Source organism: Bos mutus, chromosome 8 (genome assembly GCF_027580195.1).
Source record: "Bos mutus isolate GX-2022 chromosome 8, NWIPB_WYAK_1.1, whole genome shotgun sequence".
Lineage (NCBI taxonomy): Eukaryota > Metazoa > Chordata > Mammalia > Artiodactyla > Bovidae > Bos > Bos mutus.
Window position 1 is genome coordinate 89,589,474 of NC_091624.1, and position 72,089 is coordinate 89,661,562.

The 72,089-nt window shown below is 40.0% G+C and overlaps 2 protein-coding genes and 1 non-coding gene across 7 annotated transcripts; 1 reads left to right on the forward strand and 2 right to left on the reverse strand.

Annotated features, from left to right (window-relative positions):
- Nucleotides 1–8,939: 8,939 nt before the first annotated feature.
- Nucleotides 8,940–9,013, forward strand: TRNAC-ACA (transfer RNA cysteine (anticodon ACA)). The gene has a single exon. It is a non-coding gene; the product is annotated as a tRNA-Cys (tRNA).
- A 12,816-nt stretch (nt 9,014–21,829) lies between these two features.
- On the reverse strand, nt 21,830–47,205 carry LOC102284461 (cyclin-dependent kinase inhibitor 2A). Of its 5 annotated transcripts, none has more exons than XM_070375965.1 (3): nt 46,954–47,205; nt 24,840–25,146; nt 21,830–22,207 (listed from the first exon to the last, which is right to left on the reverse strand). In XM_070375965.1, the coding sequence occupies exons 2-3, from the start codon at nt 25,141–25,143 to the stop codon at nt 22,182–22,184; spliced, it is 330 nt and encodes a 109-aa protein (XP_070232066.1). In that variant the 5' UTR covers nt 25,144–25,146; nt 46,954–47,205; the 3' UTR covers nt 21,830–22,181. The 5 variants fall into 5 exon arrangements, with proteins under 5 accessions (XP_070232066.1, XP_070232065.1, XP_014334766.2 ...); XM_070375964.1 differs by lacking the exon at nt 46,954–47,205 and adding an exon at nt 46,421–46,575; XM_014479280.2 differs by lacking the exon at nt 46,954–47,205 and adding an exon at nt 46,325–46,461.
- An 8,645-nt stretch (nt 47,206–55,850) lies between these two features.
- On the reverse strand, nt 55,851–61,441 carry CDKN2B (cyclin dependent kinase inhibitor 2B). The gene is made up of 2 exons (XM_070375966.1): nt 60,788–61,441; nt 55,851–58,538 (listed from the first exon to the last, which is right to left on the reverse strand). Exons 1-2 carry the CDS (start codon nt 60,920–60,922, stop codon nt 58,278–58,280), a joined length of 396 nt encoding a protein of 131 aa, XP_070232067.1. The 5' UTR covers nt 60,923–61,441; the 3' UTR covers nt 55,851–58,277.
- Nucleotides 61,442–72,089: the final 10,648 nt, after the last annotated feature.

A 72,089-nucleotide genomic window follows, 5' to 3' on the forward strand; every position in this document is an offset into this window, starting at 1 on the left:
CAATAATGGAGAGAACATTCAGACAGATCAAAAAGGAAACAGAGAACTTGAATAAAACTATAGACTAAATGGACCTAAGAGACATAAAGAACATTCCACACTGTATCAATAGAATACACATTCTTCTTAAGTGCACATGGAACATTCTCCGGGAAGCTCATATTTAGGTCACAAATCATGTCTTAAGAAGTTTAAGAAGACTGAAATTATACCAAGTATCTTTTCTGCCCACAATGGAATGAAACTAGTAGTCAACAGTAGATGATAAATGGGAAAATTAACAAATGTGGAAATTAAGCAATAATACTCCTGACCAACTAGGTTTAAAGGTAATTGGAATATACCTTGTGATAAACAAAAACACAACATATCAAAATACATGAGGTACAACAAAATATTCAGAAAATCAGTCCTGAATATTTATTGGAAGGACTGATGTTGAAGCTGAAGCTCCAACACTTTGGCCACCTGATGGAAAGAGTCAACTCATTGGAAAAGACTCTGATGCTGGGAAAGACTGAAGGCAGGAGGAGAAGGGGATGAAAGAAGATGAGATGGTTGCATGGCATCACCAACTCAATAGACATGAGTTTGAGCAAGCTCCGGGAGTTGGTGATGGGCAGGGAAGCCTGGTGTGCTGCAGTCCACGGGGTTGCAAAGAGTCAGATGACTGAGCAACGGAACTGACTGACAACAAAAGCAGTACAAAGAGGGAAGTTTGTTGACATAAATGCTTATATTAAAAAAGAAAAAAAAAACTCAAACAACCTAACTTTATACCCCAGGAAGCTATAAAAAGAAGAACAAATTAAGCCTAAAGTTATCAAAATGATGGCAATAAAAAAGATTAAAACATAAGTAAGTGAAAGAGAGAACAGATTAACAATGTGAAAAAACCAACAAAATTAAGAGGTGATATCATGAAAAGATAAACAAAATTGACAAACTCTTAGACGACTTAGAAGAAAAAAAAAAGAGATGACAAAATAAAAACATGAATGCCAATCTGTCTCAAACTCTTCCCAAAACTCAAAGAGAAGTATACATATCCAAATTCATTTACAAGGTCAGTGCCACCCTGATACCAAAGCCAGGTACCAGAATTACCCTGATAACAAGCAAGAAAAGAAAACTATAGACCAATATCCCAGATGAATACAGATACAAAAATTGTAAACAAAATACCAGCAAACCAAATTCAACAGCTATTTAAAAGGATCATGGACTATGACCAAGTGGGATTTATCCCTGGGATGCAAGGATGGTTCAACATATACAAATCAATGTGTCACACCATAAGGCCAGAATATAGAATAAAAATTATAGAATCATCTCAATAGATACACAAAAGGCACTTGACAAAATTCAAATATCCTTTCAGGATTAAAAAAATCTCAATATAAGGAAATTACCTCAACATAACAGAAGCCATATATGATAAGCACACAGGTAACATCACACTAAATGGTAAAAAAAAAAAATTGAAAGCTTTTCCTCTAATATCAATAACAGATAAAGATGACTGCTATGCTACTTCTATTTAACATAGTACTAGAAGTTAGAGGTAGAGCACTTTAGGCAAGAAAAAGAAATAAAAGGCATCCAAATTGGAAAATAAGATCTAAAATTATCCATGTTTGCAAATGACATGATCATATATATATATATATATATACACACCACATACAGAAAATCCTAAAGACTCCACCATAAAGGTGTTACAACTAACAAATTTGGTAAAGTTGCAGGATACAAAATCAACATACAAAAATCAGTTGCATTTCTATATACTAACAGTGAACTACTGGAAAAGAAAATTAAAGAAACAATCTCATTCACGATAGCATAAAAACATATTTAGGAATTTAGGAATACACATATAAATATAAATATAAATATACATATTTAGTATATTTAGGGATAAATTTAAACAAGGAGGTTAAAGACTTGTACACTAAAACCTATAAGACACTGATAAAGACACAAACAAATGGAAAGATATTCATGTCCAGAAACTGAGGAATTAATGTTGTTAAAATGTCCATACAACCCAAAGTGATCTACAGACTCTATGTAACCGCTACCAAAATTCTAGTGGTATTTTTCACAGAAATAGAAAAAACAATCCTAAAAGCCATATGGAAACACTGAAGGACATGAATAGAAAAAGCAATCCTGCAAAGCTGAAACACCCCACTTCCTGATTTCAAAATATACTACAGAGCTACAGAAGTTAAAACAGTACTGTGCCTGCATAAGACAGAGATCTAACCAATGGAACAGATTAAAGAGCCCAGAAATAAAGATATGCATATATGGTCAACCTGATCTTTACTGAAACTGCCAAGAATACACAATAGGGAAAGGACAATTTCCCCAACAAATGGTGTTAAGAAAACTGGATATTCACATGCAAAAGAATGAAACCTTACCCTTGTTTTATACCATATACACAAATCACTCAAAATGGATTAACATTTAAAGAAGAGATAAGAAAGTGTAAAACTCCTAAAAGAAAATGTAGGGGAAAAGCTTTGTGATACTGGTCTTGACAATGACTTTTTTTGTATATGACAACAATACCTCAGGCAAGAAAAGAAAAACAGTTAACTGGGACTACATCAAACTAAAAAGCCTCTTTATAGCAACAGAAACCAGAAAGTGAAAAGGTAATTTGTGAACTCAGAGAAAACATTTGCAAACTATATAATTCATATATATATATATATATATATATATATATATATATATATCAGATCAGTCACTCAGTGACGTCCGACTCTTTGCGACACCACGAATCGCAGCACGCCAGGCCTCTCTGTCCATTACCATCTCCTGGAGTTCACTCAGACTCACGTCCATCGAGTCAGTGATGCCATCCAGCCATCTCATCCTCTGTCATCCCCTTCTCCTCCTGCCCCCAATCCCTCCCAGCATCAGAGTCTTTTCCAATGAGTCAACTCTTCACATGAGGTGGCCAAAGTACTGGAGTTTCAGCTTCAGCATCATTCCCTCCAAAGAAATCCCAGGGCTGATCTCCTTCAGAATGGACTGGTTGGAGCTCCTTGCAGTCCAAGGGACTCTCAAGAGTCTTCTCCAACACCACAGTTCAAAAGCATCAATTCTTCAGCGCTCAGCCTTCTTCATAGTTCAACTCTCACATCCATACATGACCACAGGAAAAACCATAGCCTTGACTAGATGGACCTTTGTTGGCAAAGTAATGTCTCTTCTTTTCAATATGCTATCCAGGTTGGTCATAACTTTCCTTCCAAGGAGTAAGTGTCTTTTAATTTCATGGCTACAGTCACCATCTGCAGTGATTTTGGAGACCAGAAACATAAAGTCTGACACTGTTTCCACTGTTACCCCATCTATTTCCCATGAAGTGATGGGACCAGATGCCATGATCTTCGTTTTCTGAATGTTGAGCTTTAAGCCAACTTTTTCACTCTCCACTTGCACTTTCATCAAGCGGCTTTTTAGTTCCTCTTCACTTTCTGCCATAAGGGTGGTGGCATCTGCATATCTGAGGTTATTGATATTTCTCCCAGAAATCTTGATTCCAGCTTGTGTTTCTTCCAGTCCAGCATTTCTCATGATGTACTCTGCATATAAGTTAAATGAACAGGGTGACAATATACAGCCTTGACGAACTCCTTTTCCTATTTGGAACCAGTCTGTTCCATGTCCAGTTCTAACTGTTGCTTCCTGACCTGCATACAAATTTCTCAAAAGGCAGATCAGGTGGTCTGGTATTCCCATCTCTTTCAGAATTTTCCACAGTTTATTGGGATCCACACAGTCAAAGGCTTTGGCATAGTCAATAAAGCAGAAATAGATGCTTTTCTGGAACTATCTTGCTTTTTCCATGATCCAGCAGATGTTGGCAATTTGATCTCTGGTTCCTCTGCCTTTTCTAAAACCAGCTTGAACATCAGCAAGTTCATGGTTCACGTATTGGTGAAGCCTGGCTTGGAGAATTTTGAGCAGTACTTTACTAGCATGTGAGATGAGTGCAATTGTGTGGTAGTTTGAGCATTCTTTGGCATTGCCTTTCTTTGGGATTGGAATGAAAACTGACCTTTTCCAGTCCTGTGGCCACTGCTGAGTTTTCCAAATTTGCTGGCATATTGAGTGCAGCACTTTCACAGCATCATCTTTCAGGATTTGGAATAGCTCAACTGGAATTCCATCACCTCCACTAGCTTTGTTCATAGTGATGCTTTCTAAGGCCCACTTGACTTCACATTCCAGGATGTCTGGCTCTAGGTCAGTGATCACACCATCGTGATTATCTGGGTCATGAAGATCTTTTTTGTACAGTTCTTCTGTGTATTCTTGCCAGCTCTTCTTAATATCTTCTGCTTCTGTTAGGTCCATACCATTTCTGTCCTTTATCGAGATCATCTTTGCATGAAATGTTCCTTTGGTATCTCTGATTTTCTTGAAGAGATCCCTAGTGTTTCCCATTCTGTTGTTTTCCTCTGTTTCTTTGCATTGATCGCTGAGGAAGGCTTTCTTATCTCTTCTTGCTATTCTTTGGAACTCTGCATTCAAATGCTTATATCTTTCCTTTTCTCCTTTGCTTTTCACTTCTCTTCTTTTCACAGCTATTTGTAAGGCCTCCCCAGACAGCCATTTTGCTTTTTTGCATTTCTTTTCCATGGGGATGGTCTTGATCCCTGTCTCTTGTACAATGTCATGAACCTCCTTCCATAGTTCATCAGGCACTCTATCTATCAGATCTAAGCCCTTAAATCTATTTTTCACTTCCACTGTATAATCATAAGGGATTTGATTTAGGTCATACCTGAATGGTCTAGTGGTTTTCCCTACTTTCTTCAATTTAAGTCTGAATTTGGCAATAAGGAGCTCATGATCTGAGCCACAGTCAGCTCCTGGTCTTGTTTTTGCTGACTGTATAGAGCTTCTCCATCTTTGGTTGCAAAGAATATAATCAATCTGATTTTGGTGTTGACCATCTGGTGATGTCCATGTACAGAGTCTTCTCTTGTGTTGTTGGAAGAGGGTGTTTGCTATGACTAGTGCGTTCACTTGGCAAAACTCTATTAGTCTTTGCCCTGCTTCATTCCGTATTCCAAGGCCAAATTTGCCTGTTACTCCAGGTGTTTCTTGACTTCTGACTTTTGCATTCCAGTCCCCTATAAGGAAAAGGACATCTTTTTTTGGGTATTAGTTCTAAAAGGTCTTGTAGGTCTTCATAGAACCGTTCAACTTCAGCTTCTTCAGCGTTACTGGTTGGGGCATAGACTTGGATTACTGTGATATTGAATGGTTCGCCTTGGAAACGATAAGAGATCATTCTGTCATTTTTGAGAAGCAGAAGATATTAAGAAGAGGTGGCAAGAATACACAGAAGAACTGTACAAAAAAGATCTTCACGACCAAGATAATAATGACGGTGTGATCACTCATCTAGAGCCAGACATCCTGGAATGTGAAGTCAAGTGGGCCTTAGAAAGCATCACTATGAACAAAGCTAGTGGAGGTGATGGAATTCCAGTTGAGCTATTCCAAATCCTGAAAGTTTCACAGCACACAAATGATGCTGTGAAAGTGCTGCACTCAATATGCCAGCAAATTTGGAAAACTCAGCAGTGGCCACAGGACTGGAAAAGGTCAGTTTTCATTCCAATCCCAAAGAAAGGCAATGCCAAAGAATGCTCAAACTACCACACAACTGCACTCATCTCACACGCTAGTAAAGTAATGCTCAAAATTCTCCAAGCCAGGCTTCACCAATACGTGAACCATGAACTTCCTGATGTTCAAGCTGGTTTTAGAAAAGACAGAGGAACCAGAGATCAAATTGCCAACATCTGCTGGATCATGGAAAAAGCAAGAGAGTTCCAGAAAAGCATCTATTTCTGCTTTATTGACTATGCCAAAGCCTTTGACTGTGTGGATCCCAATAAACTGTGGAAAATTCTGAAAGAGATGGGAATACCAGACCACCTGACCTGCCTCTTGAGAAATCTGTATGCAGGTCAGGAAGCAACAGTTAGAACTGGACATGGAACAACAGACTGGTTCCAAATAGGAAAAGGAGTACATGAAGACTGTATATTGTCACTCTGCTTATTTAACTTCTATGCAGAGTACATCATGAGAAATGCTGGGCTGGAAGAAGCACAAGCTGGAATCAAGATTTCTGGGAGAAATATCAAGAACTTCAGATATGCAGATGCCACCACCCTTATGGCAGAAAGTGAAGAGGAACTAAAAAGCCTCTTGATGAAAGTGCAAGTGGAGAGTGAAAAAGTTGGCTTAAAGCTCAACATTCAGAAAACGAAGATCATGGCATCTGGTCCCATCACTTCATGGGAAATAGATGGGGAAACAGTGGAAACAGTGTCAGACTTTATTTTGTTAGGCTCCAGAATCACTGCAGATGGTGATTGCAGCCATGAAATTAAAAGATGCTTACTCCTTGGAAGGAAAGTTATGACCAACCTAGATAGCATATTGAAAAGAAGAGACATTACTTTGCCAACAAAGGTCCATCTAGTCAAGGCTATGGTTTTTCCAGTGGTCATGTATGGATGTGAGAGTTGGACTGTGAAGAAAGTTGAGTGCCAAAGAATTGATGCTTTTGAACTGTGGTGTTGGAGAAGACTCTTGAGAGTCCCTTGGACTGCAAGGAGCTCCAACCAGTCCATTCTGAAGGAGATCAGCCCTGGGATTTCTTTGGAGGGAATGATGCTAAAGCTGAAACTCCAGTACTTTGGCCACCTCATGAGAAGAGTTGACTCAGTGGAAAAGACTCTGATGCTGGGAGGGATTGGGGGCAGGAAGAGAAGGGGACGACAGAGGATGAGATGGTTGGATGGCATCACTGACTCGATGGACGTGAGTCTGAGTGAACTCCGGGAGATGGTGATGGACAGGGAGGCCTGGCGTGCTGCTATTCATGGGGTCTCAAAGAGTCAGACACGACTGAGCGACTAACTGAACTGAAGGACCTGAATAGGCATTTATCCAAAGAAGATATATTAATGTCTCTCAGGTACATGAAAAAAATGTTCCACAGTCTATAAATGTAAAGGAAATACAAATCAAAGCCACAATGAAATATCGTCTCATACCTGTAAGGATGGTTATTATTTAAAAAAAAAAAAAAAAAAAGATCACAAGAGTTGGTGAGGATGTGGAAAAACTGGAACCTTTGTGCACTGTTGGTAGAAATGCAAAACAGTATAGCCACTATGGTAAACCATATAAAGGTTCTTAAAAAAAAACAGAACTACCATATGACCAAGCAATCCCACTTTTAGGTATTTATCCAAAAGAACTGAAACCAAGATCTCAAAGAAATATTAGCACTTCCATGTTCATTACACCATCATTCACGATAGCCAAGATGTGAAAACAACATAAATGCCTATCAACAGATGAATGAAGAAACAATACTATACACATACAATGGATTATTATTTAGCCTTTAAAAAGAAGGAAACTCTGCAACATGCAACAACATGGATGAACTTTGAAGATTTTATGCTAACTGAAATAAACCAGTCACAGAAAGACAAGAATTACATGACTTCACTTATATAAGGTATATAAAATCATCAAAATCATAGAATCAAAATGTGCAATGGTGGTTGCCAAGGGGCAGAGGGGTGGTATGAATTATTAATCAACAGGCATAAAGTTTTAGTTAAGTAAGATGAATAAGTTCTAAAGATCTGTTATACAATATACTGTTATCTATCCTATAGTTAACAAGACTGTATTGGACACTTAAAAATTATTAAGAGGGTAAATCTCAGGCTAAGTGCTCTAAAAGTTAAATTTTAAAAAAGAACTCTGAAATGGGTCTGACTGGGTTAAATCAATTCTTTTTTGAGGCTCTGAAGGATAGTTCGTTTCTTACCTTTTCTACTCTCTAGAGGCTACCCACATTCCTATGCTTACTGCCCTCTCTATTTCGTCTTCAGAGCCATCCACATCAGACTAAGACTCCCACTGCTAACTCTCTGGCTCTTTGTTATGCCTCTGTCTCCCATTTATATAATTACATTGGGACCATCTGGATAATCTCCCTATACGTGGGAGAGTGACTAATGTCCTCCAAAGATATCCAAGTCTGAATTCCTGGAACCTATGATTACTGCCATATGGAAAGAGGTACTTCTGCATATGTAATTAAATTAAGGATTTTGAAATAGGGAAATTATCCTAGATTATCTGGGTGAACTGTAATTATAAGTGTCCTTATAAGAGGGAGATTGAAGGAGATTTTATGAAAGAGATATGACAGAAGCAGAGATTAGAGAGATTTATGCTTCCAAGATAGAGGAAGGGATCCCTATCCAAGGAATACAAGTGTCCACTAGAAGACAAGAAAAGGGACTTTCCATTCAGAGACTCCAGGAAAAAATTAGCCATACAAACATTTTTATTTTAGCCCAGTGAAACTGATTTTGGCCCTGTGAAATCCAAAACTGTAAGAAAATACACATGTATTGTTTTAAGCTACTAAATCTTAGTAACAATAGGAAACTAATACACCATCTCAAAGTCTGCTGATTACCAACCTTAATTCCACCTGAAACCTTCATTTCATTTGCCTTGTAATTTAACATACTCAATTTCCAGGGATTAGGACACAGACATCTTGGGGGAAGGGCATTATAATGCCTATACCACAATTTCACATAAAGGGAAAATAAAGTACAGGTCAACAAAATAAGTAAATGTCAAGTATTAACAGCAAATGTAGGAGAATGTAATCACAATCTTGGGTGTGTCAAAGGTCTTAAGACAACAATATTGTTAAGACTGCTTTTTAAAAAACTGATATTTATTTCCATTAATATTTTAAAACTCTGTAATCTAAATTACATAAAGCAAAAGCACAAGCAACAAGCTGGCAGAAAACATTTGCAGCATATATAACCAAGGATAGGACTTCCCTGGTGGCTCAGATGGTAAAAGCATCTGCCTACAATGCAGGAGACCCGGGTTCGATCCCTGGGTTGGGGAAGATCCCCCTGGAGAAGAAAATGGCAACCCACTCCAGTACTCTTACCTCGAAAATCCCAAGGATAGATGGAGGAGCCTGGTAGGACACAGTCCACGGACTCGCAAAGAGTTGGTCCAAAGAGTTGGATACGACTGAGCGACTTCACTTTCACCAAGGATTAGTAGCCCATTTTATACTAGTAAAAATAGAAAATGACTTAAGTGTCTATCAGTAAGGGAATGATTAAATGGTGCATTTACCCATACAATAGAAAGTTAGTTGCACTAACTTTTTGTGATTTGTAATCCAACTCTTTGTGATTCCATGGACTGCAGCCTGTCCCACTCCTCTGTCCATGGACTTCTCCAGGCACAAGTACTGGAGTGGGTTGCCATATTCTCTCTGGGGGATCTGCCCGACCTGGGGATCGAATCCAGGTGTCCCACGTTGCAGGCAGATTCTTTACCAGCTGAGCCACAAGGGAAGCATACGATAGGCTACCTACAACAATTTAAAAGAATAAGCAAGAATTTTTCTGATTCTTTGCAAAAATCTCAAAGACATTGATATTTTAGACAGTAACATAACAGTACATACTGTATAATGCTATTTTTAGGGGGGAAACAATATGTACCAAACAAAACCATAAATCATAAAGTATTGTCCCCACTTTTATGAAGATATCAGTAGTTACCTCTGGGCAGAAGAGCAGTAGCAAAGGGAAACATTAATTTTGTTCTATATTATTTGAAGGCAGACACACTCATGTATAAACTGCATAATACTTTTTAAAGCACAATTTTATCTTGTTCATCATTGTATCCAAGCGGCCAGCACAGTACTTGACTGGTAATGTTTGTTTAGTGAATGAAATCCAAGGGGATGAGATTTACTGCTAATGATAAATCCTGTGCTGGTGAGAATATGCCTGAGTTGTGCCTAAATTCTTTGTGCTTCAAGCCCAGCTTGGTCTTCATTTGGAAACTGCTTTGGGGAAACTGGAAGTCTGAGCCAAAAGTGAGTGAGTGAATATGTGTGTGTGTGTGCTTTTGTATGTATAATGATTTATATTCTTTATGCTTCCAGACAACAACTCTGTTGTTGTAGTCATCCTCATACCCATTTTACAAATAAGGAAATGAAGGCTTAGATAAGAGACTAACTGAAATGACTTACCCTAAGGTTTTCTTTGTTCTCTTCCTGTAAATGCAATTTTGACAGTAACAGAATTCTTACAAAACAGAATGTGGTGAGTTCAACAAAAATACTTCCTTCTACCAGTACCTGTTTTACTTTACTAGGTGTTTGTTTTACTTGTATTAGATAGTTCATACCCTTGTTTTTTAAACTGGCAGTAAACTGTATTCAGTACAAAGTAAATCTCCCTCCACACAGCCTGTAGTCATCTACCTCCCTCCCTTGAGACAATAGTCAGCAACTTTTTCTGTGTCTTTTCAGAAATATTCCATGTATATACAAGCACACATACAAATATACCTAAAATCTAATTTGAAGTATTTTACACACATAGTCCTGTACTTTCCTTATTTCACTCAACAATGTACCTTGGAAATCATTTCATATTTGCTAGATCTGCTACATTCTGGTTAATAGCTGTACATTACTAATTTTAGGGAAAACTCATAATTTAATTAATCCCTCATTTGTGGCAACTGCAGTTGTTTAATATCTTCTGTTATTACAAAGCTACAGTGGCTATTGTTATACATAGGCCATTTTGCACACATGTAAATGTATCTGCAGAATAATATCTAGAGGAGCAATTGCTGAATACAAAAGATGCCCCTTAAATTTTTCATGGATACTGATAATTTTCCTCTGTAGATGTTATATAATTTTACTGCCCCCACCAATATTTATTTATACTCCTCTGCCAACACTTGGTAATATTTTTTTTAATTAATTTATTTTTTAATTGAAGGAATCTTGCCTTACAGAATTTTGTTGTTTTCTGTCATACGTAGTGTTTTCTTATAAAAGAAAAGGAAAAAAAAAGAAAAAAGAAAAAATTTACTTCATTTGCATTTGGCACCCAAAGGTAGCTCTTTCAACCTTGCCCAGGGGCAAGCTGCAGTTCATCAACCCTCACTTCCTGCAATGGTACAACTTATCAACTGAAACTGTGAAACCTATTTCCCTCTCTTTTACTTTAAACATGATTGATCTATTTCATATAGGGCTGGGCATGGAAATTATTAATTCTGCTCTTCCATTTGAAAGATAACTCTCCTTTCAAAGTGATCAACCCCTCACTACCCTGGGTCACTTTCTGATTGAACTCTCCAGAAACATCCACCTTTGGTTCTAGCCTGGACCCACTGCCCCTTCCTGGTAAGTATTTACATCAGGTACTTTTTCTGGCAAAAAAGAAACACACTGTAGCCATCTCTCTCCTCCCTCCTTTCATCAGTCTCATCTCAATGGTCCTTGCTGCTGCTTCTGCTGCCAAGTCGCACCAGTTGTGTCAGCCTCTGTGCAACCCCACAGACGGCAGCCGACCAGGCTCCTCCATCCCTGCGATTCTCCAGGCAAGAGTACTGGAGTGGGTTGCCATTGCCTTCTCCACAATGGTCCGTAGGAAAACACTTTATTTCATTATTATTTCAGTTCAGTTCAGTTCAGTCACTCACTTGTGTCCAACTCTTTGCAACCCCATGAACCACAGCACGCCAGGCCTCCCTGTCCATCACCAACTCCCAGAGTTTACTCAAACTCATGTCCACTGAGTCAGTGATGCCATCCAATCATCTCATCGTGTCGTCCCCTTCTCCTCCTGCCCTCAATCTTTGCCAGCATCAGGGTCTTTTCAAATGAGTCAGTTCTTTGCATCAGGTGGCTAAAGTATTGGAGCTTCAGCTTCAACATCAGTCCTTCCAATGAACACCCAGGACTGATCTCCTTTAGGATGGACTGGTTGGATCTCCTTGCAGTCCAAGGGACTCTCAAGTCTTCTCCAACACCACAGTTCAAAAGCATCAATTCTTCAGCGCTCAGCTTTCTTTACAGTCCAACTCAACATCCATACATGACTACTGGAAAAATCATAGCCTTGACTAGACAGACCTTTGTTGGCAAAGTAATGTCTCTGCTTTTGAATATTCTGGACTTCCCTTGTAATATGCTATCTAGGTTGGTCATAACTTTCCTTCCAAGGAGTAAGCGTCTTTTAATTTCATGGCTGCAGTCACCATCTGTAGTGATTCTGGAGCCCCTAAAAATGAAGTCTGACACTGTTTCTCCTCTTTCCCCATATATTTGCCATGAAGTGATGGGACCCAATGCCATGATCTCAGTTTTCTGAATGTTGAGCTTTAAGCCAATTTTTTTACTCTCCTCTTTCACTTTCATCAAGAGGCTCTTTAGTTCTTCTTCACTTTCTGCCATAAGGGTGGTGTCATCTGCATATCTGAGGTTACTGATATTTCTCCCAGCAATCTTGATTCCAGCTTGTGCTTCCCTCAGCCCAGCATTTCTCATGATGTATTCTGCATAGAAGTTAAATAAGCAGGGTGACAATATACAGCCTTGATGTGCTCCTTTTCCTATTTGGAACCAGTCTGTTGTTCCATGTCCAGTTCTAACTGCTGCTTCCTGACCTGCACATAGGTTTCTCAAGAGGCAGGTCAGGCGGTCTGGTATTCCCATCTCTTTCAGAATTTTCCACAGTTTGTTGTAATCCACACAGTCAAAGGCTTTGGCATAGTCAATAAAGCAGAAGTAGATGTTTTTCTGGAACTCTCTTGCTTTTTCCATGATCCAGCAGATGTTGGCAATTTGATCTCTGGTTCCTCTGCCTTTTCTAAAACCAGCTTGAACATCAGCAAGTTCATGGTTCACGTATTGGTGAAGCCTGGCTTGGAGAATTTTCAGCATTACTTTACTAGCATGTGAGATGAGTGCAATTGTGCGGTAGTTTGAGCATTCTTTGGCATTGCCTTTCTTTGGGATTGGAATGAAAACTGACCATTTCCAGTCCTGTGGCCACTGCTGAGTTTTCCCAATTTGCTGGCATATTGAGTGCAGCACTTTCACAGCATCATGTTTTAGGATTTAAAATAGCTCAACTGGAATTCCATCACTTCCACTAGCTTTGTTCATAGTGATGCTTCCTAAGGCCCACTTGACTTCACATTCCAGGATGTCTTACTCTAGGTGAGTGTGAGTGATCACACCGTCGTGATTATCTGGGTCATGAAGATCTTTTTTGTGCAGTTCTTCTGTGTATTCTTGCCACCTCTTCTTAATATCTTCTGCTTCTGTTAGGTCCATATCATTTCTGTCCTTTATTGAGCCCATCTTTGCGTGAAATGTTCCTTGGTATCTCTAATTTTCTCGAAGAGGTGTCTAGTCTTTCCCATCTATTGTTTTCCTCTATTTCTTTGCATTGATCATTGAGGAAGGTTTTCTTATCTCTCCTTGATATTCTTTGGAACTCTGCATTCAAATGGGAATATCTTTCCTTTTCTCCTTTGCTTTTCCCTTCTCTTCTTTTCACAGCTATTTTTAAGGCCTCCTCAGACAGCCATTTTGCTTTTGCATTTCTTTTTCTTGGGGATGGTCTTGATTCCTTTCACCTGTACAATGTCTCGAACCTCCGTCCATAGTTCATCAGGCACTCTATCAGATCTGGTCCCTTAAATCTATTTCTCACTTCCACTGTACAGTCATTATTATTTAGCTTTGTGCAAACTAGTTTCCCCAGTTTCCCACCCACAAAGATAGACTCCTTGATTTCTAAGGCCAAATTTATTTCTTCTTACTATCGTGCCATTAAAAATAGTTTCCCCACTTCCCCACCTACAAAGATAGACTCCTTGATTTCCAAGGCCAAATTTATTTCTTCTTACTACTGGGCCAATAGAAAATCTATTTATTCTTTCCTAGACAAAGTTTGTGGAGAAAGAAATGGCAACCCACTCCAGTATTCTTGCCTGGAAACCCTATGAACAAAGGAGCTTGGTGGGCTACAGTCCACATGGTCATGAAGAGTCGGACACAACTGAGCTTGCACATTCATACAAAGTTTGAAAATATGGCAACTAAGAAAATCTTTTTGTATGTCAAAATAGCTTTAAAATATATAGCAACTAATGGTGACTTAGACATTATCAAGTAGAAGGATCCTGAGATTTGTTTCCTAGATTGCCAACTTCAAATGTCATCTGCAACAACAGTTTTCTCACTTGAGTTATTAACAATAAGAAGAATCATTTTATTATATGATTTAGAATGAGGGTAGCACTATTTCTCTCTCCTCCAATAAAGAAATAGTACTCTCAGTACTTCTTCTGGGTAGAGTTAACATGTTTATTTGTTCTCTTAGTCACTTAAAAAAAACTTTGGGGCAATCTTTACCGAATCAAGGATATTCAGCTTGATTGGAAACAGTTATGATTTCAGTCTGTTAAGAAGTTTGTATAACAGGAAAGATTTTCTCAGAAAGTAGACAGAACAGAATATTGGAAGATTTATGATCAACACCAGTACTTTATGTTTTATTTTTATCTGTTGTTAGAGATGGTGAGTCCTATAGTCCTATGGCTTGGCACAGTGCCTGACATACAAGAGGTACTCAGTAGCTATTTCTTGCATAAATTAATGAAAGAGAAGACTACTTACAGAGGCAGAACTCCTCACATTCTTCCCCCTCAAATCTCACATATCTTTTGTTTTTTTTTAGTAAACTGGTGGGGTCTGGGGCAGGTACATTGTCCACCTGAATGGAAGCAGAGTTTAGGGAATGATTATTCTGTTTGCTCAGAAATACCTTACAGATATAAATAAACAGAGAAGATAAATAATTTCAGGTAGCTGTACATGGGGCAGAAAACATAAATGCAGACTTGTTCCTCAACTGTGATGCCTCAATAGAAACAATTCTCTAAGACCAAGCCCTGTACAGACAGAACTGGGGCAACACTCGATTCAGTCAGCTATTTAAAGGAAAAGATTACTGAGAAATCAGAAAACAGTCTAAATTACTGTAAAATAATTCACTCAAAGAAAATTCAAATAGAAAAAAAAAAAAAACAGTAAAACTACACACACACACACACACATACACACACACACACATATCCTTTTGTTTATTGCTTGACCATTATTGCTTAAGTCCCGCTTGTGAGTTCTGGGGGTAGGTGTTGCTTGCTCCTTGGAAGAAAAGTTATGACCAACCTAGAGAGCATATTAAAAAGCAGAGACATTACTTTGCCAACAAAGGTTCTTCTAGTCAAAGCTATGGTTTTACCAGTAGTCATGTATGGATGTGAGAGTTGGACTATAAGGCAAGCTGAGCGCCGAAGAATTGATGCTTTTGAACTGTGGAGTTGCAGAGGATTCCGGAGAGAACCTTGAACTGCAAGGAGATCCAACCAGTCCATCCTAAAGGAAATCAGTCCTGAATATTCATTGTAAGGACTGATGCTGAAGCTGAAACTCCCTCCAATCCTTTGGCCACCTGATGCAAAGAACTGACTCATTCGAAAAGACCCTGATGCTGGGAAAGATTGAAGGTAGGAGGAGAAGGGGACGACAGAGGATGAGATGGTCGGATGGCTTCACCGATCCAATGGACAGGAGTTTGAGTAAACTCCAAGAGTTAGCGATGGACAGGGAGGCCTGGCGTGCTGCAGTCCATGGGGTCGCAAAGAATCGGACACTACTAAGCGACTGAACTGAGCTGAACTGGGGCCCTCCCACCGGCCGCCAGGGCCATGCAGGCACCTGGGAGACGCGGCCGAACCCAGGGTGCTCTGCTCTCCGCGAGCCTGGGGCTCTCGGTTCGCCGCACCCTGCGCGCTCCCCACTGACGCTAGAAACGCCTCAGTCCGGCAGTACCTTTTTTTTTTGCCTCCACGACCGGATGACCCCGACGTTTCGTCCGTTATACGGGGAAATCCCAGGCCGACCTCAGAGCCGAGCTCCGGTCCCGCGGCCTCCAGCCAGCCAACGGGAGGGGGCCCGTCCAGTTAAAAACCTCTCCCTTTCCTCTTCCTCGTTCCCTTTCCCTCATCTTCCTTCTTGATCTCTTTCGTTTGGTTTTTTTAATTAGAGCAAGCCGCCGATTTTTTCGGGCCGCTCGCAGGAGGCCGCCGCCCAGCCCCGCGTTTCACTTCCCAGTCGCGCTGGCGGCGCGGGCTGCCGGGCGGCGCTGTGAGTGCTCGGGAGACGCTCACGTGCACGCTCCGCTCCGCTCGGCGAGCGCGGGTTCGGTAAAGGGCCCGAGACCCGCTCCTGTTGGCCCGAGCCTCTTTGGGGCCTTCGGCTGAGCGCCGTGAGGCGCTCGGGAATCGTGGAGAAGAATAGGGTGTGCGTGCGTGTCTCTGTGTGTGTAGGAGAGAGGGAGTTGAGGAAAGAAGAAGAACCTCCTTTTACAGTGCAAAAAAGAGGAAGGCGAGCGGGTGGAGAAAATTTTGGAAGGGGCTAGCTGAATGTTCCTGGAGTAGAAAATGGCAACCCACTCCAAGATTCTTGCCTGGAAAATTCCATCGACAGACGAACCTGGCGGGCTACAGTCCATGAGGTCGCAAAGAGTGGGACACGACTGAGTTCTCAGATACAGCTGAGTGTTAGAGCTAGACTGGGCTTCAGAGACGTGGTGGGGGACAGAAAGTGGGCAGGTGGGGCAGGGAAGACTGAGTCCCAGTCACATAGGATGATTAGAGAACGGAACCTGGCACATCAGAGTCATTTTGCCGTTCGCCTGGAAAGCAAAACAAACAAAAAAGACAGAAGGGCTATCTGTGGAAATGGCAGAATAGGAAGCTCCATGGGCCGTCCCGACACAGAAACACCAAAATGGTGTCAGAAATGACTTTATGGGAGCTCTGAGAAATAGTTGATCATTTGTAGCATTCAAGTGAATCCTCAATCAAGAAAAAGATGATTTAAACACAGCATAATGGAGACATTACTAGCGATTTTAAGGGAATAAAAAAGATTATGAGTAAACTATAAACAATGTACACTAACAAATTAGGTAACCTAGATAAAATGGACATATTCTTAGAAACATATAGACTATCAAAACTGATTAGAGGGGGGAAAAAAAAAGAAATCTAAACAGCCTTATAACCAGAGATTGAATCAGTAGTTAAAAAAATAAAAATAAAAAAAAACACCACCTTCTGATGAAGAAAAGTCCAGGACCAGATCATTGGTTCACTAGTGAATTGTATGAACTGCTTAAAGAACAATTAACACCAATCCTTTTCAAACTCTTCTAAGAATAGAAAAATAGTCAACACTTCTTAACTCATTTGATGGGACCAATATTATGTGATACCAAAACCAGAGACATCACAAGAGAGAAAAACTACAGACCAATATCCCCTATGAATATAGATGCAAAAAATTCTGAATAAAATCCTTGCAAACTGAATCCAGCAGAATGTTAAAATAATTACACACCATGACCAGGTGATATTTATCTCACAAGGGGTTCCACAAATAAGAACCAATCAATTATAATATATCATATTAATAGAATGAAAGAAAATATAATCTTCAATTGATGCAGAAAAAGAATTTTACAAAATCCAACACTTTTCCATGATAAAAACATTAAACAAGCTAGGAATAAAGAGAACTTCCTCAATCTGATTAAGAGCATTTATGGAAACAAACAAACCAACCCTACAACTAACATCAATAGTGAAAGACTGAAAGAGTTATGCCTAAGATCAGGAACAACAACGACAATGCCTGCTTTCACTGCTTCTATTCAAAATTGTATAAGAAACATTGTCCTAAAAGTTATAACTTGAGCAATATGTCAAGAAAAAGGAAATAAGAGACATCCAAATTGGAAAGAAACAAGTAAAACTATCCCTCTTTGCAGATGACATGATCATATATGGAAAATAAAGAATACACACACACACACACACAGAAAACTATTAGAGCTAATAAATTCAGTGAAACTGCAGGATAGAAGATCAACATGAAAATCAGTTGTATTTCTAAACACTAGCAATGAACAATCCAGATAAGGAATTGAGAAAATTCAATTTTTAGTAGCATCAAAAAGAACAAAATATTTAGAAATAAATTTAACCAAATAGGTGCAATTATAGAAGACCTAAATGAATGGAAAGACACCCTGTGTTCATAAATTAGAAGACTAAATAGTGTCAAGATGGCAGTAGTACCTAAGGTAATCTACATATCCAGTGAAATTCCTATGGAAATCCCAATGTGCTTTTTTGTTTTTTTGGTAGAAATGAAAAAGCTGATCCTGAAACATACATGGAATTGCAAGGGACTCCAGATACAAACTTGAAACAGATCAAGATACTTTTGAAAAGAAGAACAGAAATAGAATACTTATTTCTCAATTTCAAAACATACTGCAAAGCTAAAGTAATAAAAACAGTGTGGAGCAGATATTAAAAAAATATATATATATATATATATCTCAGTGGAATATAATTGAGAATCCAGAAATAAACCAATACATCTATACTCAATTGATTTTTTAAATGTACTTAAAAATTTTTTTTATTGCACTGGGTCATCATTGCTGTGCACAGGCCTTCTCTAGTTGTGGTTAGCAGAGGCTTCTCTTCAATGCAATGTGCAGGCTCCTCGAAGTGGTGGAGAATGTTGCAGAGAATGTTGTGGAACACAAGCTCTAGGGGCACAGGCTTCAGTAGTTGCAGTCAATTGATTTTTGACAAGAATCCCAAACCATTCAATTGACAAATAACAGCCTCATAACAAATGGTGTCAGACAATTGGATATCCACTTGGAAGGGAAGACAGAACCCTACATTACATCACATGCAAAAAAAAAAACAAAACACACACATCAAAATGCATCAAAGACTTAATTAAGAGATATAAAACTCTAAAAGTCATAGAAGAAAGTATAGAGGTAAATCTTCAATAAAGACTACTGTATAGTAAAGGGAACTCTGCTCAATATTATGCAACAATCTAAATGGGAGAAGAATTTGAAAAAGAATAGATTTGTGTATATGTATAACTAAATCACTTTGGTGTGCACCTGAAATTACTACAACACTGTAATCAACTATACTTCAATATGAAATAAAAGTAAAAAAGAAAACATAGAGGTAAATGTTTATGACCTTGGATTTGGTAATGGGATCTTGGATATGATACCAAAAGCATAAACAGCAAACATAAAGCAAAATTAATTAGACCTCATCAAAACTAAAATGTTTTGTGCACAGGAACACTATTAAGAAAGTCAAATGACCACAGGTAGAATGAAAGAAAATATTTATAAATCACGTATTTGATAAGAATCTAGGATCTATAATATACAAAGATTTCTTACAACTTCACAGCAAAAAGAAAAGTAACCCAATTTTAAAATGGGCAAAGGACTCGAAAAGACATTTCTCCTTTGAAAACATACAAGTAATCAATAAACACATGAAAAGATACTCAACATCTGCACTCATTAAGGAAATATAAATCAAACCCACAATGAGTTATACTTAATGCCCAATAGGATGCCTTCTTAAAACACACACAGACAGACACAGAGAGAAAATAAGGAGGATGTGGAGATGTTGGAATTCTTGTACATTGCTGGTAGGAATATTTAATGGCGCAGTTGTGGATAACAGTTTGGCAGTTCCACAAAAGGTTAAGCAGTATAATTATAACCTAGCAATTCCACTCCTAGGCATATACCCCAAAGAATTGAAAACAAGTATTCAAAACAAATACTTGTATACAAATGTTCACAGCACAATTCACAAAAGCCAAAAGGTGGAAACAACCCAAATGTTCATTACCATATGACCAGATAAACAATGGACTATTATTCAACCATAAAAAGGAGTGAAGTACTGACACATGCTGCAACATGGATGAACCTCAAAAGCATTATGCTAAGTGAAAGAAGATAGACACAAAGGACAACATATTGTATGACCTCACTTATCACCAAGTGTCCAGAATAGGTAAATCCACAAAGACAACAAGACGTTAGTGGTTGCTAGGGTCTGGGAACAGGGAGGGTCTAGGAACAGGGAGGGTCTAGAGAACATGCTTATTGGGTATGGGGGTCTCCTATGAAGATGATGAAAATGTTTTGGAACTGGATAAATGGTGATGTTGCTCAACATTATGAGTGTACTAATACCACGTTTGGAGAAGGCGATGGCACCCCACTCCAGTACTCTTGCCTGGAAAATCTCATGGATGGAGGAGCCTGGAAGGCTGCAGGCCATGGGGTCTCCGAGGGTCGGACAGGACTGAGCGACTTCACTTTCACTTTTCACTTTCATGCATTGGAGAAGGAAATGGCAACCCACTCCAGTGTTCTTGCCTGGAGAATCCCAGGGACGGGAGAGCCCGGTGGGCTGCTATTGGGTCGCACAGGGTTGGACATGACTGAAGTGACTTAGCAGCAATACCACGTTGCTGCTGCTAAGTCGCTTCAGTCGTGTCCGACTTTGTACGACCCCAGAGACGTCAGCCCACCAGGCTCCCCCGTCCCTGGGATTCTCCAGGCAAGAACACTGGAGTGGGTTGCCATTTCCTTCTCCAATGCATGAAAGTGAAAAGGGAAAGTGAAGTCTCTCAGTCGTGTCCGACTCCTAGCGACCCCTTGGACTGCAGCCTACCAGGCTCCTCCATCCATGGGATTTTCCAGGCAAGAGTACTGGAGTGGGGTGCCATTGCCTTCTCCGAATACCACGTTAGTGGACTATAAAATTTATAATTGTTGATCTTATGTGAATTGCACCTCAATAAAAAATGAATAAGCCACGGAGGCCAAGGCAGCCCTAGCTGAAGTTGGAGCCACGTTCCTGCAGCACCCTTTCTCTGGAAGAGAAGGCTGAACCGGTTTTGGCTTGCGTGGCGGTCAGAGCAGCAGACTCACGCCCCGGCCCCACCAATCCCAGAGCACTGGCAGGGCACTGAGTGCCCTCTCGCGCAGGTCCCCAGCGCACTGCAGAAAGAGGCGGGTGGTTGTGAGTCATGTTCTGCTGGCTTCGCCACCTATTGGCTGTAACACTTTGTGCAAAATACCCAAAACCTTACCGGACTCGGATTCTGGGGCCAGGTAAGTAAGGGAAATCTCAATCTGAGGTCTCCCCTGGAGTTTCCATTTATCAATTTTTAACCCCATTTCATCAATCTAAATTTGCCGCTTTGGCGATTTCATCATCTAAAATAGGGATTTCTTATTGATCTATGGTATCATGGCAACCCACTCCAGTATTCGTTGCCAGGAAAAATGCTACGGACAGAGGAGTCCATTGGGTGGCCAAGAATCCGATAGGACTGAAGGGACTGAGCGGTGCACACACACGTACACACTCACTATTAACTGCAGTGGTTTTCCTAAAAGGTACGTGAAACAATGGTGAGTTTAGGAAACAAAGCTGCATCTACGATTCAATGAAATAGGCCTAAAAATTTCTAGTTATGTTGTGTGCTTATTACTTGATGTCTGTCTCACCTCCCTTCCCACCTATACTCCTGGCAAGATGCCATAATAGGTGCTTAATAAATGTTGACTGAACGGAAAGAACATTTTTTTTTATCCTTGGCTCCACCCCTCACAGGCAGTTTGACACAAGTAGAGTCATGTAATCCATTTAAGCTTCGTTTTCCTAGTTCACAAAATGGCTGTAATAAACCCAGAGCCTGGCGGGTACGAGGCTTGAAAGAGGAAGTGTCCTTTTTACCTGTTCTCAGGGCACGAGTACTCACTCCATAAAACTCCAATCCGATGAAAAGACAAGAAAGGTGTTTTTTTTTTTTTTTTTTAAGAAAACTTTTATAGCAAAATGTATATGGGAAATTTAAGGGAAAGGAAAATCGAAGCTGTTTCATTTTTTTTTAAAAAGCTTTATTTGATATGTGTCTGATAAATCGCTTCAGTCGTGTCCGACTCTTTGCCATCCCATGGACTGTAGCCCGCCAAGAATACTTGAGTGGACTGCAATGCCCTCCTCCAGGGGATTGGCACTGGAAACTGGCATTAGGACACCTGGGAAGAACTGGGCGGCTGGTTGGCATCGCTGACTCGATGGACGTGAGTCTCAGTGAACTCCAGGAGTTGGTGATGGACAGGGAGGCCTGGCGTGCTGCGATTCACGGGGTCGCAAAGAGTCGGACACGACTGAGCGACTGATCTGATCTGATCTGATCTGATGTTCTTTCTCGTATTCCAATGATTTCAATCTTTCTTTAGGTCCGAGCTGTCTGTAGATGGCAGAGGAGAGAGAGAGAGAGAGAGAGAGAGAGAGAGAGACATTAGAAAACGGAAGTCAAAGACTGTAACACCTCCCTCCTCCTCTCTGTCCCCACCCCACCCCCGCAATGCTGACGCCTTATCCAGGGTCTGTCTAGGGCGTTTGGACCTTCCCAGCCGCCGCGGCACTCACTAGCCTCCGGAACTTCGCAGCGCGTCCGCTGCCAGTCTGGGCTGCTCCGGGCTCCCCAGCCGCTCCCGAGGCGCCCGACGAGGCAGGGAGACAGCGGTTGAACAGCCCGTGGGGTTAAGAGAACAAAGCGGGTCTATTACTAGTGCCAAGTTGTTTACCACACATAATTCCAGGCGACTGGAGGCGAAGGTGTCGCCGCCTTGCCCTTAGAACGTCCCCAGGTAACTCTTGCAACTCAGAGCGATTCAGCGAACTGGCGTAACCAGAGAGGTCAGGGGTGCTCGGGCTCAGGGGTGCTCTGCAGTATGAGAATCTTCGGTTCCAGTCCTATTGTATTTTTTCCCAGATACCCCTTTCCCAAAGCGGCTAATAGCTTCCTAACGTTTCTAGAAAAAAATCTGTGTGTGTGTTTTAATATTTATTTATTTGGTGCCCAGGGTCTTAGCTGTGACATGTGGAATCTTTCATCTTCACTGTGGCATGCGAACTCAGTTGTGGTATATGGAATATAGTTCCTTGACCAGAGATGGATCAAATCGGGGTGTCTTGCCTTGGGGAGTCTCAGCCAATGGGAGACCAGGTTGATCTAACATCCTTTTTTGGATTTACTGGGCCACTACCTTATCTGGTCTCTACCCTTCTCTTTGATCTCTGTGTGCTTTCTCCATCTGGCCTTCCCATCTTCTTAACTGGCCACGTTCTTTTTGGAGTAAGTCTTTGCACTTGAAAGTTTCTCTGCCTCCAGTGGCTAATCTCTTCTCATAAGTCTGGTTCTCTGACCACTCTTAAGATAGCCTCGCCTCCTATTCACACTTCACTCTTATCCACCACATTAGTTTTACAAACTCACTCTTCGAAATACACTGTTATGTTGCTTAAAAGTCTAGTTTCCCGGAATATAAGCTCAGTGACAGCAAGACTCCTGTTTTGTCTTGTTCATTTCTGTGCCCGACCTAGACTGGGGCTGATCACACAGTAGGAACTTTGAAAAAGAAAAGAAAGAAAGAAGAAAGGGTGGGAAGAAGGGGATGTGTAGGGACAGAGGAAGGAGGGATCATCCGTACTTGGGTTAAATATCCTAGGTTTGATTATTCATTTGCCTGTGGCCCAATTTGATCATCTAAATCCTTCTCTTCAGCTCCTCCCAGTTCTTACTCCGCTCAACAGCCCTCTGATTGGCCCCTGATCCTATGCCTTCCCTGGACTTCCCTGGTGGCTCAGACGGTAAAGCGTCTGTCAACAATTCGGGAGACCCGGGTTCAATCCTTGGGTCCTTGGGTCGGGAAGATCTCCTGGAGAAGGAAATGGCCATTCACTCTGGTATTCTTGCTTGGAATGGAAATCCCATCAACAGAGGCGCCTGGTAGGCTACAGTCCATGGGGTCCCAAAGAGTCAGACACGACTGAGCGACTTCACTTTCTTTTCACTTTCCTATGACACTGCCTTAGGCAAGCTTCAATTTCAGGAGAGAGAGGGTAGCAGGCTAAAGATGTGCATGCCTCTCATACCCAAGGCGCTGCGCTCAAGACATCTCCCAAAATCTAGAGCTAGCCTCTCCACTCTGTCCTCCTAAGCTCCCCTAGAGCACGAGGAGCCTAGTATCCCAGTTGTGAGCCAAAACAGGATAGGTTTCAGTCTCTTTGAAGTTATGGTTTACCTTAAATTTTCGTGTAATTTCGTATTAATATAATGCTTTAGATAGATAGATAAAACAATTCTGTCTTCAGAAAACTAAGAGTAAAGTTGGTATTTTAGGCAGGTAGGAATGAGGTGGGGGAAAGGGGACCAAGGGAAAAGAAGTTCTTGTGGTTGTAGAAAAAGGCAAGGAGGACCACATCCCCATCATAACAGAATGCTCAAGGGAGGGAAAAGCTTAAGAGAGTGTTTCTCATAGAGTGTAGCAAATCCCAGTGCAGAGTTGGGGAGGTATCCGCTCCAGTTGCCCTCAGAACCCACTGGGGAGCTCTGGAAAACTCCACCGCATTCTGCAACAGAGTAGGGAATGACAGGTCTCTGCCAGACGATGCCACGAGAATCTGACTTTGGAAACCCCAGGGTGGTTCAGCGGTCTTGGCAAACTAATGGGAAAACTGAGAGCCATTGAATGGATGCGGCTGCAGCTCATTTGCGGGAAGAGGGGCCACTCACTAGACCAGGAGCCTCCGGAGTGTTCAGTTCTCCTCAATCTAGTCTAGTTGTGCAGTGAATGTTTAGAGGATGGGAGGCCCGGTTTCTGCGATGGACTTTAACGTGCGGAAATCCATCTTGAGACATCCCGTCCGCAGCCCTAACGTGGTGGCGTGATCGAAGACTGGGGTTGTCCCACGGGTTGGCAGGGTGAGCTAACACCAAATAGCCTACTCTCCCGAGTCCAACTTTCTCTTCTAAAAGTGAATGCTCTGGGAAGCGGAAGCTCTCTGAGTTCAAACTCGTGGATCCACCACCTCACCTGCCGGACCTTCCGCGGAATCTGCGCTGGCATGGCTACCGCCTTCCGTGTCCTCTGCAGCCGCGCGCAGGTACCGGGCGACGTCGCGGTGGCCCCGCTCCTCCGCCAGGTCCACGGGCAGGCGGCCCCAAGCATCGCGCACATCCAGCCGCGCTCCAGCTCGGTGCAGGGCCACCAGCGTGTCCAGGAAGCCCTCCCGGGCGGCGTCGTGCACCGGTCGGGTGAGGGTGGCGGGGTCCGCGCAGTTGGGGTCCGCGCCGTGGAGCAGCAGCAGCTCGGCCACGCGGGCGCTGCCCATCATCATCACCTGCCAGAGACAGCAGAGTGGTCAGGACGGGTGGGGGCAGGGGCAGGATTAAAGAAACTACTTGTAGAACCCCTACTCCCTGCAGATGCGCTTACAATCCGCAAGTATCTAGTTACTACTTTTTTTTTCAGTTACCGACTCGCTTAGCCAGTTCTCCTACCTGTTCCATTTTTTCTTTTTCTGTACACACTGTTATATTCCCCAACATTTTGCGGGGTTCCAGCCACGAACAGAACACTACCAGAGTCATAGATAACAGCAAAAGGGTGAGGAACAAACTGACTTCGACTACAGTCTAACCTCCTGTATTTTATTTTGATATGAAATTATGCAAGGCCCAGAGACATTGTATGGCTCACTGCTGTATGTCCAAGCCCAGAACGTGGTAATTGTTTAAAAGCAAAAATGAAAAAAAAAAAAAACAAAAAACCCACAAAAACTTAATTCTTGTAAAACGTTAAGCTACCCTTGATTTCCCTGAACGTTAAACTTCAATTTCTTGAAGTATAAAATGAAGTTTGTCTAATCAGTCCTAAAATTCCTTCTTCTGATAAGCTAAATAATGTTCCCTAAAGATGTCCATTTCCTGATACTCAAAAGCTGTTAACATATTACCTTATGTGAAAAAAGGGACTTTGCAGATGTGATTAAATTAAGGATTTTGGGGGCAATTAACCTGCATTGTCAGGGTGGGCACAATTTAATTACAAGTTTCCTTATAAAAAGATCTCAGTCAGAGAGAAGATATAAGAATGGAAGCAGAGGTCAGAGAGAAAACGCAGGGGCCAAGAGCCAAGGAATGTTGACTGTCACTAAATGTTGGGAGAGGCAAGGAAATGGATTCTTCCTTAGAACTCATAAAGGGAATGCAACCCTGTGGACCCATTTTAGAATTCTGATTTACAGAACCATAAGATAATAAATTTAAGTTGATACTAAATTTGTGGTAATCTGTTATAGCAGAAATAGGAAGACACTTTCCAAGATCACACTCTGAGACTTCATTAAAGAGGAGGTGCTCACCTCATTTGGTTCCTAAATAATCTTTGATGATACAAGAGCATTAACAAAGAGGAATTTTGAAATACTGTTCACACAATCACAGCAACTTTGCAATTTGAGTGTTATACAGTGGGTGGAGGTGATAGACCATTCTTTTTTAGGGTAACCATTATTTGGTTACATTAGCTACACTATATTGAGGAATTACTTATTTTTAGTTGAATTCTGTATTAAACTTGAATTAATTTGTCCAAACCTAGGAATCTTAACAAGTTATACTGTGCTTGTTGAGTTCTGTCCTGGAGAAAGTGAAACTGATTTAATTTTCAAAAAACACAGAGAAAATTTAAGTGAACCAACTTGCAGCTACAAAAAGAAAAACTAACATAGTGCATTAGAAGAAAGAATTGTTTTAAAAGAAAAACTGGGGAAATTTACACTATTGGATTTCTAATGGATTATGAATTAATTTCCAAAACAAAGGGGCCACACCCAAGAATACCATAATCTTTTGGAAGATCTACTACAAGTGCCAGAGCTCATATATATGTATGTCTCCTTCCATGCTTGTATATAATGCAGGTGAAAATATATTAGATGAACTGGATAAATGAAGTCCTTGGTCTTAGTCATTAAATTGGTTAAAGGTTTTATTATATGCTACAGTATTAAAGTATGAAAAGTAACATATTTAAATCATAATAGTAATCCAAAGCAAAAAGAAAATTAATCATTCAAATGAATATTTCTAGGGTACTTAAGTCAAATTGAAGATATAAATTTAATTTAGTCATTAAAATTTTTCTATAAGTATTTTTAAACACAAATTTGGTTAGGGTTCAAAACTAAAATCATATCCCTTTTGTTGATGCCCTTATCCTATTTAAAAATAATTTTAAATTATTTCTTTTTGTATTTAAACAATAAGGTCTAATATAACATCTTCCAGAACTAGAAGATTGTAACGCCCAGTCTGCAAACTGCTGGCAAAACGTTAGAGATATCCAATTATGAATCACGCATGCATTAAAAAAAAAAAAGAACTCATGCTTCTCTTCTACAACCATTCAACCTTTTTATCTCCAAATCTCTCCACATTTCAAATCCCAAATAATCTCAAATTTGAGGATATTTTATTTTTATTTTTGTATCTAAAAGTATATAAAATGTATCTATTCTATGTAGCATAGTTTGAGGAAAGGACGATTCACTTGTGAAATCACTTGTGAAGTTTCAGGTTGAGTTACTTTTCCTTTGTCTTGTTATGCTGGAGTTTTTGCAGTGTGCATTTTATATAAATATTGTTTTTCAGAATCAGAAATTGTCGAAACCTGGAATAAAACTGGAGTGACGGCCAGGAAGAATTCATTTTTAGCTCCAGATTTAGAAAAAGAAAAAAAAAAAAACAGTAAAACGAACTGACAACGCATCCTCACACATACAAAACTGGAGTGGGGAGAGGAGAAATGACATTTTTAAACTATGAGGAATTGAAAACTCCCCAAGAAATTAATCTGTACCAAGTAAGTTTAAAATACCCCAAAAGGTAAGAGACACTCAAGTGGTAGCTAAATTGGCAGCATTATTTCAGGCATAATTGCACTAATTTTTTTTTTCATATATTTCCTAAACAAGCATATATGTTCCTTACTCGGTTAAAAAAAATAATAAACACGGTATGTGGTTGCTTCTGAATAATTTCAATAGACCTTTATTCCAACTTACACAGCAGTAGATTTCCACTGAAATCTCCCTCTCACCCCCACCCCACCCCAACAAAGAAGTCGATCAGCTCCATTCACAATTTTGTAAGTTCGGGGGTAAGTGGTCTAGCATGTCTTATTGTCTTTATACTCGTACTCCAGACGTTCGTCAATTTCGCATCTCGGTCTATATTAACACACATAGGTTCTCCCTTCTAGATCTTCACACCGTTTTAGAGATCTGAACCCCACGCGCCTTCTCAGCCAACTCCGCGGCCGTCCTGAGCCCCCTGAGAGTCGCCGAGAGGAGGTCTCCGATCCCTAACTCGGTCTGAAAAGTCTCTCCTTTACCAAGAAACGCTTACCTGGTTCCGACTCCATGGCAGACCTCGTCCTCCAAAGCCCTCGCCACCCAGACACCCTGCCGCCCACCTTTCTGCGGCAGACCTGCTGACCCACCTGAATCGCGCTTCGACCGTAACGGTTCGGCGCGTTGGCCGACGCCCCCGCCTCGAGCAGCGCCCGTACCTCGTCAGCCCGGCCCAGCGCGGCGGCGACGGCCAACAAGTCGGCCGAGGTCTCCATGCTGCTCCCCAATGCTCGCCCCTCGCTCCCTCCCTTCCTCCCGCCTGCGTCGAGCGCGGGCGGCCCGCCCAGGCAGCTCTCGAGCAGCCCGCCCCTCCTCTTTCCTCCTCCCGGGTTGGCGGAAGCGGCCCCCAAACTCGGCCCCTCGACTCCTCCCGCGGAGTCTTTGCACCCGAGGAGCGCCCTCCATGCGCTCTTCCAGGAGGCGCCCTGTGCTCCCAACGAACAAGACATCTATTAAGTCGCCCCCCGCCGGGCCTCCTCGGTCACAGGTCCGCCGCCCACGCGACCCGAGGCACCGGCCGGAAGCTGTCCGCTCCGGTAGCGCGGCGGGACCGTGAAAGGAGGGCGCCCTGGGACCTCCTCCCCTCCCCCACCCACCCGCGTCCTCGCGGCCGGTCTCCCCACTCCCATCAGAGGCGCACGCGCGGCTCCGAGCGAGTTCATTCCAGCCAAGTGAAAATTCCTCGCGCATACACCCTGCGTGGCATGAGACAACTGCACAGGATTCCTAACTGCCAAGTTCGAACCAGTGTGTTTGGAGTCATAGGCAAAGTTATTGCTTCCTCTTTTAATCAGAAGAAACGGCCAGCTTGTCCTGGCGCTGAGAGCCCAGGATAGGTATGAGCCATTCCACCGTGGAGGCTTTCCTTCTTGGAGAGGACACACTCCCCCTCCAACGCTCAGCACCAGGTTTTCGAGCGCTGGCTCAATTATGTCAGAAATTCTAGCTCAAACATCCCTTCTGGAGAGCTGGCTCACGCGCCAGGCTGTGCCTCCCTCCCTCCACACACATGTAAAACGGATGTAGGGGGAGAGCGTTTCCTAGGCTTGCACAATGCCTGGCACTAGTGCCTAGTATACGGGCTGGCTCCGAGCAGATGAGGTCAATTTAAAAGGGATGGTGGAGATTTCTACCTATAAGCAGATAGGAACATGGTAAGGGTGTCCTTAGGCTTAGCAGGCTCTGTTCTCAATAATTCCTCCTACACCAGAAAACATGCTCATTGTGCTAGGGACAAGGCTGCACTCATAGATAATTCAAAAAGCAGGCTCACACACTGTCTTGGTGCCACTTTTGTCCACCTTTCCTTCCTATTAGAAAAACCTTACACTTTTCTTAGTTATAAAATGGGGGGGGATAAGAGTTGTCCCTACTTCCTAGGACTGTTTTGAGTTTTAAATGAATTGATACACACATAAGCATTTAGAACAGTATCACACACCTAAGCTAATGCCTGTTAGCTCTTAAATTATCCATTTTGAAGATTTTCTTGTAATCTAGGAGACAGAGAAGGAAATGGTTTGGGTAGAATTACCAGTATTACATATAAAAGGGCAGGCAAGAAAACCTTAATCACTGAAACAATGATGGACATGTTCCAATGACCGACATATTTAATGAAAAGTTAATACTTAATCTGTCTGCTAGATAACCCAGCTCTGTTTTAAAAGTTATATTTCAATTCTTTTTTGACTCCTCTTGAAGACCCATAATACTTGACTATACTTTCAGTGGCTGCTAGCTTAGGCAACACATGAGGTTTTAAATAATGACAATTAAAACTTATGGGATCTCAAATCCATTATAAAATCCACAATGCATCACTGTGTTATTTATATTTTCCTCCAGGCACCTCTCAAGTACTAGAGCAACAATGATGTGGAAAATTCAAACTGTGGTAGAACATAATGTAAACATCTTCTAATGTTGCTTAAGGTATTGTATGATAGGGGGGAGGAAAACAGCGGTTGTGGTAATGAGATGGAGGGAACAGATTTCCCTTGTAGTATGTTTGGCTTTTTAGACTAATATCAAAATTAGTTATCATCATTAAAATAATGGTTCTTAATCTTAGGGCAGGGAGAATAAGCTGTTGAAAGCTATATACCCTCTCCTCCAAAAATAAAATATACAATTTTATTTAAAAAGTGTGTTTGCTGGCACATGTAACTTTTAGGGAATTCAGAAATTCCTCTAAAATTCAACTATAGATTCCTACATTAGGAACTCTTTAAACTCTCATGCAATATATTGGACTGTTGACGAAGGAAATGGGCGATCGAACAGTATAACAACATCCACTGGATGCATTATATATAGACATAGAGGTTGAGTTTTCTCAAAAGCAGGTTTTAGACAGGTATGCACTAGCTCCAACACTTTCAGTAGAGATTGCTAAAGACTGTGGCATCCTTGTGGAGAAGGCAATGGCACCCCACTCCAGTGTTCTTGCCTGGAGAATCCCAGGGACGGGGGAGCCTGGTGTGCTGCCGTCTATGGGGTCGCACAGAGTCGGACACGACTGAAGTGACTTAGCAGAGCAGCAGTGGCATCCTTGAGTGTGGCCCCTTTGTTCTAGAAATTGACCCCATACTCAGTCAGAAATCTTGTATAAATAGGTAGCTAGTAATAATATGAAAGATTGCCTAGTTTTTCTTTTAAAGAACTACCAAACTCTCAACTTACTCATGTATATTAGATCAGACCTGAGGGGAAAATCTCAGAATAAATAAAATATAAAACCCAGGATCCTTGTGCTGGTTATGCTAGTCTCAGATTCCCCATGTGTAAAATGGAGTCATATTTTATGGATTGATAAAGTAAGATGATACATGTCCAAGAGCTTTAAAAATTCCGAAGTTTGTTGGTTACTGTTATTACCCTTCTCAAACTTCCTTCTCTTCGCTGAGAATGACATGGCCTTATTTAGGTTTGTGCTGTTTTGGTAGTTTTGAAAATCTACACTATGAAATAAAAATCTGTCTCAATTCTGACCATTTTTTTTCCCACCATTATTCGCCTCTAAAAATGAATGTTCATTCAGCAAGCTCAAAGGTTAAGGGTAGAGCACTGAGTGTGGCGGGGGTCGGGAGGCGGAAAAGATATTAAATATATGGGGCTTGAGTTAAAATGCCTGGGTTCAAACCTAGACTTTTCACTTAATCGCTCTATAACAAAGTAACTTAATGCACTTGGAGCTCAGTTTCTTCATCTGTATAACTGGGATAATAGTACTTGCCTCAAACAGTTGTGGTAGGGATTAAATGAGGTATTATATGTTATATGTGTAGAAGAGCAAAGAAAAGTAGACACAAGAAAATGAAAACGGAACCAAGCTCATTCTGTGGCTTAGGGGTCTCCATGGATGCTGAAAGCTCATCTTAGTCTTAAAAAATGTGAGTATAAAGATATAAAAGTATAAAGATGTTCCAGGCAGAAGTGAATGCAAAGAGGTTTGGGAAAACAGAAAGTAATTTACTGGGATGCATGTGAGAAGCTGGAAACATAAACTCCTGAAAGAAAAGCCTGCAAAGGAGTCTGTTAAGTGCTGCTTACATGGATCAGAAGGAAAACCAAGAGTGAATGGGATGTCAAGGAAGTGGGGACACGGTGTATAGGCTACTCTTTCACAGGTTAGCTGCGATAGTTCAAGGCAACGTGTGATAAGAGGAGGCAGAAGGGAGGTGGAAGAGGCCTGAGCACACATATACCCTAAAGGAAGAGTGCCGGGTGACAGGAAGAAGTGTTAGGAGAAGAAAGAGAGAGAGAAATTGAGGACACAGGCAAGATAGGGTATTTCTGGGGACCTGAGGCACCTAAAAAGTCAGGAAGAAATGGAGTACAAAGCACAGGGAGTGATCATAAATTTGATGCAGGAGATTCAGCTAGATGTGGGAAGGGAGAAAAGGTCAGGGCAGGGAGGAAGTTGAAACACTTCCTTCTGTGAACAAAGAAGCCTGGCTTGTTTACAGTGATGATAAGATGGTGGGTTAGGAAGTGAGAATGGTGAAGATTTAGGATATCTGTTAGGAAGAAAGATGAATGGGCTAAGACAGACTTAGAAACTGAGAAGCCTTTCCTTCAGCCTGGAGAACCCAGCTGAGGGTAGGCGACACTATCAGAGGAATGTGTGACTCTTTTATTTAAATTAAAGGAAGCCTTGTGATGATGGTGCTCCTGTGACCCTACAAATCAAAGAATAGTAATTCTAGATGTGAATATTAATTCAACACACCACCAGAAAGAGAAAGAAAAACATTTGAGAAGGTGTTAATAGTATTCTGAAATTAGGTTCTGGTTCTTACAAGCCACTGCAGGATTCACAGGGTATGATATGCATGATATGCACATACATCATTTGAAATAATTATTTTATCAGGAAAATAGAGGTTATTGGATACATAACTCTGACTTGGTGACAGGACTGACAACTGACAGTCTTGATTTCACTATCTGACAACTGACAGTCTTGATTTCACTATCTGTTTTTAAAAATTATTTTTAATTGGGGATAATTGCTTTATAATATTGTATTGATTTCTGCTATATAACAACATGAATCAGCCATAGGTATACATATGTCCCCTCCCTCTTGAACTTCCTTCCCACCTCCCACCCCAACCCACCCCTCTAGGTTGTCACAGAGCACCTGATTTGAGCTCCCTGTGTCATACAGCAGATTTTCACTGGCTACCTAATTTTACATATGGTAATCTATATGTTCCAATGCTCCTCTCTCAATTCATCCCACCGTCTCCCTCCCCTACTGTGTCCACAAGTCTCTTCTCTATGTCTACGTAATGACATGCTTTTCCACTGTGAACTCTTTTGAGACTACTCTTAGCTTCAATGTCCACATCTTTAAAATGGACTCTATCTTGCTCTACCTTTCTATCTCATGAGATTGTTATATCAAGTGAGGCAATATACATGAAAGCATACATCTCTTTACTGTATTTAATATTAGTATTGTTATAAACGAACCATTCAATATATAGCTTGAGGTTAAAAATAAAGAATATAGAGAATACCTCTGGACAGAAACAAAGAAGCCTATTAACTGTGGGGAGAAGAAAAGGGGTATGAAGATAAGCATGTGATTTTCTTTTCATATTCTATGACTTATATTGTTGGAATTTTGTACTATATGCATAAATTAACCATCTAATTAAACAATATCTTTTATTAGACAAATAAAAGTTGTTTTTCTGAAAGCCATTATTCATAATGTTATTTGACAAAGATTAACTGAGTTCGTACTATATGCCAGGTGCTTGGCATATAGTGGACACACTATAATTGTGGACACACACAAAAAAGAAGGGTCCTTAGTCAAGAGGGTGAATTGGTATCAACCGTCAACATATTTGATTCTCTCGAGGAGAAAGGTGGTCTGGAATTGGGATGTAGCCTTTAAGGGAGCCTACATTCACAGTATAGGAGAAGGAAGACGCACTCTGATCTGTGCACGTCAGTGTGCACACTGTAGTGTGCTAATACACTTCAGACCCGTGTTATCAGGAAAAAGATGTTGTGTTTCAGGGCCTGGAGAGGTTCCAATAATTAAGGTGATCTCCTTAGGAAACAGCTTATCAGAGCAGGTATACTCAGTTAACAGTGCTTCTAGACATATCTGGGCTGAGCCTGAATAAATGGGCTCTAGGGTTGAATGAATGCAGATGGTGACTGCAGCCATGAAATTAAAAGACGCTTACTCCTTGGAAGGACAGTTATGACCAAGCTAGAGAGCATATCAAAAAGCAGAGACATTATTTTGCCAACAAAGGTCCATCTAGTCAAGGCTATGGTTTTTTCAGTAGTCATGTATGGATGTGAGAGTTGGACTATAAAGAAAGCTGAGTACCAAAGAATTGATGCTTTTGGTGTTGGAGAAGACTCTTGAGAGTCCCTTGGACTGCAAGCAGACCCAACCAGTCCATCCTAAAGATCAGTCCTGAGTGTTCATTGGAAAGACTGATGTTGAAGCTGAAACTCCAATACTTTGGCCACCTGATGCAAAGAACTGACTCACTTGAAAAGACCCTGATGCTGGGAAAGATTGAAGGTAGGAGGAGAAGGGGACGACAGAGGATGAGATGGTTGGATGGCATCACCGACTCAACGGACATGAGTTTGAGTAAACTCTTGGACAGGGAGGCCTGGCATGCTGTGGCCCACGGGGTCGCAAAGAGTCAGACACAACTGAGTGACTGAACTGAACTGAAAGCAATGGAAGAATAATTTCAGTCACCTCTTTTAATGTAGAAAGAGATAGTAAAGTAAAGAAGAGCCCAGGCCTAGCTCTACCACCAACTTTATCACCTTGAGAAAGTAATACTTTATTCTGGCATTGATATCTTCAAAGTGGGCGCAATAACAGCTGTACCTCAAGAGAGACTTGTTCAGCCAAGAAAACTGCCCCTCAAAGTGCCCCTGGGTAAGAATTCTAAGAGCTTAGTGTCCAAGCCTGGCATTTTAAATGGGAAAGAAGAACCTTCTTGGGTAAAAAATGACAAAGAATACAAGGTTTTCCTTTAATTTTTTATTTATTTCCCCACAGGGATAAAATGTAACTTTAGTAGAAAGGGAGATCTCTGAGAAACAAAGCAGATCTCTGTAACAGGTTAGTTAAAAATAGGGAATGTGACCCCAGAAATTATATCTTTGGAAAATTCAAGACAGAGGCATGTTTTCTTCTCCCCCCACTTTTTTTTTAAAACTATTCTCTAGTTAAATTCAATACAGCACAATTACTGAGTATCTGTTATGAATAGGGCACTCTTTCAGGGACTCTATGATTTTTCACTTGTACTCTGAATTATCGTAAAATTTATCTTCCTGCTCAAACAGGATGTGGGCAAAGAGCACAAAACACAAATTCTCTTTAACTTATTATAAACCTGATGCATAATTATAGATAAGTCCCAATTTCTCAGTCTTGGTTTCCAAAGTATTAATTGGGTGTAGAATCTGCAGTACCTATCATCATCTTCCCAAGATGATTTTAAGGATAACTTCTAAGTATATGTTATACAGCAGCTGTCTTCTCCAAAGTGTGTGCAAAACATATGTGATTTTAAATCTATATAAGGAGTTTACTATTAAAACTATTTCTAGAGTGGACTCTTGTGATATGAGGACTCTATAAATCATGAAAATGATTAATCTCTAACTAAATTGTTTTATAAATGTCTGTTTTTGTTTGTTGATAAGTTTCTTTTGTTGAATTACTTATACTTATCTGTAGCTACTTAGCAAGTTGAAAAAACTAAAAGGTAGCACTGTATGTGTGTGTGTCTCTCTCTCTTTTTATATATATAGTATGTGTATATATAAATATATAATATGTATTTGTGTGCATACATGAATAATTTGTTTATATGCACAGAATATGGAGAATTAGAATTAGCCTCATCCTGAGGGACAAAATAAGTAAAGCATATAATCAGAAGAGAGAGAAAGAAGTAAATAGAAACAAGAGAAAATTCATTCCAAATTGCCAAGAAAATCATAATGGCTACCATTATTGAACCCCAACTATGTGATAAGCATTAAGCAGCTTTAATTAGATACATTATTTCTAATCCCACCACTATCCTGTGGGATAGAGAGTATTATCCTTCTTTCATAAAACAGAAAAAAAGAAGCCCAGAGTGCTTAACTCACAATGCACAAGGAGATGCAGTTCAAGTTCAAGGTTCCCAGTTCCATCTGAGAGATGCACACTCTCCCCACTAGGTCTCCCTGCTGATTGATTTGTACAGTATGTAGTGGACAACTCAGCAGTGTTTTCTCTTCTCTGAGAACTGTGCCATCAGGCAGGTTGTGAATTCTGGACCAAGGTGACAGGATCTCCACTTTTGGGAATTACCATGCTTCTGTGTGATTATTCCTGGCTAATAATACACATGGTGACAGAAATTTGGATCTTGAAGTCCCCTCAAAGTCACTTAATCCAGTCCTCTCATTTTTGAATGACTTCTTCCTGATTATAGTTCACATATGCAAAAAAAGTAAGAAATGAGCTTTATAAGGAAAATGAAAAATTATACTACATAGAAACAAGAACAGCATTTTGAAATATTTCCTTCCTGTCTTTTATCTTTGCTCAGTTCTTGTGGATATAACAGTTTTGAAATGAACTTTTCCTCTTACTCATCGTTAGAGCATTTTCCCAAATTCTCCAAAATCACTTTATAAACACTACTTTTAATTTGCTGCAACATACTCTACTTGGGGGAAAATGTTTACCTACCGATGCCCCTGTTGTCAGATATTTAAGATTTTTCAAAATTTTTGCAATAAATAGTATTGCAGGTTTTCAAAAAGTATAAGTCTTGTGATACATATTAAAAAATTGTTTTTTAAAAAGTTACCCCTTTGATTTATAAATGGAGGGGTAGTGCATTGCCATGGTTACTCAGCAAGTAAATGATTCCTGCAGATCTTAAACCCAATCCTCCTTTATGTTCTTTCTTGGGCCACAGCAACTTACTCTGACCGTGACAAACGTGGTTGGTGAGGATGTCAGCCACACCCTTAAATAATGATCTTGGAGAAGACACAAATGCAACATAGGTAATGGGACAATCTTAGTTTTTATACTCAGGTAGCCCGCATCCTTCATCGATCAGTTCTGCGGACTTGAATAAATGACATAAACTTTCTGAGCCTCCATTTCCTTACCTCTCAAAGAGGGGAATAAAACATATCTCATAGGGTTATTATAAAGAATATAGAATGTCAGATATAGAAAAATCCAGGTACACAGTAGGCTCTCAATAAATGGAACTTCTTTTCTTTTTTTTTTAAGGATACGATATTTACTATCATCTTATTTATTTAGGCCATCTGTCAATTTTTTTTCTCATTATTGTACATTCTGGCAGGTATCTGTGGATTGAACAAGCAAACTGCTTTCCAAAAGGTGTGATTAATTCTGTCCTCTTTGAATTCTAATCCCATGAAAACAGAGCTTCTTTGTAATCACATTGGCTGTATTATAATAAAAGTATGTCCACAAAATCTTTCATTAAATCATGGTAAGTAACAAAGGAGTGTGTTACTTACATTCATTCAGTGTTTCCTCTCCATTCATTGCCACCCACCACCATTCCTTGGATTGCAGTTCAAGTTGAAAGTACAATGGAGAAACTATAGGCAAAATTGTAAAGTTTACCTTCTCTAAGCTTCTATTCCCAACCTCCCTCTTTTTCCTCCTTGATGGGATAGATTTTCTCCTTTCAAATATGTGTTGCTGTCTTAATTGCTAACCTTGAAGACATACAGTATTCCAGCATATAGTATGCTGATGCTTGTAGGTGTTAGTATCAACTTGAAAAAGTGAAACTCACAGAGAAGTAACATTGGGTTTAGTTTTTACTCTTGGTGGAAGTTGAGTGTTCATGGTTGATCAATAGGGTTTAACAATGATTTAGGATACTCTAATTTCCAGTAGCCTAATACTGAGTATTCTAATACATCTATTTTGAAGCTTTCCTCTTCAAAGGGAGACTTAGTTACCACCCTCCCCACAACTATCCTTTAAGAGCAGACTGTCTTCTTGGGGCTCTAGAGTCTAACTGTTATCTTCATTTTTTTTTTCCCTTTCCTGGACTTCTGAAAATTCTGAAGCCAAACTACCCTCTGATATTGTAAAAGATCATAAGAAAATTTTCTGTGTTGGATCACTCTTCCTGGAGTCACATTCTTTACCCACTATGGAATTAAACTGCTCTGGAAGGAATCAACTTCATGATCACATAGGTCAATTCTGAATGAATCATAAAATGCTTTCTATTCGTGTTTTAGCACCTTTCACTTACAGATTTAACATTCCCACTTATGCTTTTCCCTTGAGACTCTAGATTGAAGATATACTTTTATAGTTCTCTATCTTATGGTTAAGATGATAACTCTCAGACTTCATTTTTCAAAAAATGATAACAGGATATTTTTTATGTTTATGCTACACTAATTTTATACACCTAGGTCAATTTTGCCCCAGGAAGTATATTCAATATATTTTGTCTCTTTGATATCCTACTAAACGTGAATAAGAATAGTTGGAGGTTATCTTCTAAGGCAGACATTTTGAAGGTTTTGAGGATGACTTTAACATTTCTTCCCCACTTTCTGTCCACCACACACACACACACACACACACACACACACAAATACACACACACACTCACACACACAACCCTATGCATGCACATTTTTTACCAAAGAACTTGTAGGAAAATCTGTGCAAAAACTATTGATTCAGATATACTTCAGCAACCTTTCTGAAGGAATCAAGAACCCATTATGTGTGTTCCCTCCAAAAATTATTATTTGGGGTTATTAAATTTTTTGATAAGTTAAAGGCAAGTTAATAACTTTTTTCAATTTTCTAAAACCAATTTAATTTCTTATTTTAGAAAACAGAGGTTCACGACTATTGTTAATACCTGTTTAATAATTATGAATACTAGAAACGTTTGGGATCACACTATAAAGGCCATCATGTAGGGATTATTTAAAACTTTATACTGATTTTCTGTACAAACTTACCTGACACCTTGGAATACATCAGTGATTTGAATAAATAAATATATGTTTATTATGATATGCATGTTCTTTAAAACGGAGTTCAGGAATTCCTAGCTACTCTAAATAATTATAGTTAAGAAGGCATTTACTGTAAAAGTGAACTAATGTGCTTTTAAGGATGTAGTTTAATTAGGCACTTTAATAATAACTGACAAATGTATGTGATGGATTGAAAGTTTACTATGCCTCTTTACATGTGCTATTTGTACATGTACTAGTTCTTACTGGATGAGTACTGGAGGGTACCACCTCAGGTTTACAGATGAGAAAATGGAAGCACTGAGAGTTTTAAGGATTTAGTCCTAATACCACACAGCTAGTAAGTAAAAGAAATGGAATCTAATCACAGACCACATATTCCAATAAAGTGACATTTCTACTTTGTGCTTCAAGTGACCCCTACGCTGGTGCATAGGTTTCCTATTTATTGATCTTAAATTGAAGTGGAAGTGAGTAATTTAATTTATAAAGAAGTTTTGAGTTAGTTTTATTCTGGGCAAGATACAAATTTCTAAAATGTTAATCTTCTTGTTTTATTATGAGATTGAATGGCTTTTAGAGCCTGGAAGGGACTTCAGTTATTAAACTGCCTTATTTTTCAGAACTTTTTCATTCACCTAATCAATATATATTTGCTAGAATATATGTAGCTAATGCTGAATAAAATGTAGATCCAAGAGAGTTAAGCAATTTACAAAATAACTAACTATAAGAGATGGAACTGACACTATATGTATACATTTATATATATAAATGTATTCACTCAAGAGGCAGTTATAAAGGGCTAAGTTAGGGCATTTGGTGCAAGAAGCACACCTAGTTGAATTTGGCATGTTACTAGTCAATGACTTTTGACAGACCATTTGCAACCCAGTCTATGAAATGAGAGAATAAAACCCCTAAAACAAAAGGAAAATGTGACCATTAAATGAAATAATATAAGTTGATGTCCTCTATCACTGTTAATAATCTCCTCATAATTATTTTGAGGAAAAAGAGAAAGCAAACTTGACCATATACTTTTAGAAGAAAGTTTCAACAAGTTTCTTTTCAAAAATTGTGTTACACAAAATAAATTCAGTTTCAACTATTCAGTATGTAAATTGAATTGAGTAAAATTCAAAGTGTCCATGTTGCATGTACATGTAACAATTATTTCAGAGTTAAAATATATTGCTAGTTCTATAGGCTGGTAAAGATTTGCAACTGGGGGGATACCCTGTTTTGGGATAGTTGCTGTTTCTTTAAATTGGGTGAAAGAGTTGTACAATTGCTGAGTCAGATGATCTGGCAGCCAGAGAGATTCAGAGCAAGAAAATGGTGGCACTCAAAAAAAGAAAGTAAAACGTAAGTTCCCCCCCGTAATAAACCAGCAAACTAATAGGGGTAACATTAGAAAAATGTAGTTTAAAAGCAGAAAAATTATGACTATAATTGGGAAAGCATAATATTGTAGTTTTACCTATAATTGCAAATTCTTTTTAAGCTTACATTATTTGTAAATATATTTTCTCCTCACCAATGTGTTTTTACAGACACAAAGACCCATCATTTTGTCTATAAGTGCTTTATTCTGTTATGGGTACATTTTACTGTAATTTGCCTTGATCATAAATAAATATAATTTAAACCTGTAAAATACTTCTATGTTTTCTTTCCCTTCTCTTACATAATTTTAGTGTGTTATGTTTACTGCTTGATTTCTGATTTGGAAAATAAAATAAAATGAAAAAAATCCCTTATTACTTATTACTCTATCTATCTAGCACTATCCATCCTATGTAAACAACAGTAAGTATATATAGTGCTTCAAAAAGATACCATTAATGTCTTTTGTGGAAAATTTCTGTCTGGTGCTACAAACTTTAATGCACAAGTATATCTTATTTCATCCTTTGCCCTCAAATGTGTTCTGATTGTAGAGACCTGACATCTAAGAGACTATCTTCTCCAAGTCACATGAAGAATCACATAATACTAATAAAGGGTTCCCTTCATTTGGTAAAATAGCTCCTCCGATGAATTCTTTAGATTCTCAATGTCCTACCTGGGACCCAAAGTGTGATTCTAAAGTTTTAAATCTTATCTAAAAGTCTGAATTTCAATTTAAAAGTAAATAATAAAAAATAAGTTAAAAAAAAAAACAATTTGGCCATATTTGTCCCAAGGAGCTATCTCTTAACAGAATCCCCCTTAAATGCTTTAAAATGCAGGTTATTGGGACTCCACAGCAAATCTGCTCAGTTAGATATTCTGAGAGTGAATTCCAGAAATATGTATTTTAAAGAGCAGTCCAGGTAATGATGCTGCTGATAACCTTTGCCTTACTTCTTTAACTTCACTAATTATTCTCATGATTAACTTAAAAAAAGGCATATTTATTTACACCACTCTGATGGCATAGCTTTGTTAGTTTCAATTTGTTTAAGAGATTACATATCTTTGTTCATACAGTGCTGAACCTCTACGAACCTACAAAACTTTCCTTCCTTGAGAAAAAAACACCTACTGGCTGTGCAACCATTTAAATAAATTCTGAGATTTTCTTTTTAAAGGTAAAGGGGGAAACCGAGAGCTAGTTGAAGAAGAATTAAAAAGTCATTTGTAATAAAAATTTTAAAATCAACTTATTCTTTTCCAAAGGACCTCTGAGGCACTGTAATTTTCAATCTTGTAGTTGACACTAATTCTTCCTTTCTATTACTTCTGATTATGTAGTCCTGCCCAACTGCAACAATCACTCTAGTTTTTATGCAAACAACACTGACAAGCAGAGATTATCTTCAATCCTTCTTTCTTTAAAAAGCAAATGTTATTGACATATAGTAAGTTCAACAATTGTCAATACACATGGGATTTCTGAACAAACATTGAAAGACCATGAATTAGGATTTGGAGCCTCTGCCGAGGCCCCCAGTTGGTGGGCATTTTCTAAGGTGGAGTAGTCTTTAAAAAGAACTCCCTTTTCCTACTAAACAAAATATTTATTACTAAGGTTGTCTCCATCAGTTGGCTTGCTGACATAGAAGTTGACCTTATTTTCAAACTTACTTTTTTTTCACTCTGATAAGTGATATCTTTTTAATGTTTTAACTGAAGGAAAAAAGTTTTCAAATATGAGGAAAGCTTCAGTATAAGAAGAAACCTATTGCGAGACCGTATCACTAGAAGAATATTACGGACCGTTCTTTATACCACCTTGCATCCCAGACAGAGAAACAAAGAAATCCAGGCCTGTCAACACTCTGGTTGCCCCCTAGCCTGGAAGGTAAAGGAATAGTCGCCAAAACTTAGAAGTGCACCTCGGAGTGAACCTGTCCCATCCCGCTCCCACTCTTGGGGGTGGGGGCGGGGAGGCCTAGTCAGTTTCAAGACGGAGAGGTGACCCAGAGATGTCCCCTGTCATACTTTTACCCCTCTGAAAGCCACGAAGCCCACTCAGATTCCACTTGCCCCCACGCCTCTCTCACCTCTGTCAGCCCGCGTCCTGCTCTGCGTTTAACCCTTTCTCTGCTCTGTTACTTTGATGAAATATTACGTGCGGAAATAGCTGCGGCGAGGAGCATCAGCCAGGCCCAGGGAAGGCTAAAAGTAGAAAGGGTGCGAAAGGGAGGAGTTGGGTGAGGGTCTGCGTCTAGCTCTAGCTGGAGGGTCCTACCCCAGCGGCAATAGCATCCGAAGCATCTCTAAGAATTGATACGGTGGGGTAAGAGTCAAGGTGGGTGGCTGGGGTTGAGAAGCGAAGGGGCCGGTTCAGAGCAACTTCGAGTCTCACGTCCTTCTAGACCTCACGTTGAGGTCCTGGCAACAACCGTGGGGACCCCAGCCTAGCTTTGGGAAGTGGCAAGCCCCACCTTGAAGTCGTCTAGAGAGGACTTGGGAGAAGGGATCCGGAGAAGGGGGCAAGTGCTAGAACCGGAGAGGCCTAACACCCAGGCGACTTGAAAACTGGTAGAGCCATCCATTTATCAATTATTTAAAAACGAACTACGTTGTGAATAGGGACAGCGTTCCCTAGAGTCAGAACCCTCACAGACTCTCTCCAGACCTTAAAGGCACCTTCTTATATAGAATATTTGTGCAATAGAATACTTTCCTCATCCTTTCTAAGTAAGGTCTTAGTTCACTGAACTGTAGGAAAATAAGGTTTTTATCTTTTTTTTCTTTTTTAACTGATGATGGTCATAGTACTTTGGAAAACTCAAAAGTATAATGAAAAAACAAAAGACCACCAACCATCTTGAGGAAGCCACTATAAATATTGTGTTACTGTGTGTGTGTGTGTGTGTGTGTGTGTGAAGAGAGAGAATTAAGAATAAGAATTGTTTACTGTTTCTGCTTTAAATCTTGCTTTTAAAAAATCACTTAACTTTATAATATAATAATTTTACATTCTATTAAATATTCTTCAAAAACATGATTGCCTATAATGATCCAGATCTGAAATATTTCAGACCTAATTCCAGAGTATAATTCAAAATAATTTAACAATGTGATTGCTAGAATTTTAGGCAATTTTCAATTTCTTGCTACTGTTTATTTGTATCAATTTTTGTCAGTATTTTTCTTTCCTTAAGATGATGCCTACTTATAGAAAAGCTAAATAAAAATGTATGGATATTTAGAAGCTCTTGATATACAATGTAAAAAACGTTCTTGCCAGTGAGGTGTTTAGGAAAGTGCATTAATCTTCAGTCAGTAAACAGACACAGTATTAATCATCAGGTATGTGAAAATCAGAATCTAGAGAGCTGTAGGGTTTTTTTTAAAGCTATTCAATATTAGAATTTTATGTTTAGAAAATGAAACTATACCCATTGTTTACATAATTTAAACTACAGAAATAAAACACCACTAAAACTTTTTATCAGGCTGGATTTTGGAGCAGAGAGGATTCTCTGGCCTAGAGTGTTTCAGGATGGAGTAGGGCAAGTGAGGTTGTTATGCTTTTCAAAAAGAACTAAAGGTTTTAGAAGCAAAAACACTGGGCCAAATGTTCAGCCTTCTTTGAAGAAAGTATTTTTTGAGATGATATAGATCACTTTATTATTAGGAGTCACTCACACTTTGGGAAAATGGTTTAGCTTAACTCTATCATGGTAGTTACTAGTGATAAACTAATACGTAATTAGCAGACCTGTAAAATATTGTGGACGCAGACAGCAATAGGCTGTGTTGAGAATGGGCATTTTAAAATTTGAGTCCCCAAAGAAGTAAATGAATATTGTCTTATTTCTGATAGCTAGAGATCATGTACACATTGGGAATAATGGTTTACTAACTGTATAGTGCTTACTGTGAGAGAACACTATGCCGTTAAAGGAGGGGAAAAGCCCTAAGAGTTCCCAGATAGCAGTAAACAAATAAATATTTAATTTCAGAAAAGTATGACTATTTTATAAATACACCAAGGTAGAGGTAACAAGTCAATTAGTGTAATTCATCAGGCACGTATGGATAAGAAACTAGTAACATGAAATTTTATTATATACAGTTTCCAGTCATATAAAAAAGTCATAATGAATATATTTGCAAAAGTATAAAACTATGTTAAACTAACAACACCATACCAGTCAGCGTTAATGTTAAATAATTCATACAAGTTATATTTTTAGCACTGTGGCTCTCAAGGAATTGTATGAGTCCCAACATAATTACCATCCACATATATTGTTAAATCAGCACAACCATAGACATAATATATATAATTACATGCCATTTATAATGAATACTTCCAGATGTTTTTTATATATGTGTAAAATTTCATATAAGAAGTTGGAGAATTGCACATATTTTCAAAATATTCTATTTTTTCTAAGCCATGTGTTCTGACATCAGATATTTGCTGAAAATTGGGCTTTTCATATGATCATCATATGATCAATGCATTTTTAAACAGCTTTCATACCTGAAAATTGACTTATACCTAAATAACGAGAAATAAATGGCTATTTAAAATGAACCTACCATTTTTATATTTTAACTCTTGATACAACAAATATAAAATGAATATTTCTCTAACTTAAAATAATCGCAATATTATCCTATGTACTCCTAAAATAGAAATCAAGTAATTACAGAATTTACATAGGTTACAAATCTCTACTTCGTTACTATAAGTTTTTGGATGCAACTTAATAATTTAAATAAAATAGCTTTATATACAGAATAATATTAAAAATGAAGATATTAAAAAACATATTATAATGGCTAAATGCTTGCTGGTACAGATAAAGCACCGTTTGAAAAATGGGATCCTGTTAGTGTTTTAAAATGAACTGAAATCAAATCCAGCAACACCCCTTGAAATTTTTTACAAGCTACTTCTACTAATGCTCAAAAATAACTGACCGTTAATAAAAATATGAAAAAGAAAATGTGTACTTTCCCAATCAATTGTTTGTAGATTTTCGCCAATAGAATTGAGGCACCTAATTAAACACGGATAGTGTTAACAGTTTTACATTTACATGTCAAAAATTCTAACGTTAAAATAAAAAAATAATTCCCCCCTATGCTGGCTTTTGCTTTTTTCAAAACACATATTTCCAGGGAAATAACGCCACAAGGAAGGCCACAAAAATGAAGCCTCATTAAATTGTTTTTGGGTTTTTCATCCTGGTTCTAATTAGCACTCTCTATATTGTAACTATATATATATTTTTCAACTATTCTGGTCATAGGAAATTACATCGACTGTGTAAAGAATTATCTGATGTGAGGACACAACTACCTAGATTTCTGTTTTTCAAGAAGTAGGCCTCATTTTGGGCCTTTTAGTTGGGGCCTGAGATGATTAAAATATGATCGATGTCATCCTTGGGCTCCGCACTGCAGTTCTGGCTTCTTCTAAACATATGGGCATTGTCCCGACTCCTTTAGATAACACCAGGCCGCTAAAAAAGAAATCTCCATCTCACTACGAAAGTCAATCTCTCCTTTGACTTATAAAAGCAAGTGATTGCTCCTCTTAGAAGTTACTGATCCTGCGATCAATATTACTATTTTGAGAGTAACAGTAATATTTGAGGGTGCGAACCCCCACCCTCAAACCTCTTCCACTACCGCAAGGAGAGAGGGTTGACCCGGCAGGAAGAAAAAAGGCGGCCTCCAGAAATCTAAGACCGTTAGTAATACTTTCCTTCAGGGCACAATAAAGTGCTTTTGAAATACACCTTGTGTGTGGATGTGTGTGTGTGTTTACTGATTCCCAGTCAGGAAATTCAGGAGTGACTGACTTCTAGAGTAGGTTTAGAATCTCCCAGTTTCCCCCAGAGTTTCAGGAACTTAATGAGGTGTGTGAAGGGGGCTCCGGGCTCACTCAGCATGCTGGGAGAACTGCACCTAGGAGAAACTGTAACTCGTATGGGGAGAAAGTGGAAGGAGCCACCAACCCCCGTAACAGCCTCCTCTAACCTCGTCCGGAGGTGACTTATCTGTGCAATAGATTACATCAAACAAAATCACCCAAGGGCCGACTGCGCCCCGGGATTTTCGAGGCCTTTCCTACCTGGTCTAGGATGCATCGCTGCGCTCTGCGCTGGCTCCTCACTAGCCATCAGCACGAGGGCCACAGCGGCCCGCACACTCGGCGCTGCCCACTCACCCGCTGCCCGCGCGATGTGCACCACGAAAATCCTGACTCGTGGTGGGCCGTTCGCGCGCCGAATCCTCACTGTAATCAAGAACCGGCGCACCATGTTCTCGCCGCCTCGGAGCTCGGCGACCGCTGCGCCGCCTTTTGACTTCAGAGGTAGGCAGCTCGGCGCCCGCCCCCCAAGGATCGCAATCTGAGACCCACGCGCAGCCGCCCGCCCATCCCCGCCCCGCAGGCGCGCCCCCGCCCGGGCCGGCGCGCGCTCGCTCGCCCCCAACCTCCTGGGAGCCGAGAACCGTTCTGCGCTCAGCGCGCGCGGGAAAGGCGGGCTGAGGCGCCGGGCGGCGCGCGCGCGGGAGGCTAGCTTCCTAGGTTCCTCTCTCGCCCGCGCACCTCTCCTTTCCCGCCTTGTCCACACTGCCCCCCTCCCCTACCCCGCCACCTTCCCACCCAGCGCGCGGGAGCGCCACGCGGTGACAGCTCCGGGTCCTGACGCCACAACGCATCTCCAGGCAGCCCGCCCCCCTCGCAACATCCGTCACCTGACCCGGCCATATCAGGAACCGCCACGGTCCGGCTCCCGTCTCTGCTTCCCTGACCCCCTTCCTTTATTCCTCGCGCCCCTCGCTGGGGTGGGGAGGTCCTCCCTTTCTTCAAACCGGATTATTTAAAAAACAAAAAGAAAAAAACGCAAAGTCATCTCCTGGCTCTATCCGCCATTCACGAGGCTGGATGTCAGTTTTTGAAAGAAATGGCGCTACGCTCCACTTCTAGATTTGGGAAACCAGCGGAATTAAAGGAAACTGCTGCGACATCTGGACACTGCGTGGCGCTGGCGCCGCTGGAGCGGCGGGCCCGCTCCGGACCAGGTAGGCGGAGCCGAACCCCAACTCCCGCTGGGTCGGGGCGCCCCTTCCCCTCCCAGCTCCACGCGCTGCGGAGGGTTCTGGGCTAGGCCAAGAGTCCATTCACCAGGCAAATTTTATTTTCGGTTTTGACATCCCGCTCAGCGAAGCATCTGAACGCTTCTTCCTCTTTCCTCCTCCCGCCGTGCTCCCCTCCCCCACGGCTGCTCCCCGTTCTCCGAGTGTCCCTGCGTCCACCGCTCCTTCCTCCCGCAGCCTTACCCCCCTCCTCCTCCGGCCTCACGCTCGGACACGCTTCCCTCTCGCTGCCCGACTCCCCAGCACGGTCCCTCTTCTCTCTCCTCGCCTCCCTCCCTACCTCCCCCATCTTTTCTTCCACATCACTGATCCTTTCTTTCTGGACACCCCCCAACCCCCTCTCTGTGCTGCTGTGGTCCACCCGGCACAGGAAAGCGGGGGAAGAAAAGGAAAGAGCCGCATAAAGGAGGTTGGGGGGAGGTTGAGTCGAGGACACCGAGGCGGCCTGGGGACACTCAAGAGCCGGTTCCGGAGCGCAGTCGGACTGGTCCCGGCTCCCGGGCTAGAAAGAGCTTTGACGCGGGCTCGCCGGCTCCCCGAAGGCGAGTGGTCCAGCCCAGGACGCCGCTTGCAGGCGGGCGGCGCTGACCCGATGTCCCCAGCTCCTCGGCTCCGAAGTCGTTCTCGATCGGCCCTGAACCTCGCGGGCTGGAGGCGCGGCCTGGTCGCTCGGCGTGGAAGAAAGGGTGTGGGACTAGGCCCAGCCTTCGGAGCCTGAAAGGTGGACCACATTGAAGTGGCTTCTTTTTTTTGCTTGTGCCGGAGCCTAGTGGCCGAGCTGCAGAAGTGGATCCCTAGTGAGAAAGCCGACAGGTCCTCTGGAGCAAACGCCGACCTCTTCACTATCTGGAGGAGGCAAGTGGGACTCGGATGGTGCGAGCCACCGTACTGTAACGGTGAGGCCAGGTCCAGCTGCACTCGGGCTGCTTCCACTCCCCATCCCTCACTTCCGCACAGGACGCAGCCTCTTGACTGGCCAGTTGAAGTGAGACTCAGGGGCCAGGCTTCAATGTTTTTGTTTAGTTGCTAAGTCACGTCTGACTCTTTGAGACCCCGTGGACTGGAGTCTGGCAAGCTCCTCTGTCCATGGGATTTATGAGGCAGGGATACTGTAGAGGGTTACCGTTTCCATCTCCAGGGGATCTTCCCGATGCAGGGATCGAATGGGTGTCTCCTGCGTCTCCTGCACTGGCAGGAGGATTCTTTAGGATTGAGCCACCAGGGAAGCCCCAGGCTCAAATAGCCACTCTAAATAAATTACAAATGCACCTCTCCAGACTTTCCTGACCATCCAGGCTCCATGCTGAGGCTGCTTACGACAGAATGAATGTGCTTTCTCTGCTTGTGACAGAATGAATGTGCTTTCTCTTCACAAGGTTAGCTCCTTCTTCTTCAGGTCTCTTCTCAGGTATCCGCCCTCAGAGACTCTTCCTCTAGGCACTGTATTTTTTTTTTCCTCCTAGAGTGCTTACCCTACAGAAGTTATCATAAGTAATTATTTGTCTCTCAGTATGCAACCTCCATGGAAGGTGGATCTTGCTCTGTTTTGCACTATGCCCATGATCCCCTCCTTCACTTCCTCCACCCCCCCAAAAAAATCTTTGTAGGAGAGATGGACTTGTAAAAACTTACAATTATAATGAGGGAATTTCATTTTATGGCCAACAGAGGAGGGGTACTTTAGGAGATGGGGAATGAGAGAAAGAATCCTGGAGGAGAAATATTGCCCAATTGCAGCTTAGTATCATTTAAGAACCCTGGAGAAGTGGAAGAGTGAACCCAGGTAGTGTTATTAGCTGTGGCAGTAAACTATGGTGCATGAGGATGAGAAGACCTGTATTACACATTTCTGTATTATCATTTCTTGAAATTATTAGTCAGGGTTCTCTAGAGAGACAGAACCAAATGTGTGTGTTTCTATGATTTATTTTAAGGAATTGGCTTACCCCCATTGTGGGGGCTGGGAAAACTTGAAGTTCGCGTGACAAATAGGCAGGCTGGAGACCCAGAGAAGAGTTGATACTGCAGTTTTGAGTTAGAAGGCCGCAGCCTGGAGACTGAATTCTTTCTTCTTTGGGCAACCTCTCTTTCACTTAAGGCCTTCAACTAACTGGATGAGGCCCACACACATTATGGAGGATAATCTGCTTTACTTAAAGTCTATGGATTTACATGTTAATTATATATATTAAAAATAGCGTTATAGCAATATCTTGACTGGTGTTTGACCAAACAACTGGATACCATAGCCTTGCCAAGCTGACACATAAAATTCAACCTCACATTATCCTATTATTCCTAAAAGGTCTCCTGAGCTTCAGTTTCCCAAATGAAGTTTTAGACTTCAGATCCCAAGTTTAAATTCAGGGACCTGTCTGTATTGATTTGGCCTGTATAGCTTCACCTATAACCATTTCCTCTCCACCTAAACTTGTTCTCGGGATAAGGAGAGTTACCCACTTCAGAGGAATGCCATTAGAATGACAGCACGGGATAAAATGATAAGCTATACAATACGCTCTATATAGTAGTGAATGAAGAGTTCAATGAATATAAAATTAAAAACTCAACCTTAAATTCTGTCTTGGTTTTCCCTTGCTGCCCAACACCTGTGTTTTTTTAGTTGTGGTATACGGGGAATTCTATCTAATTTTAATGTTCAGACTAAGCAAAATATAATTATGAAGATGAATCTTTACCAATACAATTAATTTGTGGCATTCCAAAGATGTTTGGAGTTTCACATGACTTTGGCTATGTGTTCTTCAAAAACAGTATGACCAAAAGCTTGGCAGTGTTATTTGTATGCACTTTGGCTTCTTTTACTTATTTTATCCTCACTGTGGCTCTTCGAATTTGGGATTACTACCCTATCTTACAGGTGAGAAAACTGAGGCCTAGACAGACTAAAACCTTGGATACTTTATGACCTGCAAGTGCCAAGGCTGGACTTACTAAGAAAGTCTTTGGACTAAAATCCTTGTGCCCTTTCTGTTGTTCTACAGGCTAGAGTCAACAGGAAGTGAGCTATTGATGGGTCATTTTTGGCCTAAAACTGGACTTCGCAGATCTGAGTGTTTGAATGGAGGAAAATGATGTTTTATTTTAAAAAATGATTTCTATTTTGGATCAGCAAATTCATTCCACAGGCAGAGATAGGAGTGGGCATTTTACTAATGATTTGTCTGTACCACCCAACTCTACTACCCACAGCCATGATGTCCTAGAGACAACTAGCTTTTTCCCTCAGGTATCTCTTGATTATCAAAATTCTGTGAGAAATTTTCCATGCTCAAACTAAAAATCCCAAAGATGTAAGACATAGGACACTATAAGCAAGATTTTAAAACTATTATTTGAACATATATGACAAAAGATTAACTCTTAGAATATATGAATACATAAGTGAGTTAGAAAAATAACCCAGTAAGAATGGTAGCAAATAATATAATGGGCAGTTTAGAAGATATTAAAATAGCCAAATGGTAAAAAACTATGAAAATATATTCAACTTTACTGATTAGTAAAGAAATGTAACAAAAACACTGACATACCTATAGGTATGGCAGAAATAAAAAGAGTGATAACATTGGGAAAGTTGTCAGAAAACAATCATCCTTACATACTATTGTAACTTGGTACATTCATTTTGGATGGCAACTTTATAGTATCTATTAAAACTATACATATACATACCCTTTGACTCAGCAATCCCACTGAGTTTATGTATGCACATATACACATACATAAATATAGGTATGGAAATATGTATACTATTTGTGTAGGGTTTATATGTGTATGAAAGAAATACATATTACATATATATGTATACATGTACTAACCTTTGACTTTGCAATTCTGCTCCTATAACTCATTTAAGTATGAGAAGTATATATACATATATATGTGTATATATTATTGGAGATATACACACATATATACAAACATAAGTATGGAAAGATTTTATACACACATGTGCAGACATATACTGTATGCGTGTTTCTTTGTGTGAGAGGAAAAAGAGAGATGTACCCTTTACCTTAGCAATATCACTTCTATAAATTGCTACAGATTGCTCATAAAGGGGTGAAAAAAAGGTTCTTTGTAGCATCATATGTAGTAGCAAAAAAACAGGAAACAATTTACATGTTTGTCAATAAGAAACTGATTTTTAAAAATTTGGGTTTATCCATAAAATGTAAACTATGCAACTATACAAAAAACAAAGTGCATCTTTATTTCCTAATGCAGGTTGTCAAAGATCTACTACCAAACAAAACAAGTTATAGAATGGTTTTCTAAATGTGTGTATTGGGAAGGTGTGTTTACAATTATATGTACTTATATTTCTGGGAAGTTGATTAATTTAAAAAAAAAGTAGTTACGCCTGGATAATGAGAATGGTGGGTAGGAAAATTTCAGGAGGTATTTACTTAATTCTGTTTATTTTCTGTACTGTTTGAAAGTTTACTATGAACCAGAATTTTTAAATAACAATTACAGAAATTTTCATCTTCAAAACTAGAGATTCTAATTTTGTAGTCCTGAAGTGGTCAGTGACTTCAAAATTTGGAACACAAATGATTGAGAGTCAGGGTTGAGAATCACTTCCCTACATGTTGTCTCAAATGACTAGTGGGGAAAACACCATCATTTATACAGATACAATAAATACTTGGGGCACATATAAAATGAAATGTCATATAATTGTTCCCTAGAAAGGGGATGGCATAGTCTTCTGTTCAAGATGGAATTTAAACAGATCAAAAGGCTCCTGAAGCTCTGGAATAGATCCATATATAATATCTCTAACTATCAAAGGCAGTCCAGAGATTAGAGAGCAGTAGAGGATGACAAAATATTTTAGGCAAGGTTATAGCTTATAATTCTAAATTGGCCTGTTGGAAGCAGATACAGAAGACTGTACAAGGTACTTACTTTTGTGTCCTAGGAAAGGTGATAGAATTTAGTAACTCATAACCCACAGACAGAATGAGAAGCCAATTTCCCAGAATTCACAGAAAACTCTGTGTGTTATTGATAATCTGTTGACCTACCTGTGGTTTTGTTAATAGAAAAAGTGCTTACTATTTTATGTTTATATGTTCTCTCTTATAAACATATTATTAAATATGTAATGACACATATTAAATTATTTACAGCTTAATCTGATAAAACAAAATGCAATTATGTATATTAAGAGATGAATGAAAACTGAAGAACAATGGATAATTTTTACCTATCTGGTTTAGGGGTATATTGAAAACCACTTAAACAGCAGACACTCATGACTGGTTCTAACTCCCACTCTTAGCCACACCTATTATCTTGTCAGAAGAAAGTGGAATTATCAGTCACATGCAGTTTTCAACTAAAGCAAAGGGATGAAGAAATTTGTGATGGGATAGGGAAGTAGAGTGGAGTTTGGTTAAAATGAAATGGAGACTCAGAGGTTACACAAGAAAAGAGTTCAAAGGAAGTAGCTCCAATCCTGTCAGAATATAGAGTATGCCAAAGAGAAAACAGATTATGCATTTTGGGAGAAGGCCAAATTTGAAACGGAAATGAGGCATGTTTTAATTACTGTAATTGGTCTTAAAAGTTTTCACCTTAACTCTGTGGTAAAACATTTTACGTGCCAGCACTGACTATATAGATCTACTGGAGGTCTCATGTCTGGGGCTTCTGAATGGGAAGGGGATTAACAGGTGTTTGGGGTTCTTTGTAAACTTCAAAGAAAATGTAGATGTCTGTGAGACAGTCATTGAATCATCTTCATACTTCTCTCTCCATTTCTTTTACCCCCAGAAAAATATTTGGTTTATATTGATTTAAAACTTCAAATTAGAAAATCAGAATTGGGTGCTCAGTTGGGAAATACATGATGTATATTACTGTGCTTAATATGTAATCCATGCCAGTTATGTGTTATTTCATCAGTAGTACTGGCTTCAAAGCAAAATTTCCTATATTACATAATTAACAAAGAGGTGATATATACAAGTTATTTCCATAAAGTAAAAAGGACTCCTACCCTAGTGGCTTAGATGGTAAAGAATCCATCTACCAATGCAGGAGACTTGGGTTTGATTCTGTGTCGGAATGATACCCTGAAGAACGAAATGGCAGCCCACTCCAGTATTCTTGTCTGGAGAATCCCATGGAGTGAGGAGCCTGGCAGGCTACAGCCCATGGGGTTGCAAAGAGTTGGACATGACTGAGGAACTAACACAAGCACACATACCATTTGTAAAAGCTGATACTGAGAAAAGTTTTATAGAAAATCCAGACAGTAGCATATGAGCCAGATTCCCATTATTTTAGGCCTGGAGATATTTCACAAACCCTACCAGCGTGTAGATTATATACAGTTTGTTTTGGTTTGATTTGATTAATCAAATCAATAATCACTGATCAATCTTCCACAAAACACCACATGCCTCTCCTCCTTCTAGTCCTTTCTTTTCATCTCATTCTCTGCCCTCCTGAAATGGCTGACTCAGACATATTCAAAACAAAAATCATGGCATCCGGTCCCATCACTTCATGGCAAATAAATGGGGAAACAATGGAAACAGTGACAGACTTTATTTTCTTGGGCTCCAAAATCACTGCAGATGGTGACTGCAGCCATGAAATTAAAAGATGCTTGCTCCTTGGAAGAAAAGCTATGACCAACCTAGACAGTGTATTAAAAAGCAGAGATATTACTCTGCTGGCACAGGTCCATCTAGTGAAAGTTATGGTTTTTTTCAGTAGTCATGTATGGACGTGAGAGTTGGACCATAAAGAAAGCTGAGCGCCTAAGAATTGATGCTTTTGAACTGTGGTGTTGGAGAAGACTCTTGAGAGTCCCTTGGACTGCAAGGAGATCCAACCAGTCAATCCTAAAGGAAATCAGTCCTGAATATTCATTGGAAGGATTGATGCTGAAGCTCCAATACTTTGGCCACCTGATGTGAAGAACTGACTCATTTGAAAAGACCCTAACGCTGGGAAAGATTAAAGGTAGGAGGGGAAGGGACGGAGGTGAGATGCTTGAATGGCATCCTTGACTCAATGGACAGGAGTTTGAGCAAGCTATGGGAGTTGGTGATGGACAGGGAAGCCTGGCGTGCTGCAGTCCATGAGGTCGAAAAGAGTGGGACAGGACTGAATGACTGAACTGAACTGTACCTGTTCAGGTGATACTAAGCTCTTCCCTGACCTGCTGGTTCCTACTATTACTAACACTTAGGGACCTAAAACTTCATACAAATGAGAAAGTGCAGACCTTTAGAAATGGGTTTGTAAAATCTGTGACAGCTATTTACAGTTATTCTAATGACATTTCTACATATTTTAGCATTCTCATGCTTCACACTTTCTATTCCTTCCAAAATCCCCAACCTTTTTTCTTGGTTTTAACTCCTATACCAACTCCTCTTAGGTCAGAATCACTTGTTATAAGCGTACTTAAAAAACATCATTCCTTTCAGAGCATTTAGTTGGTAAATACCTACTTCAGCTTTATTTTAATAAATTTATTGGGTACTTGCTTATCTCACTTAAAGAACTGAGTTCTTTTGGTCGCTCTGAGTGACATGAGATAAATGCACAATGTGACAACAAAAAAATCAGGTAAGATGGAGTAAGAAAGAGCTTGAAATTAAACTACATATTTATTTTACAAAGCATCTTTTTTGTGCTAGTTCCCACAAACTTGTCTCTAACTTTTCAGTTAACTGGTAGAGGTGGTACTTATAAAGATCCCCCATTTCCCAAGGCTCCAGAATTTAAAAATGTATATCTCTTCTCTCTCTTCCCTTATATAGCTTTTATTGGCTCAGACAGACCATGGCAAAATTATTACTAATAAAATATAGGACCCCATATAGTCATGTATATGACAAACTTATAAAGGGATAAAATGTTAGTGATGGTTGGGAGCCTAAAAATAATCTAGTATCACTCTCATTTTTTACAGATGAGGAAATTGGGGCTAATCATGTCATTTGATTTAGTAGATCATATATTGAATTAGTTGAAGAACCAATATCAGAATCCAGGTCTCCTACCTTCCATTCAAGTCCTAATTTGTCTTTCCTTCATTCCCTCTTTCTTCCCTGGAATTTTAAATAGAACAGGAAAAGATGTTGAAAGTATTGTGATTCAACTCTTGTTTCTTCTTCAAGTAATTAAAAAAATTAAAATGTTCTTATTTTCTTATGTATTTACCTCCCCCCCCATCTTTTTAAAATTGGTAACTGAATGCAATGAAATTACATCAACCTAGGTTTTCACAAGATAATGAAATAGTTTGTTAATAGTGAAAACCTAGTACTCATATCAGATTTTGGTTATGATTAGCTACTGACGTAAATACCGAAGCAGTCTTCTTATACTGTAGATGACACCAGCTTTTCCATGTTTCAGGAAGTAGTCCACAAGAGTGTTTCTAAGGTTTTAAAATCACTAATTCTAATTGCTCTTTTTTTTTTTTTTTTGGTAGAGTGGCAACATCTTGAACATTGGAAAAGAAAAATAAGCATGTCTTGGTTTTTAAAATATTTGATAATTACAGAGGTGGTTAAGAAAAAATCCCTATTAACTATTACATATTAACACACAAGTAATTTGTTTTTTAACATTTCCCATAAAGGAAGGACAGTATAGAATCTCAATGTGATTGGTGTAAGTTAAATTAGTTTTATTTATTTGCTGAAGGTCAGTTACCTAGCTTTATAAAATGAACTTATTTGGTCCTGGACACCATATTCATATTGTTTTTGTCATAACACAGAAATAAAATATCATTAAGGCATTCCTATGAACACACTTTCCCAAAGCTGTTAGGAGCTGTATGGATCTTGAGCTCTCAGAATTTATTTCATTTCCTTATATTTGAAATTACTAATTTTAGCCATTAGAACATAGGAAATTATAAATAGATTTTTCTTTCATGTAAATCATCCTCGTCTTCTCATCCATTCACTCAGCTGAAAAAAGAAATATAAAAATGAGGCCAAATGAATATATTATTGAATTATAAATTTATTTTACTTCCAGATCTTGCAGTGAAGGTCAGGTGATAAGATTTTTACAAACCTTGGTAATATTTTAGATTTAGACACAGAAATTAACATGTATATTTTTCTGTAATTGTAAAATGGAGCCAGAAGCAGGGCTCATGTATATAGAGCTATATTTATTTGCATGTATCCTTCAAAGTAAAATCTTAAACAGATTTAAGATATGTATTTCTTGTGCGGCTGATAAAACACATTGGCCATACCTGCCTAACAGGTGGATTTGAAAACTGAATTTACTTTTACATGCATCATAAATATTTCAGTGCAACCAGGTGGTACTTGATTTTCCAATAATGTATGATGTTTTGGCATATATATATATATGAATCTCACAGTACCCTGTAGTACCCAACCATATTTTCTTGATTTACTTTCCATTAATATAAGGTTGTCACCAGATTCCACAACTCCCTTAAATTAGGAATGGAATTCACATGTTTTAAGTCAAAACCTTGGTGTTCAATCTCAACTTTTCTTTTTAACATTAAAACAGTGAAATACCAGTTATTCCAATGCTGTAATGAATCAAGCAACACTGGAAATTAAATCCCCAAACAGTACACCTTTAATTTGTTCAGCAGATATTAAGACATTTCACGGCCATCATTATGTATTTTCAACAGTTTCACTCAGTCTACTCTTTCAGCAACCCTTTGGGAAATATCCTGAGATCATTTACTGGGTAAGGGCATGGATCTTCTAAAAAACATGAGTAATATTTCATAGTTTGACCCTGGAGACACTCTAGTAAAGGAAACAAACTTTAACAAAGAAATAAATAGGTTAAGGACTGAAGTAACCTGGGAGATGGCACTGTGCCACAGCTTCGCATAAAAGCTGTAGTTCTTCACTTCCTTCCCAAGGGCCACGAGTTACTTTGTTATTTAAAGTCTCCGAATTAAGACTGCTACTGAAGAACAACCCAGAAGTACAAAATATCACGATATCTTTTCAAGTAGCAATTTACAGGGGGCTCTCTGAATCCTACGGTATAGAGATCAAACAAATCTTTACAGTTAACAGCCTATCTACAATCGCTCTCGCTACAACCCGGACTTAGTCTGTGCGAGGAGGGAACCCCGCAGGAATCTCGCCGTAACAACAGCAAATGAGCGCCCCTTTCGGAGAGCTGTTCAGCATCACCTCGACCTGGGCACTTTAGAATAAGCTGGCAAAATTGAGGTGACTTCCGGGTCCTCTCTCCCCCATCGCTATCTAATGGGGCTGGACAAGAGGCTCCAAGGCTTCCAGTAGGTAGCTTTTTGCTCGTGACCTGCCCCGCTCCGCAAGCCTGTAAAGAAAGCGTTGGTCGCCTACTGAGCCCGTGTCGATCTTCGTCCTCATCACTGTCTGGTTCTCCATCTCCAGATTTTCCCTCAGGGCCCGGCGCCCGACGTGGGGACTTACAGGGGAGGTCCTTCAAGGTCAGTGGGGCGATCGTTCTCACCTGCCTACCACCTGAAGGCTAGTTGCCGCCGCCTCCCACTCCGCCCCAGCACCTTCTGTGCGAAGATTCACAGCACTTGGGTTTGTTCATGGACTTGTTCACATGCCGCTTTTCACCAGAAAACCCTAAAAAGCAAACCTGGGAGTTCCACACTCGGCGGCTACTGGAAATCCATGTGCCCCACCTCTATTCATTTTGCTTCATGGTGAGTGCCGAGGGCGATATCCGGGGGCGTGGGGGGTGAGGAGAAAAAATTATTCCCAGTCAGCTCCTCCTTCGCTGCCGGGAATCTAGGCGCCCAGGAAGACTTCCGCTGCTCCACGTTTCCAGCCCTCTTTGAACTAAGTTGGGGTGGCGAACTGGAGAGAAAAAAAGTCGTTGTGGGCGGCTGTGTATGCGCGCCCTCAGTCTCCCGCGGCCGCGCGCAGGTACTGGGCGACGTCGCGGTGGCCCCGCTCCTCAGCCAGGTCCACGGGCAGGCGGCCCCAGGCATCGCGCACATCCAGCCGTCCCCCGGCTCGGTGCAGGGCCACCAGCGTGTCCAGGAAGCCCTCCCGGGCAGCGTCGTGCACTGGTCGGGTGAGGGTGGCGGGGTCCGCGCAGTTGGGGTCTGCGCCGTGGAGCAGCAGCAGCTCGGCCACGCGGGCGCTGCCCATCATCATCACCTGCCAGAGACAGCAGAGTGGTCAGGACGCGGGTGAGGGCAAGTAGAGTCTTTTCCAAAAAATACCTATTCATCCAGGCCCTTACAAGCTTCGGAAGTCTAGTTAAGCTTAATTTGCTGACGCAAATCCCGCCCCCCACCCCGGCTCCTCTCCCCCACAGCAGCCCCAGTTTATACTTTTACTCAGACCTAATTAGTTCAGTTTTATTCTCCGAACGTGGGAAGACGAGGAAGAGCTGATAACAAAGTGCTTATCGCTGTTGTGGGAAATTTTTTTAAAAATTACCATAGAAACGGGAATCTATGTTGTTAAATGATGTATGGGTAGAGTTAAGTTTAAAGACTTAAAGTCTTAAATTTATTTCCCTTGCTCTCCCCTCTCCCCCAGCTATAATCCCCATCTAAAAAATTTACTAGGCAGTCAGCTGATACATTTATTTTAGGCGTTAGAGTAACGCTTTAGGAGAGAAAATAAGAAACTACGTTTAAAACAAGGTTTACTTTGTTTATTTCTTGTAGTAAATCCCCTGTGGGAAGGCTTTTGCTTTTCACTGTTACATGTCTCTGCTCATAAAGGGCGTATATATGGTCTCATAATTTGAGCCACAATGGGAGATAGAGGGGGGAAAAGTAAAGTCGTGCATAGTTTTATAAGACGATGAAAACAAACTATTTGTTTTCAATCAATGATTCACCACTTTTAATATTTAACATTATAGATAAGGGCTAAAGTTTAGAGGATAATATATTTGATGTAACATAAAATAGACACTATATTTGCATTGTACAGGATTTTATAATGTGCTAGGATTTTATATTGTTAAATAGTAAACATTTTGCTGTTTAAAAAGGAGCTTGGATTTTAGCAGTCAAATCAGAGCAATGCATAACTTAGAAAAACGATGTTTTGAAGCAGTGATCCTACAGTATCCATTTGTGTACATGTACATTATGCCAGCATTTACTTTATTTTAACAATTTTTGATAAATATTCAAAATGAAATTATATGTTCTTGTGAATTTATGCTTTAAAATGTACCATGGAATCAAAATATAGTATGCTAATTTTTTCATTGTTCCATGGTTATTGAAAACATCCATCTCCTCCCTTAAAAGCCATGATATATTTTCTATTAGTGATGTAAAGGGCATTTCATATATAGAGGAGAAAAAGTGGCTCTTAATATCTCAGAATATGGTGAATTAAAATGACAAATAAAAGCCCCCTTTTACAGTTACTAATATAATTGAAGTCTTTAAGGACTACTTTAAAATATTTTTGCTGCTTTAAATAATCCCTCATTTCTTCCAACATTTTCTATTAATTCAAAATGAATTAATACATATTTAAAAATTGCACGATTAACAAGATTTCTTACTAATGACTTGGTTCTGGAAGATGATTGTAGGCGAATACTAATTTTTAGTATTTAATACTGCTGACTGCATGATAACAGTAAAACACAAAATACTACCTTAGATTTTAAAGAGATTAAAAAAATATCAGCACTGATTAAAGTGGGATTAATAGTTAAACATATCGAATAAATGAATTTTAACAATGAAGAGGCTAATTATAAAGACCCTTTGCCATTTAACAAAGCTGAAGGAATGTTTATGTAATCCAAGCATTCAGTATGATAAAAATCTATAGAAGCATATTTTTTCTTATGTAACACTCAAGAAACACTGCTAACGTAAAATAAAAGGAATTAAGTACTGTGGTTGAGGAATCCTGACTTATTACTTTGTATTCAGTTCGCCTGCATGAGGAAAGAATACAGTATTTCATATCGCAGCTTAAAAATTCAGGATGATTTTTTTTCATGTGCTGTGATGTAGGATTCCTTAAATCCAATCCAAATTGCGTAACTTGTAATTTAATTATCTCTATCGTTGAAAGTTGATCGCTGTTTGTTGAAAGACAAACAGATAAGATAAAGTAGTTCTCTCCAAATAGCCTCTCATTTTTCCCTTTCCTGCCCAGTTGAACCTATCCCATGCATCTCTTATGAGATGGGAGAGGGAATACTGGCCTTCCCCCCCTATTAAAAAGAAAAGCAAACTGAAGTAGTGGGGTTTCCAGTCCCTTTCTTTAGAATTTTTGATGAGTGAAAACCTGCTGCTCCATACTCCAGCAAAGAGAGACACAGGTCTGTTCGTGGAGATCTCAGGTCCAGCCGCGTCCGAGGAGGCGGCGGCCCCGTGTTTGTGCGCCCCCTGCCGGCGAGGCCCGGGGCCCCCAGCTACCTGGATCGGGCGTCTCCCAAAGCGGTTGAGTCTGTTGGGATCCACACCGGCTTCGAGGAGCTGCCGCACGGCCTCCACTTGGCCCCGCGCCGCGGCGTTGGCCAGGTCCGCATCACCGCCACCACCACTGAGCATGCCCTTGTCCTCTTCGCTCACTTCGCAGCCCCCAAGCGCAAACTGTCCAGGATAATCCACCGCTAGCCGTGAACTTCGCAACGCCCTACCCTCCCTTCCCACCTCGCCCTGGAGGGCTCTCCCCACTCGGGAAGAGCTCAGCTCAACTTCAGCCTCTCTTTGCCGTCTTTCTGCGGCTAGAGGGGTCAGTACAATGGCCGAACGGCCCGTAGTTAAAGCCGGGCTTTTCCCGGATGGCTCCCAAGAAAATGCGCCTGGCGCAGCAGCAACCTTGCGCGAACCCGCTCTGGTTGCACAGTGCGGGCGCGTCACGGAGTCCTCACCGCGGAGCTTCCCTCCGGCGGAGCGGAGAACCAGCCGGGACTGAACCCGTTCCCAGCTGGGCTGTCGAGAGGCACTCTCCAACCTCCTTAGGCTCCGCCCGCTGCGGGTCCGGGCACGTCCCACTGTGTCGGAGCGGAGGCCTGGCCCGCGGCTGACGTTACAGCCCAAGAGGGTAGGGGCGGGGGAGAGCAGTCCAGAAAGTGCCCGGCCGCATGCGCCGGACAACGCCGAGCGGAGCCCGCTGTGCTACTGCCTGTAGGGTATCCAGCAATTCTAGGTTAAGTTTTTTGGAGCAATTGAAGCAGTGTACTCAGCTCCTGATCTCCTTCCAGCAGGCGGAGCAGAGGATTTCCAGTTCTTCAGTCCCGGCCCAGCCGCTCTCGGTTGGAGACTTTAGTCACTCTCTGTGTAATCAAAAGGCCGGGCATTTGAAATAACCTTGTCTCAAGATGTCTTAAAGAGACAGCTCTGCCCCTCTCGGACAGGTTAAATTCATCCCCAGGCTGTACTTGAATTACGCTTGCTTCACATCTTCCATCAAATTTAGCAGTTGGGAAGGGGGTGTCTATTTGACTCAGCCCAAAATGGGTCTGACTGAAAAATCCCGCGAATCATATTTTGAATGTGCTTTTTATTCATCTTTAAATTATGGATGCAATATTAAAAAATAAAAACAACTCACAAAAACAAACAAAAAACTTAGCCAACTACCCGCCCCCCGTCCCCCGCCCCCGCCACACTCACATACACCTAGTTTGAGAGTTGCAGAGCTTGGTACATCGGACACTTAAAAAATATAAATATACATTTTAAGAACTTGAGATCTCAGTTTCACGATATTTGAACTGTCTATTTTTGTTTGCACTCTTACCTATTTAAACCCACCTCAGCAAGTATTTGATTTCCATTTATCATGGGCAATAAAGGAAATTATGCAGTAATAATGAAACATAATAAAACAGGGGTGTGGTGCTGGGCCTGTCATTAAACAGGCTGAACCTGTCATTAAACCCGCTTCTGAAGATTTAAAGGCCAAGTGCTTTGCTTTTATTCCTAATCTTCGTGAGTTTGTATTAACAGATGCATTGCTTTAAAGGTTAAAAAAATTACAGCTGATGCACTATTGAAATAAGAGAACCACAAGTTATTTGTATTTGTATTTCCTCACAGAAAACTTTGGTGAGGAGCTACATTATAATGCCCCTAACATTTAACAGCTCTTATCTTGAACATCCTTTTTGGTTTAGACTGCTGAGAAACACAAAGGGAGGACAATTGAAGTAAGAGACTCCACATGTTTCTTCTATAGTGTATCTTATTTTGGACTCTCTTGGTTTCAATCCACTGTAGAATAAAGAAGAGCTCTTTATGGACAGGGTGGGGTGGCATGGAAGTGTGGTGGCTAGGGCTATAGATTTGCTGACTGAGTCTCAACAGGGTTGAAATTCACCTGGATGGCGAAGGGGAGGGGGCAACATTAAATAACATTTTTTTTATCTCTCTCACCACACCCTCATTTCTTAGTTTTCACGATTTTAATTCCTCTTTCACTCTTATTTGAACCTCTACCCTTATCTAAGGAAAAAAACAAACAAACAAACAAACCTTGTCCTTTTATTTGTTGGTGATGATTCTATTCCTAGTCTGGCCAGCTACTGGATGAAAAACATGAATAACTCTTTTTGTCTTAGAGGCCAGTTCCCATGCACAGTGTATTTGAGATTACAGGTGTGCAGGTTGAATGGGAGAAGGAAGAGAAAAGATGGACAATAGGAAGCCAGAGACTTTGAAATGAATGGCATTGGGTCTCTGCAAGTTACCTTGTGGAGCTGAATCACTAGACTGATATTGGCGGATATGGTGGCAAATGGGCTCAGACAAAAATATCTTCATCAGAACAGCCTGATTACTCTGAAATTTAGTGCACAGCCAGATGCAAAAAGGCATTAGAGGGAAGAGTGTTGGATCTTCCCTCTAATGAATTCAGCAATTAAATTTAGTTCAAGAATACTTAGTTCAGCATATGCTATACTACATTTCACAGTTGAACAAGATATTGGTCCTAAATTTTAAACCAACAAATAGAGAGTTTGAGAATCAATGCAAGCCCTATCAAAATCCCAATGGCATTTTTCAAAGAAATAGAACAAATAATTTTAAAATTTATATGGAACCACAAAAATTCCAAGTAGCCAAAGCCATCTTGAGAAAGAACAACAAAGCAAGAGGCATCACACTTTCCTGATTTCAAACTACATTACAAAGTTACAGTTATTAAAACAGAATGGCATTGGCATAAATAAGGAAATAAAGATCAGTGGGATAGAATTGGAAGCCCAGAAATAAATCCATAGTTATCTGGTCAATTAATTTATGACAAGGGAGCCAAGAATATACAATGTGGAAAGGAAAGTTTCTTCAAAAAATGCTGTTGGGAAAACTGGAAAGCCACATGCATAACAACGAACCTTGATAGCCAACTTGCACCATACCCCAAAATTGACTCAAGATAATTAAAGACTTGAATGTAAGACCTTAAACCATAAAACTCCTAGAAGTGGTAAGGAGCGGTAAAGGAGTGGTAAGGAGTGGTAAAACTCATAAGTGGTAAGCTCCTGGACACAGGACTTGGCAATGATTTTTTGACTCTGACAACGAAAGCAAAGATAACTAAGTGGGACTACATCGTACTAAAAAGCTTCTTCACAGAAAAGGAAATCATCAACAAAATGAAAGGCACCCTATGATTGGGAGACAATATTTCCAAACCATTTATCTGATAAGGGACTAACATCTAAAATATATAGAGATCTCATACAACTCAATAGCAAAACCCCAAGCAATCCAATTAGAAAATGGGCAGAAAGTCTGAATAGACATTTTTCCCAAAGAAGACATACAGATGGCCAACAGGAACATGAAATGATGTATAACATCACTAATGATCAGGAAAATGCAAATCAAAACCACAGTGAGATATCATCTCAAACTTGTTAAAATGACTATTATCAGAAAGACAAGAAATAACAAGTGTTGGCGAGGATGTGGAGAAAAGGCAACCCCAGGACACAGTTCATGGTATATAAACTGATGCAGCCACTGTGGAAAACAACATGGAGCTTCCTCAAGAAACTAAAAATAGAACCACCATATGATCCAGTAATTCTACTTCTGTATATTTATCTGAAGAAAATGAAAATACTAACTCAAAAAGATACATAAACCCCCATGTTCTCTGCAGAATTATTTACAATAGCCAAGATATGGAAACAACCTGTGTGTCCACTGATGGATATATGGATAAGCAACTTGTCAAATATATATTTTAGCTACAAGGAGATTTAAATCTTGCCATTTGTGATAATATAACTGGAACTTGAGGGCATTATGGTAAGGGAAATAAGTCAGACAAAGACAAATACCAAATGATCTCTTTTATATGTAGAGTCTAAAATGAAACACAATCCCTCCCTCAAAAAACAAAATAAAAATAATCAAGCTCATTAATACAGAAAACAGATTGTTGGTTGCAAGAGACAGGGAGTGGGGGCTGTGTGAAAAATTGGTGAACTTTTTTTTTAGCTTGAATAAATTGTTTAAATAAATGTAAAAAATGTATTCCCACTTTTATTGTAACAGCAGTCTCATCTTTGTCAGCTCTACAATTTCTCCTTTGGTATAGCCTCTTGTTTGAAGTGTTGTTTACCCCTACAGCAAGTTAGAATACTTGTGAAGTTAGGGGGACAAAATCCAGCCCTTCTTGCTGCAGCTGTTTGCCCAGCCACTACTAATAATCCTTGTCTCATTCTTCAAGTACCCATTCTAGATTCCCTCCCTCTTAGCACATCTGGTGATCTAGGTGTCTAACTTAGCAAGTCAAGTAGACCCCCCTTTCCTGAGAGCTGTGACTAGTCCTCACGCTCTTTTCAGATCATGGTTGGTATATTTGTATATTTACTGTCACAATTGGGCAGATAAATATCAAGCGATATTCCAATGGATTATCTGAATATCAAATGCTTTTTTCCTTTTCTTAGATTCAGAAGTCCCATCGTCTCCTGATAAACATGATCAATTATCCCCTGTAGGAAAGATGACTCCTTTACACCCTAACTGGTCTCTTAGCATGAAGGGTCTGAAGTGATTGGGCAGCATCTGGAGCTTAATCGGGACTCTTCCAACATCTCATGGTGAAATTGTTCTCTCTCGATGAACCTAGATTTCCAGGCCATAGGTATTAGAATTGTAAGGGTGGAAAATATAAATTTCTCATGTGGGTTACAAAATGTGATAAGCTACTTCTGGCAATGGTAGCAGTGTCTAAATTGCAATGTCTAAATTTCAGAGGAGGGCCATCCAGGATGAAATAGAATCCTAGTTCATGAATACAACAATAGAGGAAACCAATGCAAAGTTTTAGGGTTCCCAATGAAAATGAGTTCAGGATAGAATTTATTCTTATGAGAGCTTGTTTTATGACATGGAACTGGGCAAGAAGCATTGGGACTGAGGAATTGAAGGAAATGCTACTAGTGATGGATATGATTATTCAGGTACTCAAGAACTCAGATGTAGAACAACAGAGTACTTGCAGATTTCCTCTGTAGGGATGGATGAAAATAGTGCTTGACTATCACTGCTATTATATAAATATATAATTTTAACTCTATTCTAAAATGAATGCTAATATGATTGCATAAAAATATGGTGCAAATTACAAACCCAGTTGACCATGATAGCTAAGTTCGTAAATTTTCCTTAAACTGTACATGTGTAAATAAATTTATATTAAAAAATTTTTCCTTACACTGGATAAACTTTCTTAGTCTAGTCTTCTGAAATTGCATGCTTCATCAGCATAGGTAGATATGACATGTGGAGAAGAGAGGAAAAGTGAAGTGGGTACAAGATGGCCAGAGCTTAAAAAAATGAAAAAAGGCTCCTAGATTTTAAGAAACTCTTTCTAGTGATACTCAAAACTAACAAAGAGTTTCCATTTAATGTGATAACTTTACTGAGAGATGCATCTATATAAGGTACCCTGGGAGTTAGGAATAGGGGAACTTAAGAAGTACAGGGAATTTTCTTAGAGATGTTGCAGCTGAAGAGAGTCTTTAAAAATGCATTGGAAGTTGATTGTTTCCTGCATTCTTGCTTCAAGCCTTGGATTTCTCTAAAATTTAACAAAAGATTAGTAAAATATAGCCTGGGCCAATTTTTGAGCCATCTTCTTAAATGGTAAGTCACGGTCAAAGTGTCTAAAAAATAAAAACTATTTGAAGTTGATAAGATGGAAGAGAATTGTTGTTTAAGGAGGTGTAGATAAAGAATGTTAAGACAGGAAAAGTCCAAAGAGCAGAATGACTGATAATCTTCCGATAAGCAGATATGTGCACTAAACAGATTGACTGGAAAAGAACTTTACACAGGGAAAATATTGCCAGGGGTATGTGCGGTTACTAGCACCATGGACAGCACTTCTCCATTAAGAAAAATCTGGGTGGTCCTAACCCACTCCAGACTGAGAATTCCTGAGGAAGCTGCAAACTTGGTTTTCCAAAGTCCCTTGCTCCCCTGAAATTTAAAGGAAACCAATGGAAGCTCAATGGACATCTTTTACAAAACCAACCTGCTCAGCCTGGTTTCCAAGTATTATTGGATAATCTACACAGAGAATTCTATGTAGACAGAAAGTGAAGAGAAACTAAAAAGCCTCTTGATGAAAGTGAAAGTGGAGAGTGAAAAAGTTGGCTTAAAGCTCAACATTCAGAAAACAAAGATCATGGCATCCAGTCCCATCACTTCATGGGAAATAGATGGGGAAACAGTGGAAACAGTGTCAGACTTTATTTTTCTGGGCTCCAAAATCACTGTAGATGGTGACTGAAGCCATGAAATTAAAAGACGCTTACTCCTTGGAAGGAAAGTTATGACCAACCTAGATAGCATATTCAAAAGCAGAGACATTACTTTGCTAACAAAGATCCGTCTAGTCAAGGCTACGGTTTTTCCTGTGGTCATGTATGGATGTGAGAGTTGGACTGTGAAGAAGGCTGAGCACCGAAGAATTGATGCTTTTGAACTGTGGTGCTGGAGAAGACTCTTGAGAGTCCCTTGGACTGCAAGGAGATCCAACCAGTCCATTCTGAAGGAGATCAGCCCTGGAATTTCTTTGGAAGGAATGATGCTGAAGCTGAAACTCCAGTACTCTGGCCACCTCATGTGAAGAGTTGACTCATTGGAAAAGACTCTGATGCTGGGAGGGATTGGGGGCAAGAGGAGAAGGGGACGACAGAGGATGAGATGGCTGGATGGCATCACTGACTCGATGGACGTGAGTCTGGGTGAACTCCGGGAGTTGGTGATGGATAGGGAGGCCTGGCGTGCTGCGATTCATGGGGTCGCAAAGAGTCGGACACGACTGAGCGACTGATCTGATCTGATCTGATACTTGAAAGATGAGAGGAGAAATAATACTTATTGTGTACTATGTTGCAAATGCTTTATGAGTATTATTTTATTCAATCCTCATAAAATTCCTATGCAACATACACTTGTGTCTCACTTTTACAGGAAAGACAAAAGAGAAGTTAAGTCACTTGCATACTAGCTAATCATTGGAGGTATGGTCTAACCTGTGTGGCTTCAGAGCCTCTACCATTTTCACTACACAGGGTTTTTTGCAGCTGTCATGATAGGCTTAACGGAAAGAAAGCACAACAAACTGGTTTATAATTATTTTTCCGTCTACACTGTGTTTTCCAGATGGCTCACCTCATAACACATCCTTAATAGACTTCAAAGATGATATTTCACACATAATACAGTAGCACATTTGTCTTGGGCAATAGAGGGAGATAATGAAACATTTTACCTCTTCCTGAAACCCAGCTGTCTCTAGGATGAAATATAACCTGTTGTTAATGCTTTGAACACATTTAAGAGATGAAATGGATGGGAACAGAGTGGACAACTGAAATTGGGAACTGAAATAGCTCTGCCTTTTAATAGAGTGGATTATTTGCAAGTGAGAAGGGATAGAAAGTAAACAGTAAATTGGCATAGAATTTTGGAAGTTACTAGAAGGGAAGGAGTAGAATCAGTTCCAATACTGTAAACAATTCAGATCCCTAGTGAAGATGTTTGTATTCTAGTTTGTGAAACTACAGGGTTTCTCAGGTGGAGCTGCTGGTAAACTACCCGCCTCCAATGCAAGTTAGACATAAAAGATGCAGGTTCGATTCCTGGATGGTAAGATTCTCTGGAAGAGGGCATGGCAGCCCACTCCAGTGTTCTTGCCTGGAGAATCCCACGGACAGAGGAGCCAGGCAGGCTGCAGTCCACAGGGTCCCACAGAGTTGGACACGATTGAAGCAACACTATATATGAACTCTATTTATTTTTTTTGAACTCACTTTAGAAGTACACATAAAATCAGTGAGTGACCAAGAGAAGTAGTGACATAATTATGCCCTCATAACTGTCTCTTTCTTTTTTAATCTAAGACAGTGGTTCTAAGTTGGGAGAGAAAGAAATTCAGAATCATATTCACAGCTTTTTCAAGCTACTGTGTATATGACCCACATCTCACCAGGAGACTTAATTCTCTCCATTTCACCAGTTGAGATTTATTGCCCCAGGACCCACGGTACAGCTCCTTCTATATCCCCATATGTGGTTATAAGTTTAATTGAATGATGGCCATACGTATCATTTTAGCATCAGTATTAGTTTTCTGGGCTGTGTGTGCATTCTAAGTTGCTTCAGTCAAGTCTGACTCTTTGGGAGCCTATGGACTTGTAGCCCACCCGGTTCCTCTGTCCATGGGATTCTCCAGGCAAGAATACTGAAATGGGCTGCCATGCCCTCCTCCAGGGGATATTCCTGACCCAGGGATCAAACCTGCACATCTTATGTCTCCTGCATTGGCAGGCAAGTTCTTTATTGCTAGCACCACCACAGACAAGGTGGCTTTAACAACAGGGTTTTATTTTTTTAGTTTTGGTTCACTCTTCTTGCCTTGCAGACGATCTCTCTCCTACTACTGCTTTACCTAGTCACCCTGTGTGCATGCAAGTTCCTGGTATCTCTTGTGTGTGTCCAAAAATCCTGTCCTTATAAAGATACTAGTCATATTGGATTATAGCCCACCCCAGGAGCCTTGTTTTAACTTAATCACCTTAATGCGCTATCTTCAAATACAGTCATTCTGAGATACTAGGGGTTAGAGGTTTAACATATGAACAATTCAGTTCCTATGGAGTCTCTTCCAAGTTTTACACATATCACTTTTCATTGCTTTGTAAAAAACTGTTGTCAGTAATTTATTTATTTGAATAAGGATGAAAATAAAATCAACACATTGACATTGGTTGAAGTTTTTACTAGTTTCTTTTGTCTCTTCTAATTTATCAGCTCCCTTCTTTCTTTGTTCTTTTTTTCCTCTTTCAATTTATTGCGGTAATTGGGTTGCTAATTTTGTAGTTTTCTAAAGTCTGGACTTTGCAGAATGCTTCTTCATGATGACATTTAACAATTTTTCTCTGTCACTTGTATTTATCATTTGTTATTAGATCCAGAGTTTGGGTGTCATTCAGGCCTGATATTTTGGCAAAAATATGTCGTAAGTAGAATTATAAACTTCCACCAAGAGGCAAATAATCTGATTGTCTCTTTTTCTACAACTTCGACAGTCATTAATAATTATTTCTTAGATCTGTAATTTCCTTAGGGGTTGCAAAATGGTGGTATTTTAGTCCTTTCAATACTTCTTCATCTACTAGCTGGGCTCCTTCTATAGAGAGATATTTTTCTTTATTATCTACTTGGTTGCCCTCAGGTACATATAAGAGACAGAATGAATACTTCATTTTCAAGTTTTCAAAATGATGAGTTGAGTCCCTAACCTCTTCCAAAGGTGATTACTGATTTTTAAATGATTGTAGATGTAGGCATTTAAATGTAATTGGTATGTTTCAGTTTATTATAATTATTATTCCTACTGATGCTCAAGCCCTATCTTTGGCCAATGGGAGCTCCTGAAAGTTGGCTCTTGAGTCTTTTTAACATGACTTCAGTAGTCTTTGACAGAATCCTTTATTTCTGGCATGATAATATATTCCACTTTTATCTTGTATATTTCCCTCACTATACATGGTATCAACCATTTCTCAAAGGAGCACTGATTATTTTTTAGTGGAAAATGGAATTTTAAAAACACAGTCTGAGTTCTGGGGATTTTATTGCTACCCAGCCAGTGATTATATTTTTAGGCCTTTGTGTTTATACATTAAACATAGTTTCTTAGATCAGAATATTTACATACATTTTCGCCAACATGAATTTACAGAGGACTTACTGTTCAAGTTAGACATGATGAATAATACAGCAGTATAGGAGTCAGTAATTATTTGTGACATGAAGTTCTCTCTCTTTTATATTGACTGTCTAGTTTTAATGTTACTGTCGAGTGAATTTCACAGCTCTTACTATTGTAGATGGAATATCAGGAAAGGGAATGAAAGGTTGAGTTACCTGAAAAGCATTTTCTCAAAGTAGAGATAGTTGCTAAATTTCTTGAAATATGCAAAAAAAAAAAAAAAATCAATGAACTGAGAATTTTACTTTATCTTCATTTTCTCTTGAATATTGTTATTTAGCATAAATTACATATTTAACCTTTTTTTTTCTCAGAAATGTGTTATTTCTGAGCTATATGTAGTACTAATTTTCATTAGGGGTAATTATACATTTCTGATAAAGTATATTTTTTCTTTATATATATTTGGCAGGTATATATAAAGGCATAAAACTTTATAGTGATTTTTTAAAACTTAAAATGTAATGATTTTTTAAAACTTAAAAAAATTACAAAGCTTATTTGTTTAAAAAAATGCAAGTGCATATACAAGCATATATACACATATCTCAGCAGAATGAATTGGCTTGAAGATTTTATTAATCTGATATGTGGTGGATCCAGCTCTACATTCAAGCCTCCATCTTTATGAGTTATTGTGAAATGAAATGTGGATCTTTTTCTCATCTACAAGAGCAAGAAAATGTTGCTGTTGTAGATCTAGCACAGACACAATCAAATCATTACTCTTTACATTGTTGCTGCTGCTACTGCTGCCAAGTCACATCAGTCGTGTCCGACTCTGTGCGATCCCATAGATGGCAGCCCACCAGGCTCCCATCCCTGGGATCCTCCAGGCAAGAACACTGGAGTGGGTTGCCATTTCCTTCTCCAGTACAGGAAAGTGAAAAGTGAAAGTGAAGTCGCTCAGTCGTGTCCGACTCTGTGCGACCCCATGGATTGCAGCCTACCAGGCTCCTCCGTTCCATGGGATTTCCCAGGCAAGAGTACTGGAGTGGGTCGCCATTGCCTTCTCTGTGAGAAGCTACTTATTCAGAATGTAAGCTCTTTGGAAGAGGAATGTTATTTCTCTTTTAATCCACTCCTCAATCTTCTGCAATCTGGCTTTCATTCGGAATCTAGGTAACCATTTGTGAAAGTAATCAATTATTTTCTTGTCACTTAATTCAATAATCTGACTATAATTTCTTATAATCTTCATTTGACTATAGTTTCTTCCTACAGCTTTGTATCCAGATTAATTCTCTTTTCTTGTGGCTTTTAAATTTCTTGCCTCTCACAAAACCATCCTCTCATAAATATATGACATATATACAATATGTCATGTGTGTGATGTAAATAATACCAACATGCTCACATCTTCCTACAAATATATATGTGTGTGTATATATATATATATATATATATATATATTGTTTGTTTGTTTGTGCCTGTGGCATGTGGGATCTTAGGTCCCTGACGTGG

What these genes read in the sequence shown, in the direction of transcription:
- LOC102284461 (XM_014479282.2), bottom strand. Translation starts at nt 28,670, where the DNA reads ATGTCTTGTTCGTTGGGAGCACAGGGCGCCTCCTGGAAGAGCGCATGG. An exon ending in ACGGTCGAAGCGCGATTCAG is followed by an intron (nt 25,147 to 28,310) that starts GTGGGTCAGCAG and finishes TGTCTCTGGCAG; the next exon opens with GTGATGATGATGGGCAGCGC. An exon ending in TTCCGCGGAAGGTCCGGCAG is followed by an intron (nt 22,208 to 24,839) that starts GTGAGGTGGTGG and finishes TGCCATCTACAG; the next exon opens with ACAGCTCGGACCTAAAGAAA.
- CDKN2B (XM_070375966.1), bottom strand. Translation starts at nt 60,922, where the DNA reads ATGCTCAGTGGTGGTGGCGGTGATGCGGACCTGGCCAACGCCGCGGCG. An exon ending in TTGGGAGACGCCCGATCCAG is followed by an intron (nt 58,539 to 60,787) that starts GTAGCTGGGGGC and finishes TGTCTCTGGCAG; the next exon opens with GTGATGATGATGGGCAGCGC.